Source organism: Meriones unguiculatus, chromosome 17, assembly GCF_030254825.1.
Source record: "Meriones unguiculatus strain TT.TT164.6M chromosome 17, Bangor_MerUng_6.1, whole genome shotgun sequence".
Taxonomy (NCBI): Eukaryota; Metazoa; Chordata; class Mammalia; order Rodentia; family Muridae; genus Meriones; species Meriones unguiculatus.
The window spans coordinates 30925796-30997884 of NC_083364.1; the positions used below are offsets into that span (position 1 = coordinate 30925796).

At 38.6% G+C, this 72089-nt stretch overlaps 1 protein-coding gene and 1 pseudogene across 1 annotated transcript; both read right to left on the reverse strand.

The window, feature by feature from the left end:
* Nucleotides 1-35878: 35878 nt before the first annotated feature.
* LOC110564910 (ADP/ATP translocase 2-like) lies at nucleotides 35879-36789 on the reverse strand (annotated as a pseudogene).
* Nucleotides 36790-45578: 8789 nt separating this feature from the next.
* Nucleotides 45579-55130, reverse strand: Gmnc (geminin coiled-coil domain containing). Its single transcript, XM_060370898.1, has 5 exons — nucleotides 54777-55130; nucleotides 53082-53256; nucleotides 51287-51375; nucleotides 50287-50403; nucleotides 45579-49046 (listed from the first exon to the last, which is right to left on the reverse strand). Exons 1-5 carry the CDS (start codon nucleotides 54777-54779, stop codon nucleotides 48429-48431), a joined length of 1002 nt encoding a protein of 333 aa, XP_060226881.1. The 5' UTR covers nucleotides 54780-55130; the 3' UTR covers nucleotides 45579-48428.
* Between the last annotated feature and the right edge of the window lie 16959 nt (nucleotides 55131-72089).

The window sequence follows — 72089 nt, forward strand, 5'->3', positions numbered from 1 at the left end:
GTGAGGTAACCCAGAAGCAAAAGACACTCTTGCTATATACTCACTTATAAGCAAATAATAGCCATATATTAAAGGACAAACATACTAAAATCTACAGACCCAAAGAAGCTAAATATCAAGGAGGACCCTAGGGAGTATGCTTAAATCTCATCCAGAAGGGCAACAGGAAAAACAAAGGAAGCAGTGAAAAAAAGGGAACAGGATGGGAGCCTACCACAGACGTCCTCTTAAAGACTCCACCCAGTGGGGGATCCAAGGAGATGCAGACACTCAAGACAACCAAACTTTGGGCAGAGCACAGGGAGCCTTATGCAAGAAGAAAGGGACAAAAGGACAGAGGCTCCACAAGGAGACCAAAAAAGCCAAAAAAAAAAAAAAAAAAAACAAAAAAAAAACAAAAAAACCTGGGCTCAGGAAGGCCTGCAGAGACTGATGCATTAAGCAAGGACCATGAATGGAGATGACCTAGAACCCACATTCAGATGTAGCCCATGGCAGCTCAGTCTTCTAGTGAGTTTCCTAATAAGAGGAGCAGGGGCTGCCTCTGACACAAACTCACTTCCTTGCTTTCTGATAAATTCCCTGCCGTGGGGTCGCCTTACTAGGCCACAGAGGAAGAGGATCCAGGAGTCCCGATGAGACTTGATAGGCTATGGCCAGACAGTAATGAAGGAGGACTGACCCTTTTCAGTGGGCTAGGAGAGGGAAATAGGGACAAAGAGGGAAGGTTGGGACCAGGATAAGAGGAGGGAGGGGGTTGCATTTTGGATAAAAAGTTAATAATTTGTAAAAAATAATAATAATAAAATAAAAATTAAGAAAAAGAAATTGATTTACAGTATGTTTGTCACATTTTTACTTATTCTTAAGGTTTTAATTATAAAGCTATAAAATTTAGAAATAGAGAAAAAACAAAAAAGAAAACAAAATAATATATGAAGAAAAACAAATGCAAAACTAGTAGCGCTTCCAAAAATTACCCAAAGCACGTATGCTCACTGACACATTCATTTCTACATATTTCAAAACAAGCATACCAGTAATCTTAATTTTCAATGAACAATGAATTCTGAAAATAGAAATGCAAAAATAAAATGGTTAGAGACTTCTTGTTCAGTTCTTTGGGATTCCAAGGGCAGAGGTTGGTTTTGCCCATCTCTGCCTTAAATTCTTAGAGGCTAGTCAGCTATAACTCTCTACAGCAGGACCTTTTAATGGTGACACAAATCACAGCAGAGATCTCAACACCCTCATTTCTCTATTATAAATTGGTCTACAGAACTAATGTCTCAATAGGGCCTCAGCCTTTCCAGTCATCTAGTGGCTTCCACAAAATCTCGAAAGAGCTTTCAAACTGACAAAGCTTGACCTACACATAATTCAAGGAAGACATGATCCATCACCAAATGTCTCAAAAGAGTTTAAGCATCGGGAAAGTGGAAGCACAAATAGTTGATAAACTTATCAAAGACCGGATGTGCTTGATAATTCAAACTAAAGTCCAAATATTCATTTTTCTTTTTCAGCAAATAGAGGAGGAAGCAGCCTATGCCAGCCAACGTGGAAAGAGAAGAAACCCATTGGGGTAAATGATTCCAGTGCTGGGAACATCTCTCCTTTCTCTCCATCCAAAGCCAGCGTCCTGCAGTTGTCACTCCCCTCAACCCATGTTTTGCACTCACTCTGTGGCTGCCCCATTGTTACTAAATTTGAGGTCAGACTCTATTCTTTAAGAAGCCAGACTGGCCACAGTCCTTGAAAAAAAAAAAAAAAAAACAAAACTGTAAAAGTAATCATAGAAAGCAATAAAAAGAAAACATATTTAGTGTGGTCATGAAATATGAGGCATAAAGAGATCCGGTGACCACCAGCCTGAGCCCATCCAGGATTATACACATCTAAACTGTTCTGGTCAAGGTGTGGACCTGCTGCCCGTTGACTCTTTGGGGTCTGGATTCCAGTCTCTCCAGTAAGGTGGTGTGGCAAGTTTTAGCACTGTATGAACTTCTTTCTGGGAGGCAAGCTGCATAAGTAGCCAACTGAAGCTTCGGAGGGAGAGCTTTATGAAACCAACAAGAGTAAGTTGCTTTCTTTATTCCTTCCAAAAGTAATTAACACTTAGACTATGAAAACATGGTTCTTATGCACGCCTATCTGGCACCAACAAATGTGTTCTAAACTTAATCCTACTGCAACTGATTATGGAATTTGTTTCAGTCTTAGGCATATGCTGCTTCAAGATTAAGTTGTTAAAACAGAAGTTAGGGAGTAAACCACCTGGCAGAGATGAAGTTATTTTTTTAAAGACACACACACACAAACACACACACACACTGGTTAGCTGCTGGTTTTGTTGCTGTTATTTACTTATTATTTATTTATTTATTTTTGTCAACTTGACATAGACTAGCTATCTGGGAGAAGAAATGCCCACAACAGAATGATTGATTGAAAGATTCTAAGAGCCAGAGGTGGTGATTGATTTCAAGGAAACAGTATTTTATGAACGAAACAGGGTCGTTGCACATAGGAACACACAGTGATTATAACAGCATAAGACCTGAAAGAGTTCAAGCTGGACAAATTCCAGGGTGGGAAGTGGGGTACATGAAGTGTGCCACTAACTGAGACATAATTAGCATTTGATGGCTGATGGGAGAGATAGTGTTAGTTTTCTTTCATGGTATAACTCTTGGTAGATTGATCACAGTCCAGGACAGGCCCTATACCAAGAATAGTTGGTTTGGGCAATACAAAGTTTAATAATAATAATGATTAGAAAAGAACTCAAAAATTGAGATGAGAGGCTGGTTCTGTGAAGTGTATGGGGGAGGGGCAAAGATGATCAAAATAAAACCACAAAGCATTGCAAAAATGTTATTATATTATTAAAAAGGATTAAAATTTAATAGACACATCTCAAAATAAAACAAAACATTTTATTAGAAAAATTACCTAATGATTCCAAAACCAAAATTTAAAAAGTACAATATTTACTCAATATATCTAAAAATTTTATCATGACTTGAAAATGTTTATTTATACTAGATAGTTATCAAGTTGCATGGTACAAAAGATATCTATCAAATGCTCACACACAGACACACATACATACACCACTAACAAGAAATTTCAAATATATGAGTTCTTAAATGTGTGAGAATATCTACATATGCCTTCAACCACATAGTTTTCACATTTTTTTTCAATTCCCGTTTAATGTTGCTTTATTATTTCTTCATATCTGGTGTTCAGATTAGTCCTGCTGTGGTTCATTTAAAGCCAGAAAAAAAATTGGCAAACAGCCAATTTTGGAAGCTTTCCACTTTCCTTTATAGACAGCACATCTAAAAACAAAGACAGATCACCAAGGAAGTACCATGATCTCCATTTTCCTACTCAGACCTGTCACCCAGAACCCCCTTTCAGACAGAATACAAAACAAACTGTTGAAAGCGCCTCATGTAGCCTTTTCTCATAGAGACCTTTATTTTTATATACCATATTAGGTTGCATGCTTGCTTATATGTTATTTTGTGTTACCATAGAATAACGCAAAGCAAGTCTTTACCCCAAATAATGGAGATGGAGTGTTCTTGGTATCTTATTTATTTTTCTTTTTCCTTGTTGTTCATTAGGCAATCTGCTCTGCTTTGAATGTTAGTGAAGCAGTTGGATGTGTCCTAAGCTGGACTACTCAAACATGTACATTAACACTGACTCTTGGAGAATCTTTCAATGGTATTATAACCATGTTTCCCCTGATTTGGGGAATAACTTGTGACATTAGGTTTGCACTGTTAAATAAACTAAATTAAACTTATAAATTATACCTAGACTCTGGGAGACTCTCTCAATATTATTATCTGTTAGAACGGATTACATAGCAAGAATAGGTTTATGGGACCAGCAGAGTATTAAAAAAATCCCATTTGAAACTCCCATATACCTTTCCAATTTCTAAGTAGGTGCTGGAGAAATCAGTAACTTTTCATCCAAGCAAGAAAATGTGTACAAGGCCTCTACACAGGGTTGGACCTCAATTCTGTTCACTCCGGAACTGTTGCCCTGAAGTCTTTGGTTATGGTACATATCCTTGCATTAATTCTGTAGACGCATTCTCTAAATACATGCTGATCATTACATTGGCAATACATCCTAGTTACCACCCAAGGTAAGTTCTTCTTTTCTCTTAGACTTTGTCATAGGACTGATAACAACAAAACAAGCACACAGAAAGTTCTTTTTCAAAGTTATGGGTCTGTGTGTCAACTTTCTCATATTTCTGATCCACTTTGGAATGCATGATTACTATGAGGGTTAACAGAATTAATCTTTAAATCAATGTGCATACATTAAAAGGTCTAGAATAACATGGTATCCAAAGCTTATATCCTAGCACTCAGTAGACTGAGTTTAGAGGATGGCAAGGTTGAAGCCAGCCTGGACTATGTAGTAAATGTGAGATCAAACTGCACTACATTGTGAAATTCTCTCCCAAAGACAAAAGTGTGTGTGTGTGTGTGTGTGTGTGTGTGTGTAGGCAAGAATGAGAGAGTGTGTGTGAGAGAGAAACAGAGAGATGGTGAAAGAGAAAGAAAATGAAGAAGAGAAAATAGAGGAAAGGAGAAAGTTAAAAGGATAAGCAAGCAGGAAGGAAGAAGGAAGGCCAGCTCTAATTCAAAGTGTTGATATTTATTCAATAATCATAAGTTAATAATAATACCAGAATAACAGACTGGAAAGGGACAGACACCCTTATTTTCCACACATACCTTTTGTGGGTCAGACACTGATAATCGCATATTTTCATGACTTATATGCTTATACTTCTAGTCATCATTTCTATTATTATAATCATGGGCTTTTAAATATTTTCTTCATTTTTTAGTACTAGAAAATAAATTATGTGACATCTATCTTCCAAAAATCGTTAATAAATATATTCTCGCTTCACAAATCCAAGTTTGACAGCTTGATATCTGGCCCAGCCAAATGAATCTTCCCAAATGTCCCCTGCGTACACCAGCCCCAATCCTCAGATATATTCCAGGTTCCACATTTAATACCAGGCATATTATTTTTTGATTATTCCCACAACCTATAGGCTTTGGACAGAAGGCACACCCAGATTAACCAACAGCTCTTCAACTGGGCTTAAGGCTCACTCCACAGGAAAGAAATCATGTCTGGTACTAGAAACCTATGCAAATACCTGGAGGCAGGGGAAGTGATGCCATAGATCTTAGAAGTGAACCTAACTGCCACACTACCAAGACAGCATAATTCCTAACATTATTCCTGCTTGTCTTTATTTCCACAAATAGATGTAGCTCTTCACTGCTCATCAAAGAAACTTCACTGCAGCAGACAGAGACCATTACAGAAACCATAACTGGTCAAAATGCAGACAAGAAGTGATTGCGGAGATTCTCACCCCCTAAACTTCAACACAACTCTGGCACCTAAGGTTTGGAGACATTGTCAAGACAGAAAGGCTAGAGGGGACAGAAAGACTTAAGAACTGGAGGACCAAGAAATCTGCTGTGAAATTGCATCTCCTGAAAAGGACAGGAAGCTTCACCCATAATACCCAATAATAGCTGCCTAACTAGGACCTGAGCAAGTACAACACCAACTGGCATGCTAAGATGGAAGGGGAAAATACCATGGTATTCCACACAGGGACAAAACACTAAAAGCAAAGAAGAAATATTTAGAGCTGGAGAAAGACTCTTCTATCTGGATGAACTCTTAATTGGTTATTCAATACTAGTTAGTATTTAACCTTGCAAACACAACAGTAAACATATACATAGACAACTATACATACATATACATGCATACATATACTAACAATTATTGATAAAAGTACTATTTTTAAAGGGAGCAAAGTATTACGGGATATGTGGAAGGGGCTGGAGAAAGAAAAGGGAAGGGCAAATAATATAATGGTGTTTTATTGATTTTCTTTAAAGAGAAAGAAACAGAAAAAGGAGAAACTTTAAAAATGAAACTATGACCTTTTATCAATAATACGTCTGATTTGAGACAACAATATGTTACAGTCATCAAGCTGGATACAGAATAACAAAGCAGCCAGAGTGTAAGATAAACAGATCTCACTGTATTTGAAAACAAGGACACACTTCCCAGTGCTGAGCATCCCTACCAAACCTTGTCTATCCAGCAGTCTGCAGCAAAGAACAGGAAACCTTTGGCAGAAGGTGAAATGGCTAAGTGGCTTTGTCCAGAATAGTGTCTGGGTTGATATGAGGAAACAACTGTTTAGACAATGACATAAGCACAATTTTCTAAGACTGAAATTTCAAGAGAAAGGAATTAGCTTTGCTAGTATTTAATACTGTCTCCTGTGGTCTCAACTAATCTGTTCTTGGGAAGGCACAGGAGGAAACGTATCTACAAGTTCAAGTCCACTGCTCTTCCCATCGTGGTCAGCAGTGTCCCTCTCCCTGACCATCACAGATATTTCTGCTACATAATTTTTTAATATTTTAAACAGTACAGTAATATTTAAATTATTGGATTATGATGAAATTGTTATTATTATTAATTACTACCTGTCTGGTGCCATTGCAGATTTCATATTCATCTATCCTTAAGTAATGCCACCTAAAAATTTATCATTTTTTATTTTCACCCAATAATAAATAACTGCAAAAAATCTACATGATATCAATGTTGACTAAAATAATACAAAATAGTATGATACCAAGTGTGGAAAACAGTGATTTTCCATACCAACGCATCTGAATGAGCGTCCCGCACACTCACACGTACAAACTACCTACACATGCACACAAACTTTCACAAATGTCGCCGCAAACGGAACAATGTACTTTGTAGCTATATCTGAGTTTGGATCTTGATATCTCTTTAATGTTTTACTAAGATTCATCTGAATTCCAAAATTATCGAACAAATGAATGTTACTTTTTAATTTTTTACTTTTTATTTAATATTATTATTGTCATTTATTACAATTTATTCCATTTGTATGCCGGCTGTGTTCCCCTTCCTTGTCTCCTCCCAGTTCTATCCTCCCTCCCTCTTTTCTCCTATGCCTCTCCCCTAGTCGACTGATAGGTGACGCCCTCCTCCCGTTCTATTTGACCCTAGCCTATCAGGTCATATCAGGACTGGCAGCATTGTCTTCCTCTGTGGCCTGACAAGGCTGCACCTCCCACCCCCCCACCCTGCAGGAGGAGGTATCAAAGAGCTTGCTGGCCTCTGAAAGACTCTTCTGATCAAAGTATCCCAGAGGCTGAGATCCATAGCCAAACTTTGGGTGGAGTGCAGAAAATCTTATGAAAGAAAGGGGAGATAGAAAGACCTGGAGGGGACAGGCGCTCCAAAAGGAGACCAAGAGAGCCATGAAAACTGAGCCTTGGGGGCCCTGAAGAGAATGATACCCCAACCCAAGGACAATCCAGGGAGAGGACCTAAAACTCCGGCTCAGATGTAGCTCATAGACTCAGTTCTCCAAGTGGAGTCCCTAGTAAAGGGATCAGGGATTTTCTCTGGCATGGATGTTACTTTCAAATATAGAGAATGAGTACATGGTTGAGGTTTATAGAGCTAATTAAGAAAACATACTCAAGATGACACTGAGAACCAATGGCAGGGTTTGGCAATGCTTTGTAACACAGGAGAAGTCAAGACAAGGGCATTTGTGTTTCTTATGCTCAGAACTTTGATTTGTTCTTTGCCTCAGTTTTTTTCTGGGCCAGTTGCTCTGCTGTGAAGTGGCGATCAGGAGGAAGAATAGCCCATTCACTTAATGATGATAAATCATCACTTTGGTTCTTACCTGGGAGGCTACGGTAACCTGGGTCTGCCTTTTGTGTGTGCCTGTGGGCAGCAGGCAAGAATTCTCGCGGTAGTTGGATCCTGGCTGGGCTCCCGTTTGGCGTGTGTCTGACATTGTCTGGGGAACACTTTGTGCCTGCTGAGGCACACTCCTCTCCCAGGGCCTACAGCTAAGAAAACAAAAGCTCCTGGTGCCAAGGCTGCCAGCCTTATCTGTAAATCACTTCTCCATTTTTGTCTCCTCAAGGGTACGCTGACCTTAGCACAGAGCTTGGGCAGGCAGCTCATCAATTTTTTACTGACAACTTAAAAGATCAAAGAGATTTGGCTTTCCTAGTTCTTGACTCTGCCAGGTTTTATAAGTGAGCATCATTTCAGCCTACTGGTCACTAGTACCCCCAAGAAAAAGTGTGTGTGTGTGTGTCAATATTCAGAGCTACCTGTAAATGATTTTTCATTTAAAATATAAGTAAGAGTTCTACTTGATTGATGGAGAAATCTTAACTTTAACAATGTTAGTGTATTTAAGCCTATCTGTATTTACCCATGTAAAAATATCAATAGAAAGATTGAGGAAGATAATAGGCCTTGGTTTCTAATTTTTACTTTTAGTGTTTTTTACACTTGCAAAGGAGGGCAATGAAGACTACAGAATAAAAGAATCACTCAAGCCCAGAGAGCTAGTTTGTGGTTAAATAGAGCAAATAACCTAACTCCGAACATTTAGTTATCACACACCAAATCCATCAGAAACAGCTGTCTTGTTCCTACACAGAGTGCTAGAGAATGTGATCCACACAGACCCTATCATATTAACAATCTAATCAGTTCAAAATCACGAGGCATGCTAATTAGGACCATCATCAAACCTGGACATTGATGGCAATTTTTATCATCTTTGCTATTTTTAAATTTGCTACCTTCGAGATGACTTGCGCTTTAGCACACACACTAGTCACCATGTCTGCAGTGCTGTGCCAGGAATGAGCTCTGTCCTGCCTGGTTATAGCTAAACTCAGGAAACAGTCTATATAACTAGTACTGCATATAACAGACTCCGGAGTCAGCAGGTGCAGGGCTTAGTTTAAAGCATTCATTGTTTTGTTTGGGGTTTTTTTTTTTTTGGTTTGTTTGTTTGTTTGATTTCTAAGAATTATTCTTAAGAAATCTGCAGTATGTTAGGGTAACAATTCACCGTAATTTTAGATAGGAATCAAAGTTTCTAAGAAACCTTGTGACCCTCTAAAGCAGAAGGTTCCTCTTCTTCGACAGTGTAGACTGCCTCCAGGTCACTGATGAGGAAGGAACATTTACCCCATAGGATTCCCAGAGAGGAAGCACAGTGGCTGCTTTAAAAATCTGCATGAATAACCAGATTGAGAATAATCAGCCACACCTGACCATACTAAGTGTTACATGAAAGACTCCAAGATGAACAGCTAAAGTGGAGGCATCTTGTACACCTCAGAGTTTCTTTGATTCCGTAAGATGCTCTTCCCATCTTGGACCTGCTGTGTGACACATGGCCCGAGTTACAGTTTAACTGCAGTAGGAATCTGCTAGGCTCATTAGGCCCCCAGCCAGCCGCCAGAGTTAATAACTAACACACCAAAGTGACTGTCCCTCACACAGACCTGTGCAGGGTTTTTGCCTGAGACAGGAAGTGATGAGACCCTTTTCAGGCTCATCATTTGCAGCACGGACTTTAGTGACAGCCATGGATATGTCTCGTTTCTCCAGATACCCCCTTCTGAATGCTCTCCTGAAGCTCTTCCAGAGTTTTCTGCTCTGACCTTCAGGGTACCTTATTTTGATTGTTCACGAATCACCAACTTGTTTCTCAACCGTGCTTGTCTCACATGGCCCTGGCACAGCCCTTCGACCCACAAACAGAAATGATTCTCTAATGGAAAAAATAAAAAATGAAGCTATTCAGAGACGTAAGGCTGTACTCTAACTCCGTGGGATTTTGAATAACTTTCAAAACTCAACAAAATGTCAAACCTCTTCTAAGGAATTAAAAAGCCCTACAGCCCTGAGAAAATGTTTCTAGGTTTGTAGGACAGCATTTAGGAGAGTCCCATCATGAGGCTCAGCTCACTGTTGACCATCAAAGAGAGACATCTCCTCTTTCTTTGAACTGGGAGTCCACGGCCTGACTACCCTTTTCCTGTTACATGCAACTGCTTAATGAAGTTGATATTCTGTAGTCAGAATCAGGATTAGGGGGAAACACAAAGCCTTGAGAATATACAGTAAAATAAAAACAGAACAGAGCAAACAAAACTATGTTGTGGTTCAGAATATTTTGGGTACCTGGTTGCGGTCAATGTGACTACAGGTATGAATCCTTATGTGTTATCCTTTTTTCTCCTCTGTCATAGTTGATTCCCTGTTCGCTGAAGTTCTTCTAAGCAAAAATTGCCTTATAAACATCTTTTAGTGCATTAACACATTGTGTTAATTAAGATGGGTGTGCAAGCAACTTGTATAATGATAGCCTGGATGAAGAGTTGGGAAGCTGTCCCTTGACTGTCTTTTTAGGGCTGTTTGTATGAACATCAGACAAGGACATGGGACAAAGCTATCCTGCCTGTGGCTCTTCACATAGAATTCTAACTACTTTGTGTCAGACCCTCCATGTGTGAGGCAGGAGTCCCTCGAGTCAGTTCCTTACCTTCCTTGATGACAGCAGTTATCCTGGAAGTGGGCTTGTCTCTTTTCTCCCCAGAGTCAAAAGATTTGCATTGTTCTTGTGTGCAGTTGGTCCCAACAACCCATACCTCTGTAATGCCTGTCCGAGATGGTATCAGGTCTCAAATTTAACTACACGTTGGCAAATAGTATCTAATTTAATATCTAGTCACGCCTATGAGTATTTGTGCATGATTTGCTTCACTTTTTTCTCAGAATACCGCATGAAGACGAGATGGGGAGATAATATTATTAAACTGATGAATCTGAGACTCACAAAATCAAATTCACACAGCTCAGATCCAAATTCCTGTTCTTGAATGATTTACCTCAGATAGAGAGACTTATGTTATTCTTGAGGTCAGAATGCTGCCAGTGCTCAGTGTTCATTGGTCACCTAGTGTAGGTCCATAGCATGACCCTAACTGCATCACACAAGGTTCCCCCATCCAGTAGAAAGCACCCAAGTGCATTTCTCTGAAAGGAGATGCTTTCCTATTGACTTTTCACCGAGGGTCCTAATACTGTTATGTCAGTATAAATCTATGCATGAAGCTCCCTTTCTAGTTCCACTGTTATGATACTGAACAAAGTTTTCACCTGGGGAGGAGGGTGGAAAAGTTTGTTATGAAGTTCCAGCTTGCCTCACTCACCCCTATGAATTCTTCCTTTTTTTTTTTTTTGTAATTTTTCTGAAAGAAATCAAAGTGAATGGAAAAGCAGAAAAGCATATATCTTGGTGAAGGGTTGGAACTATGGAAAGAAGCAAGAGAAAGATCTCATGACTTCTTGGCTATCTCTTCCCAGAAAAAAAAAATGATAATAATCTTTGAGCAATTTTACTATTGATTTCAGATTATTACCAGTAGATGGTGCTATCCATTAGAGAACATCCAGTCAGAACTAGCAGGTCTCCAGGGAGCCTATCCCTATGGAAATGGAAATGAGTTAGCACTATCCAAGGGAGAAATATTGAGTACTTGGCTCAGTAAAAAGGCACACCTGTGTGATTTAGAGCATAAAATTATTAGTTTTGACGTGACGTGGTGAAATCCCTACTTATGTCTATTGGAACAATTCTAGTGAGATATATCTAACGGAAATTCTAGGCAGCCTGATGAGCAATGAGTTTATACAGGAAAGGTTTGCATCCTCTTGACATCTATCTAGCTTGGCAAAGGTTGCATAAATGTTGTTTCTGACCTGTGCACTGCTTTCTCTGCTCCGATTCAACACCAGTTCTCACACTCGGTTCTCTCTGCTTTGGAAGTTCTCCTCTAAAACCACACACCTATGAAATGTATGTATTTTAATGATCTACCTCATATTTTAGAATTTTTCTTTTACAGCTGTGGGACAAAAAAAAAGGACTCCAGTTGTGGGAATGGGTATGGTATCTCAGGTATTTAATCTCAGCATTCAGGAGTCCGACACAAGCAGAACTCTGAATTCTTTGTTTTCCTATGGAGTTCCAGGCCAGCCCAGGTTACACAGTGAGAGCCTTTTTCAGAACAAGAATCCATTTACTCAATGTCATTACTGCTCATACTTGGCTTTGTGCTCAATACAGGTTTATTGACTGGTTGATTAGTGAATCACATTATACTGTGTTTCCTATATACTCAATCACCCACTCAAAACAAAGACTGTTCTGGCAGATGGGTGAAAAGGAAATTGCATTTGTCTTGGGGTCAAGTGATGATAACATGTTGCAGTACTGAATGCTGAAGCCAGTCAGGAAACCACTGACAAATTACAAGTGTAGGATGATGTATCTGCTGCTTCTAGGACAGTGTAGAGATCTAAGCATTGAAGGGGACCAGCAAGACAGCTTGAGGAAGGTGCCAGACTCTGAGATTAAATGAATCATCAGTGCTGTGGAGGAAATATTACCGGGGCTGTAAGTAAACGGAGAGATTGACAATTTTGAAAGTTCCTTGATGACGCAGTATATTTTTGGGTGGGACTATTTGGCATCTTGGGGTGATGCTGGGGAATGCCACCAAGAAAGCTCAGGTTACCCCAGGAGGTAATTTGAAAGCCTCAAGTTTTGTATTTGCAGTTTTAGAGACAGAGATGAGTAGTTTAAGCAAGCCAAGGAGAGGAGAACATCACCTTCCTGATGCCAGTCTTCCTTCCTCTTTTCAAAGTAATTATTGAGCAGACATATGAAGAACATGTGTTCAGTGGTGCACCAAATAATTATCCTCCTCAGAGGGATTGCTCCACTGAGATTTCTTTATGGCAGAGGGATTAACATATGGAGGAGATGACATCACTCTACAGGCTAAAACCAATAAATTGTGGTAGCTAGTTGGATGTAGGAATAACTGAGAAGCAAGAATAAATTCTAGTGATGTCCACAGTGTAGAGCAAAGAGAATGTACTATGTCAGTCTCCATGAAAAAAAGAAAAGAAAGGGCAAATTTGGAAAGACATTGGTAGAAAGAAGAGTTATTTTTTATTTGTAAAGTTGAGGTACAGGCCTGCAGCCATAGTTCAGTCAGTGAACTTCTCACCTGGTATGTATGAAGACCTAATCTGATGCCCCAAACCAATGTAAGAAAACTTTCATACTTAGTAATATGCCTTATAATCCCATTGATGGAGAATTGGATACAGTTTAGCCCCTGGCACTTACTTGTGGGAGGTTTTTGTGACTCCCAAAAGCAGCATGGTGTCGATCCCTGGAAGGTAAGGAGCGAGTCTGCTGAAACAGGACTCAGGAGCCAATGTTGGTTCAAACTTAAAGAGTCTGACACTGGGAAGTTTACTTTAGGTGTATGTAAGCACAACACATGTCTTTTCTTCCAGCCTTCCTCCCCACTCGTCCTGTTATTCCCGCCCCCAGCAAAGCAGGTAGGCGAGCTACAGATCTTCAATCTCTCCCCATCCGTCAAATGCTCCCCCATTCTAATTCCAGCTTTGCGGAAGACATTTTGGTGTTGCCTCTCCTCACTCTCTGTTCCCATTGCCAGAGGACTAAAAAGGTGCTGATGGGACACTCCCTCCTATACACCTGCTCCAGCACCTCACCCTTAGCCAAGCCCTCCTTCTAAGTGTCAGCCCCCGATCCCTGGAAACACATTTGACCACCCACAGTGGCCAGCCTAGCAGGAACCTAGAAGAATTCCATAACAGAAAACACAAAGCTACCTACCCACCCTTCTAAGAATTATAGATGGCAACAGATACGAAAGAACAAAACACACATCCAACAAAGACATTGTGATTCTTAATATCTATGAACTAAACACAAAGGCACCCAAATTCATCAAAAGAAAAAAAAAAAAACAGCAGCAGCAACAACAACAGCAACAAAAGACCACTGCTTAAATCACATATCGATCCTCACACATTGATAGTGGGAGAGTTCAATACCTCTCACAGACATGCACTAAACGGAGAAACGCTAGCCCTAACAGATGCTATAAACCAAATAGATGTGACAAATATTTACAAAACATTTCATCCAAACACAAAAGAATATACCTTCTTCTCAGCACTTCATGGAACTTTCTTTAAAATTGACCACATACTCAGACACAAAGAAAGTCTCAACAGATACAACAAAATTGAAATACCTGCATCCTACTAGACCACCATGGTTAAAGCTAGCTATCAACCATAACAGAAAGCCTATAAACTCATGGAAACTGAACAACTTACTACTGAAAGAAAAATAGGTACAAGAAGAAATTAAAATATTTTTAGAATTTATTGAAAATGAAACACAACATACTGAAACTTACGGGACTCAATGAAGGCGGTTCTAAAGTGCAAGTTAATGCCACAATCTCATAAATAACAGCACACCTGAAAGCTCTAAAACAAAAAGAAGAAATCACACCACCAAAAAGTAGATGAAAAGAAATAATCAAACTGAGGGCTAAAATTAATAAAATAGAAACAAATAATTTTAAGAATCAATGAAACTAAGAGTTGTTTGTTGTAGAAAATCAATATGATTGAAAAAGTGTTATCCAAATTAATTAAAAGATGAAAAAAGAAGACATAAGCTAACAAAATTAGAGATGAAAAAAACATAAGAACAGACATTGAGAAAATATAAAGAATTATAGGAACATGCTTTAAAAACTTGTACTCCACCAAATTGGAAAATCCAACAGAAATGAATAATTCCCTTGATACATAGCACTTACTAAAGTTAAATCAAGATCAGATAAACAACTTAAACATCCTTATAACACCAGGTGTAATAGCAGCAATAATTAAGTCTAGCAACCAAACCAAAATAAAATAAAACACTTCGCTCGGATTGGTTTAGTGCAAAATTCTACGAGATTTTTGAAGAAATGTTAACTCTGATATTGCTCAAATTATTCCTCAAAATAAAAACAGAAGGAACATCTTCAAATTCATTTTACAAAGCCACAGTTACCCTAAACTCTAAACCACAAAAAGATTCAACCAATAAAGAAAATTATAAACCAATTTTCTTAATGAACATAGATGCAAAGATTCTCAATAAAATACTGGTACCAAGTCTAAACCTCAAAAAGATCATCCACTGTGATCAAGTCTGCTTCATTCCATAGATGCAGTGATGTTTCAAGATGTATGTATCAATAAATGTAGTTCACTATACAAAGAAACTGAAAGAAAAAAACCTGACACAATAATTTATTTCATTGGATGCAGAAAAGGCCTTTGACAAAATCCAACACCCCTTCATGATGAAAGTCCTGGAGTGACTAGAGATACAAGGAACATGCCTAAAACTAATAAAGGCCGTTTACAGCAAGCACATAGCCAACATGACATTAGATGGAGAGAAACTCAAAGCAATTCCACTAAAATAAGAAACTAGACAAGAGGGAGAGGGAGAGGAGACAAGGTTGAACACTTTTTTCATAGCTACTCAGTATAATACTTGAAGTTTTAGCTATAGCAGTAAGAGAACTGAGGGAGATCAAGTGGATACAGATTGGAAAGGAAAAACTCATTGTATTTTCATTTGAGGATAATATGATAATATATATAAATGACCTTAAAATTTCATCAGGAAACTCCCAAAGCTTACAAACACCTAAAACAAAGTAGCTGTTTACAAAAGTAACTTTTAGTCATTGGTAGCCTTCTTATGTACACATGACAAACAGATTTGAAAATCAGGGAATCAACACATTTTACAATAGCCTCAAACAATAAAAAATAAATTGGGGTAACTCTAACCAAGCAAGTCAAAGGCTTATATGATAAACCAAACAACAACAAAAACATCTTGAGACCTATCCCATATGAAAAAGCCAACCACTGACACTGTTAATGACACTTTGCTATGACTGCAGACAGGAGCCTGCTGTCTTCTGAGAGGCTTCATCCAGCAGCTGATAGAAACAGGTGCAGAGACCCACAGCCAAACAGGAAGTCTTGTGGAAGAGTGCGAGGAAGGATTGAGGGATCTGGTCAAGAACCCCACAGAAGGACCTATAGAGTAAACTAACCCGGGGCCATGAGGGCTCACAGAGACTGAACCACTAACCAAAGAGTCCATGCATGGGCAGGACCTAGACTCTCTACACATATGTAGCAGATGTGCAACTTGGTCATGGTGTGGGTCCCCTAAAAATGGGAGTAGGGCCTGTCTCTAGCTCTGTTGCCTGCCTTTGGATCCCTTTCTTCTAAGTGGGCTGCCTTGTCTGGTATTAGTTCAAGAGAATACTTTTAGTCCTGCTATGACTTGAGGTGTCTGGGTGGGCTGGCACCCCTTGGGTGCCTCCCTTTTTCTGAGAAGAAGGAAAGGTGGAAATGGGGTGGGGGGCATGAGAGTGGAACTGGAAGGTGAGGAGGAGAAGGCTGCAATCAGGCACTGCAGTGATTAAATTAATTAATGAAAAACTGAGATAATGAAGAAAGAAATTGAAGAAAATATCTGAAGGTGGAAAGCTACCCCTGGCTCATGGAAAATAATATTAATATAGTAATAGTTTGCTGGAAATAATTACTTGCTAGAAATTCAGCAAACCTGAGCTTCTAGCACATTAGAAAGTCTCCTGCACCCACGCTAGTCTGCTTCCCTCTCTCTCAGGCAAGGCAGAAGTTCTCATAGGTTACAGTTCTCTACTTGTAAGAATCCCAGGCTGGCACTGTGTGCTGGTTAGTCTGTAGTTCTGGGATGTTGGGTGCGGCTCCTTCCTTTTGTCCCCTGAAAATATTGCCCAAGTGGGAGTCCTCTGTGGTGGTTCTACCCCTACAAATTTTTTTGGCACCCCACATTCTCTGAAATATCATTTGAAATACAGCTATATTGCTAGATTCCTCAGCTCCTGTGTGTGTGCTGCTGGTATAAAGATTTAGTACATGGGCCCACCAAGGTTTACTGCTTGACTCTTTCAGAGCAAAAAAATTAAGCCACGCGTAAGCCTACTTGAACCCAGTATAAAACAGCCATCGATGTGCAGAGGTATAAGCTTTCCCTGGATAATAGATGTGAAGGGACCACCCAAATGACTCCACATCACCTAGTGGAGTCCTAAAGCTTTGCACTAAATGATGGATGGGGAAGCCTTGAAAATACCTGAAATGCCTCCAAATATTTCACTCAAATCTTCCTGTCTCCTACCCATACTAAACTCTATTGAGCGACAGATGGGTCCAACTTTCAGGGATCCCCCCCCCCCAGTCCTGCCTTATTTTCAGATTGAATGATCTGAATCCTCTCATTCTGTTGCTTTTAAACTATAAATGCCATCTTTGTTAACCTTTTTTCATTTTATTCTTCGCTAATAAAAGTAGCCACACAGCCACTTGAACACCTTGCTTTTTTTTCTTTTTATATAGCACGTTTTTTTTGTTTGTTTTTAGTTTTTTATATAATTTTTATTTTTTATATTAATTAGAGGTTGTTTACTTTTTATCCCAGGTGTAGCCCCCTCCTTCATTCCCTCCCAATCCTACCCTCCCTCTGTCATCTCCTCCCTGTCCCTCTCTAAGTCCACTGATAGGGGAAGTCCTCACCCCCTTCCATCTGACCTAGTTTATCAGGCCTCATCAGGACTGGCTGCAATGTTCTCCTCTGTGGCCTAGCAAGGCTACTCCTTCCTCAGGGGTAGGGGTGGGGAGATCAAAGAGCCAGCCACTGAGTTTATGTCAGAGGCAGTCCCTGTTCCCCTTACTAGGATAACCCACTTGGATGCTGAGCTGCCATAGGCTACCTCTGAGCAGGGGTTCTAGGTTATATCCATGCTTGTTCCTTGGTTGGAGAATCAGTCTCAGAGAAGACTCCTGTGTCCAGATATATTTGGTCCTTGTGGAACTCCTGTCCTCTCCAGGTCTTACTAACTCCCCCTTCTTTCATATGATTCTCTGCACTCAGCCCAAGGTTTGGTTATGAGTTTCAACATCTGCTTTGATACACTGCTAGGTAGAGTCTTTCAGAGACTCTGGTAGGTTCCTGTCCTGTTTCTTGTTTTCTCCTACTTCCAATGTCCATCCCATTTGTCTTCCTAAGTGAGGGTGGATCATCTTACTCCGGAACCTCCTCCTTGTTTAGCTTCTTTAGGTGCACAGATTTTAGTATGTTTATCCTATCTTATAGGTCTTGTATCCACTTATAAGTGAGTATATACCGCGTGTGTCTTTCTGCTTCGGGGATACCTCACTCAGGATGATCTTTTCTAGATCGCACCACTTGCCTGCAAATTTCATGAGTTCCTTGATTTTAATTCCTGCGTAGTGTTCTATTGTGTAAGCTTTTTTTTTTCTCTGATGTGTGGCAAACCGAGTTCATCACTCCTAGATTATGCATTATCTAAAATCCTTAAAACATAGGCTCCCACCATCTGAGTTCTTGGCAGCTATATATTCACGTGTTCTTTACTCTGCTTCTAATGCTTTATTCCAGAGCGCTCTCAAAGATCTTATGAGAATAAACTTTATTGCCCCTTTTTCGATCAGCGTTTGATCCATGCCCCGTATAGCAATTGCTAGAAGATTCAGAGTTTTCCTTTTGGTAGCTCATCCGTCACTGTTTTCGGTTGAGTTGTTCTAACGTTCCATCTGTAGAAACTGAGTCTTTTATCCTAGCCCATTTCTCCAAATTCTTTCAGCCTCTACTTTCTATTTAGTTTTAAAGCCATTTGCACATTTCTGATGAAAAGAGTTTCACCTCTGGTCACCAGTTTTCTTTCTTGCTTTTCTCTTTTTGCTGCTTGTGTCAAAAGTCACAGTGTGCAACCCTTACACAGATTTATGCTTCCCAGAATTTCATAGACTATGAAGTGTAAGAGCGCTGGAAGATGTTCTCTGTACTGCATCGTAGCACAGTGAAGAACAGGTGAACATACAGTAGGCAGAAAGGAAAGATCTGGCTGTATGTGTGCTTCTGACCAGCAAGCCATTCATGTGATAATGAGGCCACTCTTGCAACAAGTACATAAGTACATTCATAAAGTACAGAGCCCTCATAGTGTAATTATCCGTGAAATTCCCTATTTTCTTGATACAGATGCAAAATAATTTCATTTCAACATAAATTTTGGAGGTGGCATTTCAAACCGTAGTAGACTACTATCAGAAGTATGAAAGAAAATTTCATAGAGATAAAATGATCAGTTCTTGAATAATGGAGAACCGGCAGAACAAAAGAGTAAAATAGACAAATTTGTAGCTATAACTGAAGATTTTAATGTTTGTAAAAGAAGCAAAGACACATTATTCATCAATTTCATTGTATTGAAATTCTACAGCTCTCTGTTAAACACTAATAAAATATACAGTAAATTTATAATTAATCAAGATTTTAAAAATTTTATATATGCATGTCTCCACTTGAGATCATGTCCACCATATTTGTGCACTTGCCTTGGATGCCAGAAGAGGGCATCAGGTACTCCAGACCTATAGAGACAGAAGTAAACTGCCATGGGATTGCTGAGCCAACTCTCTAAACTAGTTTTAATGAATAAAAGTTTATAGAGTTCAGTAGGTACATTAACCATACCCAAACATGTATGTATCCTTACTTCTTAGGTCATGTTACTTGACAAAGGGGAACTAAAGTTGCTAATCACCTGATCTTAGATTATCCTGTATTATTGGATGGGTCCAGTGCTGAAGTACTATTTTCAGAAAAGGACAAGCAAGGATGTCATCAAAAGTTAGGCTGAGGCAGACTGACGCTGGTCAGAAATCTGAAGGAACACACAATTCTTTACAGAACTTGAAAAAATAATTCTCAATTTCTTATGGAAAAAAAAAATACCCAACAGATTGCTAAAACAATCCTGTACTATAACAGATCGCCTATAGGTATCTCCATCCCTGATCTCAAGTTGTAGTGCAGAGCAATAGTAATACAAACTGCATAATACTGGCATAGAAACAGAATGGCGGATCAATGGAATTGAACAGAAGACCCAGAAATAAACCCACACAGCTATGGACACTTGATTTTTGATAAAGAAGCCAAAATTACCTAATCTTAAACAACTTCATATTAGTAATGGCAAAGTAGAGATAAAATGAACAATTTTTAGAAATAACTATATGAATTAAAGAGCATTTCAATAGAGGAGGAAAGTGAGAAATACTAATGCCCTATCTGAATATAGATGTATCAATTTCTACACCCCAATTTCTGAGCTCCATCACAACTTTATCATTCCATATTTCTAAGATTCTTTACAGAAGGATCCCTCTCCACCATCCAATGGAAATACAACTATGGTCTCACTTAAGAACATAGACTATAGTCAGATTTGTCAGAGGTTGGTCTGATGCTTGTATTTTGATGCTAATTACTCACCCTCGGCGTCTAGTTACTGCCCCGATACATCTATCCTTGTGTAAACCTGTGTACCTGATTGGGTTTAAAACCTGGGCAAGGCAGAATGGGGTAGGTGTGGCTAAAGTTTCCAGGCTTTGGGAACAGGAAAATCATGGGAAAGAGACAGACAGATGGGAAGAGAAGGGGAAGACACTATGATGGGTTAGCATGGAGAAGAAACCACTTAGGCTAGGAGGAAAGACTCCAGTAATGGTGTGGAAAGGCCCAGGGAAAGAATACAGGCAAGTATTTTTAAGATTATGTATGGAAGGTAGCCCAGATAAGGATGATTAAGGTGACAGCATTGGATGGGGGTGGTGGGGGGGTTAGATGATGAGGTTTTTGAGACAGTATAGGAGAAATGTCTGCCCAGCCCAAGGTAAATAAGGCAATTATAAAAATTAACAGGTTTCTATGTCTTATTAATTGTGATAGCGGGTTAAATAATACCACTGTGTTAATCATAGAGAAAATAATAAACATTATTTAGTTCAACATCCTTTTTATCGCCAACAACACAGATTTTTTTTTTTTTATTCTCAATCCAAGATCAACTCTTTCCTTGTAAATTCTAAAGGGTAATTTTCTTCATCTCTGTGTGTCTATTTTCTCATCTCTAAAAAAATAAAAGTGTAAGTAGTGCAATTGTGTGGCTGTAATATTGCAGTCAAGTATAAGACCATAAGTCTACAGTTGATAACTATTAATGTTCATTCAGTTTAGAATGACTGAAATAATTTTTATAGCTGAGAATGGGGTTTATGTCATTCTTTATTCAATCTTCTCTTTCTCTGTCCCTCCCTTATGTGTTTCTCTGTCTCCATTTTCACAGCTTTCTCTCTCTCTCTCTCTCCTTCAATACTAGTCAACCTTCATTTAAAAGGTGTTTCCAGGTATCATGAACATGTCTCCCTTAATGAAGCAGGTCAAGTTCCAGGGGCCTTATGAGATTCTCCAGGGGTTGGCTCTGGTCACTGTAAGCTCCATGGAGCTATGGAGAGGGCCAGATATGGATTTAAGGAATTCTGCCATTAGTAGGTCTGAATTCATTGCAACTAATGCAATACTCTTTTCTCTAACCATGCCAACATTTTCTTGACACCATGCATGACCTTCCCATTATTTCTCAACAAAAGCTGGCAAGCCCAACCTGGCTCAACTGCTGAGTGCATCCATGCTGAAATGAACAGCACATTCCAAAGAGATCCACAGCTGCCCAGCCCAGAAGAGAAGAAAGAAGGAGTGACCATAATCCTCTCAACTACTAATTTTGATATTCCACATTGAAAACCAGGGGTATGTATACACTAGAATCCAAGACAATCCCAACGAATGTGCCATGGTCTAAGATGCCATTCTCAACTGCCCCCATCAGAATTCACTCTCACAAAAAGAATCACAGATGTCCTCCTGATGGGACAAGACTCTACAGTCTTTGAAGTTTCTGCCAACAACACCAAAGAGAAAGCAGCATGCCATATGTTTGAGTAGGTTTAGTCACAACTCAGCCTGGTGTGAAATCAGTCTGGGATGATTGCTGCATGGCATAAGAAATGTGCAAGGAAACATTAAATGTAAGGAAATAAGAGTTTGTTTAATCTCAAAGGCTTTGACATTTCCTTCATGCTTTTGCTGAAAAATATTAAACTTATTTTTTTTTTTGTTAGGTGCCTTACTCTCTTATGAGTGCAAACTGAGGTTTATATTTTTCTTGACTAAAATGCCTCGTCTTTCCCCAAACCCTTTCTATCATGAATATGTAAAGAATGTTAATGAATAACCATTAAGACACACATCTTGTAAAATATCTTAATTGGGAGAGATGTATATATAATGCACACACTCAGAAGACAGTATGATAATTTTATAATGTGTAAAATGCTTGAAGATAAAATCACGATAAGTAATATTAGTGACTTTTCTCAGTATTGTAAACAAATTCTCAAATATACAAGTTAAGGGAAGAAGGGATGTTTTCACTGACAGTTTAGTGAGGATGATAGCCCTTAATGTAGGGAAAGCATGGTGATAGCAACATGAGGCAGGAACGTAAGGTCACATTTCCTTCACAGTCAGGGCATGGAGAGGAATCAGAAAGTGCGGCTAGGCTATGTAATCTCAGCCCAAGCACAGTGACCCAGCTCCTTCAGCAAGGCTCTATGTTCTAAACATCTAGGCATGCTTAACCTGTACTACATGGGCCGCATGATTCCTGGGATCGCTATGATTATAGCCTAACATGTTTGGGGACCGTAATATCATGTCATAATAGTAAACGGTTAGTCAATGGTTTTTAGTCTTCCTAATACTGTGACCCTTTGATACAGTTCTTCATGTTGTGGTTGCCCCCCACCATAAAATTATTTTCATTGTTACTTATAAATATAATTTTACTACTGTTATGAATAATGATTTAAACATTTTTTTTTCAGATAGTGGTTTGTCAAACGGGTCAAAACCCACACTTTGATAACCACTGGGTTAGATGTTGCTGAGACATTTCCCAACCTTCTAAAATAATAACTGGATACCAAGAGTCACACAAACTGATGGGAGACATTCACTTTTAAACCAAGAGAAACACATATAAATTTTGTTTATTGTGAGCCTCTGAACTCCATTGCTTTGGTATTTTATAAAATGGATAACAGGTTTCTGTGGAAGACTACAGTTCCCTAGTGTAGAACATTCCAAGGTACCAGCCTATCTAACTGTATGCAGCTGCCTGCTACTAAAATCTCTTTCTCCTCCTTCATCTTCTTTTTCATAGGCCTTAGTGACCACTATTGTACTCTCCTTCTATGATGCTAACACTCTTAGTTTTCTCATGAGTGGTAATATATATCATCAGTGCTCCAATGTCTTCTTATTTTGCTTACTATATTCTAGTTATTGTCACAGGGCCTAGAGTTTGGGTAGGATGGTGTAGAGAATTCACTTGCCCTCAAATAGCTCATATTCTAGCAAAGGGGATCTGACATTAAATGAATTGACAATTAGAAAGAAACTCAGTGTGTAGAAAATGTTCATGCCCCATGGGAGAAAAAAAAAAAAAAGAAGGTGGACAAAAGCATTCTCCCAGGTAAAGGATGTACCTAGTGCAACCTTAAATATATATATATATATATATATATATATATATATATATATATATATATATATGTGTGTGTGTGTGTGTGTGTGTGTGTGTGTCAGTCTGAAGATTGATGCTTCCATGAGTTAACACTATATTATAACCAGACCATTGCTCAAGTGTTTTCAAATGAAGCTAGATGAAAAGATACAGTACTTTAATATGTTTAAAATTCAGTTGTTCCAATGAACACAGACAATGATTGCGTTTGTTGTGCTCCTCAACAATAAGTGTTATATTGGGAATGTGGGAGAGAGTTAGCCCCAGTTACAAATTTGTTGATAATTAGTTAAAACTTGAGAAAATTTGTTGATAAGCCTACCGAAGCATAGAGAATAAATGCCACATTCTTTTTTCAAACATGGATCTGGCTATGAAATTCTAATTTTGTGTGATCAACTTGCAGTTTCAGAGAAGCCAGCAAAATGGAAAGTAGCTATTAGAAAGAGGATATCTGAAAGGAAAGAAGAAGAATAGAACACTGGTAATACAAAAGTTAAGAGTAGAATGCTATGGTGTAGTGCAAAGGTGGAGAAGAATGGAAATGGAGGTATGGAGGAGACAAAAGGATAAGAAGGGAGCGTTAACCAAAGTGAATGGTTACTAAAAAGACATGTATCTGAACTACCTTGTAACCAACATAAAAACTGTATTATATAAATTGCATGGAGATACTTGAAGGACTGTAAAACATACTTTTAGAAGCCATGGATTATTTAAAAACACCAATGCCAAAACTGACAGACTTGTCATGAGTTTTCAGAGAGTTCCCAGAATCCTGCAAAACAGTATAGGCTTTTGGTTTTCCTTTTAGTTGTCTGCCAGAAGTAGATGATAAATCCTTATTGCTAAAAATCCTACATGCCTTGTTTGCAATCAATCCAGAACCAAGCTAGAAGTGTCTTTGTTTCTGGCTAGCTTTCATAGTTCTGGGAGGCACTATGAAGGCTTCTAGGATGGCTGACAAAGGCAATAACACAGTTGCTTACAGCTCTGTGAACTGTGAGACCAACCACCAAAGTAAGTCGTGTGCACAAGTTTAATAGCAGTATTACTGTTATGAAAGGAACCAACCTCTCCCACTAAACAGGAAGAAGTTCATGCTTGGACTGTAAAGCTGGTCAAAGAACACGAAAGAGGTGATTGTAAGGGCTGTGGGGTGGTGGCAGTGGTATCTGATGCTATTCTCCAGGCAATTGGCATAGCATAAACTACCTTATAAGTATTTATGTATTGAAAACCAATGTTTTCAGCCTTGAATGTAGAACCCTCTTTCTAGTGAATAGTGATGACTAGAGACTCATCAGTTGTGCAAGGTGTTAAAAGACGCAGAAGTTTTTGGTTTCTTTGGAAACTCAGTTGTATCTGTGTTTTTGTTATGGTCCCAAGTGTGGAATGTGGGAATGTTTTTCCCCGTGGAAAACAGCTCCAGTGAAAAGACAAGTAATGTTTGTCAGCAGAAAACTACTATGCTAGGGGCATGGGTTTTATGAGCTGGAAAACATACTTGTGTAGATTTTAAGAAGGGATAAATAGAAGCCCACAGACAGTGAGACAACACTTTTTTGCATCACTGCACTTTACATCACTTTGCTGGTTTTCACAGAGAGAAATTCTCCAGAGAAACTTTTTGTGCTGCTTTTCTGGTTAGGAGGACTTGTGCCTTTGGGTAGAGTCTTGCCTCTTTTGCTGAGGGGTACCACTGCTGTTGCTGTGGCTTGCTTGCTTGCTTGCTTCTGATGCTGTGGCTTGCTGCTTTGCTGTTTGACTGGATTGAAGACTAAGATTGGTGTATACACAAAGAATCCATTGACCCTTACCAGCAGGAAGTAGATAAAAGAAGTCTTCAGCACCTTTACCTACTAATCTCTTAAAGTCTGAGAAGGAGGTAGTGGCGTTTAAGAACCTTATATAAAGTAGGTGTTTGAAAACTCTAAGTCTACAGCTGAGAATAAGTGATAAATGAGGGTTTAGCCCTAAATAAGACAGAAATTTATATCGTCTCCTCTAAACTTCAGGGAACATTGCAGCACATGTCTGACTACAGACAGGCATGGATAATGCTCAGTGAACCCTAGCTCTCCTTGTGAACGATTTGGTCTTGGTAAATTTAGGGCTTGAGATTTCATTGTCTTCAGTTTGGTAGTCAATGCTGACACTACCAGCCTCCAATGGACAATCTCAATCCAGTGGTTACTCATATGAGCCTGGTTAAAGTAATTTGTTTAAAAACCAATCCAAAAGTAGTGAATCTGAGAAAAACACTAATCAATAGGAAGAAGGGGAGTTGATAGGATTTGGAAAGAGCTATGAGACAGGGGGACAGGAGACAGAATAATCAGAATGTGTTGTATACACATATGAACTTGTCAAAGAAATAAATTAATTTACAGAATTTTAGCTGTTTGAGGTGACTCTTAACAGGCTTAAAAGCGCCTGCTTAATCACTGTTACAGTCAAATTCACCCACTGGTGTAAAATATTCGTGTGCATTGATCCATTTAGACATATATGTGAAGGTCATATTTTCCAACTGAGCTTCTTCAAGACATGTAACAACTATTTATTTCACTTTAATACATTGTTTCTGAAATGTCAGCAGTAATTTAGAGAAATTAGAACTGTGTGATGGAGGCTTTCCTTTGTTACGGTAGCAAAGGTAGCAAATGATTATCAGCTAATGCACTAACTCATTCGAAGAAATACAAAGCTCTTTGCGGTTCACTGAGAGAATGTATTCATTTTTGTCTTAGAAGGGAAACATGTCCAATGCACTGGAATCTGTGCCTACATATTGAAATTAATAGGCCAGCTGAGAAGGGGCTGTTGTTAGTTAAATGTCCAATGCACTGGAATCTGTGCCTACATATTGAAATTAATAGGCCAGCTGAGAAGGGGCTGTTGTTAGTTATTTTTCCAGTGATTACTAGTCTTACATTTGACCTAAATAAAAATGTTAAGGGTAACAAATTTGCTACCCTTTTTTGAAATTAGGTACATTTATTTGACAATAAAGGTCATCATTTTCAAAGTTAATCATCCATTTAAATTTGTACCAATTGCAGAGTGACCAGTGTGTACAACTCCTTAGTTGTACACAGTGTTTATCTATCTAATAAGCCAAGCACATCCACAGATGCTTTTTGTTCATGCGCAGCACACATGCCTATATGAGAGACTGACTGTGTGAGATTACCAAATCCTTATTAAGCCAAGTATGTTGATAGAAATAGAAATTTAGTGTGGTTCAATGTAACAGGTAGGCTGGTGGAAGTACTTGGGAATGCCAACCTCTACACACCGTTCATGAAAGTTTTTTGCTTTAGTGAAGCCACTTAAAATAAAATTGGATGTCAGAAGAAGAAGAAAACAGGAAACAACCTAGGAACCTGCTACAGAGGGCCTCTGAAAGCCAGAAGAAGAAAACAGGAAACAACCTAGGAACCTGCCACAGAGGGCCTCTGAAAGCCTCTGCCCTGCAGACTATCAAAGCAGATGCTGAGCCTGATGGCCAGCTGATGGGCAGAGTGAATGGAATTTTATGTAAGAAGTGGGAAATAGCAAGAGCTGGAGAGGACAGGAACTCCACAAGGAAAGCAACAGAACAAGAAAATTTGAATACAGGGAACTTCCCAGAGACTCATACTCCAACCAAGGACTATTCATGGAGATAACCTAGAACCCCTGCACAGATGTAGCCCATGGCAGTTTAGTGCCCAAGTGGGTTACATAGTGATGGGAAGAGGGACTGCCTCTGACATAAACTGATTGGCCTGCTCTTTGATCACCTCCCCCTGAGGGGGGAGCAGCCTTATCAGGCCACAGAAGAAGACAATGCAGCCATTCCTGATGTGATCTGATAGACTAAGATCAGAAGGAAGGAAAGGAGAACCTCCCCTATCAGTGGACTTGGGGAGGAGCATGATTGCAGAAAGGGGAGGAAGGGTGGGGTCGGGAGGAGAGGAGGGAGGGGCTTATGGGGGGATACAAAATGAATAAAGTGTAATTAATAATAATAATAAAAAGAAAGAAAAAAATAAAAAATAAATAAAATTAGAGAGGTTTGAAATGTACTCGCCTCTTTTCTTCATTGAAAGAAAATCCATTTTCCTGAAGTTTCAAGAGTACTTTCTAAACCTTCATAAAGAATGATTCTTTGAAGTAAAATATGCAATCAATAATTTTGGGGGAGAAAAATTATAGGCACACAATTACAAACACCTTTTAAAAAGTAGGGATAGGGAAAGACACAGATTGAATCACCTTAAGTAAATGATGACAGGTGTTTGAATTGAAATACATGTTTTACCCACATTGTTAAATATAATATGAATATGAAAATCAGTTAGGAAGAAAAAACCAGTTTCATATGATCAATTATACGTCATTAGGATTTGTTTTAGCATTTGTGTTGCTTGCTTAGTTTGTTACTTTAAAAAAATGATTTGTTCAATCTGGTACTTTCTCAAACAATTAGGAATAGTGCTTCCTCAAGATCCAGCTATACCACTCCTAGGCATATATCCAAAAGATGCTCAAGTACACAACAAGGACATTTGCTCAACCATGTTTGTAGCAGCTTTATTTGTAATAGCCAGAAGCTGGAAACAACCCAGATGTCCCTCAACAGAGGAAGGGAGACAGAAATTGTGGTACACAGTTTACACAATGGAATACTACTCAGCAATTAAAAACAAGGACATCATGAAATTTTGAGGTAAATGTTGGGATCTAGTAAAGATCATCCTGAGTGGGGTATCTCAGAAGCAGAAACACACACACGGTATATACTCACTTATAAGTGGATATTAGACATATAATATAGGATAAACCTGCTAAAATCTGTACACCTAAAGAAACTAGTCAAGAAGGAGGACCCTGGGTGAGAGGATAAAACCTTACTCAGAAAGTCAAATGGAAATTGGAAGAAGAAGAAAACAGGAAATAGGACAGGAGTCTACCATGAGGACCTCTGAAAGACTATACCCAGCAGTGTATCAAAGCAGATGCTGAGACTCATAGCCAAACTTTGGGCAGAGTGCTTGGAATCTTAGGAAAGAAGGGAGAGATAGTAAGACCTGGAGAGGACAGGAGCTCCACAAGGAAAACAACAGAATCAAAAAATTTGGGCACAGGGTTCTTTTCTGAAACTGATACTCCAACCAAGGGACCATTCATGGATATAACCTTGAACCCCTGCTCAGGTGTAGCTCATGACAGCTCAGTATCCAAGTGGGTTCCCTAGTAAGGGATTGTCTCTGACATGAACTCAGTGGCTGGCTTTTTGAGCACCTTCCCCTAAGGGGGAATAGCCTTGCCAGGCCATAGAGGAAGACAATGCAGCCAGTCCTGATGAGACCTGCTAGGCTAGGGTCAGATGGAAGGGGAGGAGGACCTCCTCTATCAGTGAACTTGGAGAAGGGCATGGAAGGAGATGAGGGAGGGTGGGATTGGGAAGGAATGAGGGAAGGAAGTTCAGCAGCAATCCATAGTGAATAAACTGTAATTAATATGAAAAATAAAAACTAAAAAAAAAAAACACACACAAAAAAAAATTTCTTTTTTTTTTTTTTTTTGTGTGTGTGTGTGTGTGCCTGGATGAATTATGCATGCCATGTGTGTAGAGTCAGTTTGTGAGCTGCCTAATGTGAGTGCTGGGAACTGAATTCATTTTCTCTGCAAGAGCAGAGTTTCTTCTTAACCACTGAGTCATGTCTCCAGCACAGGGTGGTTTAGTTTTTCTTTAAATCTTTGTTATGTTTGAGACAGGCTGTCACATGAAGCCCAGGTATTCTGAACTTGCTATGTAGAACAAGCTTGCCTTGAACTTCTGATCATCCAGCTTCTACCTCTTGAATGCTGATATTACATAAATAAGACATAAAATATCACCTATTGTTTTTTTCTTCATTCTCTTTTTTTATCACCTAGCCACTGTTTGTTTATTTCACATTTAAACCTTTGAATATTTATCATATTTATAATAATTAGTAATTTTCTCCTATGAAAAAGTTATGCTTTAACTTGACCTAAGTAAATGGGTCTAAGAAAATTCCAATATTGAATTAACAATCTGTCCTCCTCCACTCAGCTTATGTTCATCAGTACAACTTAATATGATAGCCCAGTTTTGTTATAATGAATAAAATTCATGAACCGAAGTGAAAATCAGTGAACCAGCAGATCAGGCAATCCACGAGCATATTGTTCTGACCTCTCCAGAGTACTCTCAGAACCTATTTGGCAAGATGAGTTCACTCTTCCTATTCATGCATAACAAGGGTCACTTAAACTTTAAGGAATTAAAGATTTCCTCTCAATTTAACCTTGGCTAAATCTGCTGTTGTTACCTGATCCAGAGCAAGGGAAGACATGTGAGTCTATATATGTTTGAACCTGGGGATGTGAGTCTGTGCCTGTGAAAGGTTGGGTTCTCTGGCAACGATAAGCTGCTTTTAAATGAAGCCAAGTTTCTTGTTCCCACATTCTATACCATCAAGATACTTGCAAACTGAAGACATTATGTTGACCTAGAATGAAAACTCATGTCCATTCTTTTAGCAGATAATTGTAACCTGCAATCCTTTTCTATGCTTTAAATGATTTGGATCTTAAAAGTTTGCACAAGGCTATCTTGGTCACACATAGTGAAATATAGCCTAAAATGTTGGGTCAAAAGTATTGATTGGTTATTTATTTTTTTAATTTTATTTTTTTCTTATCAGTTACATTTTATTAACTCTGTATCCCAGCCGTGTCCCGATATTGATTGGTTATTCAACACATATTTCAAGATAAATTCTAAAAATTTATATGATCTGCTGTTTAAAATATCTTGAGATAAAATTTGAGGAAGGAACTACAGTCCATATTAGGTGAAATATAAATCATGAAAGGTGAAGGAATGTTTGAGAAAATGGTTAGGATAGAGAAGATACACTAAGTCAGGCAAAAACACAGGGCCCAGAACTCTGTTTACCAGAATTATAAACAATATTAAACTAAGCATAGAGATGTACATCTTCTCTGTACATAATGGATAGTAGGTGTATTAGTCAGTTTTGTGTACAGCAACACAAAACTGAGACCTGAGATAGTCAACTTCCTAGAGAGGTCTTTTGACTCACTCACTGTTCAGAAGGCTGCATTCCATTGCTAGTTGTCTTATTTTGGCCTGTAGTAAGAAAGTACATCATGGTTGGAGTGTTGTGTAAAGGAAACTGCTTAACTCATGGTGACCAGGAAACATATAGAGAAAGGAGGAGGGTCAGACTATCAATTTCCCCTTCAGTTGCATACTATCATATGACTGAAAGGCGTACAAATGGACGTCACATCTTAAAAGTTTTCACCACTCCTTCAGAGGACCACAGGCAGAAGGACTATGCCTTTAAACGTCACCCTAGGGGACCAGTACATACACATATCAAAGCAGTAGTAAACACTAGCACCTCACAGGATTTACAGATAGAAATAAATTTAGCATGTGCCAGTCCCTGGATTCAATCTCTGTTACAGAAAATGAAAGCCCAGATGACAACAGTGTTGAAGTCATTTGGTGATGTGTACAGATGTCACTCACTGTTAATTCCTAAGGCTGAAGACCTGGATCAAAGGCAAAGCATTTCTGTGTAGAAGAGATGTCAGATAACAAGGCTATGTGCATCATCTGCCTTAGTAGTTGTGTCCCAGCACTGGTTTTTGTTTCCAATCTAAGCCATTTTAAGCCTTAAATGTACTGATTTTGGAAAGGTAAAGTCCCTGTCAGTAATGCCTTGCAGACATGATGGCAATGGAATTAAATTATAACATCTTAATATCATAAAGTATATATGGCTTACCATTTACTCAGGTAAACACATGCTTTAAAGTGAAAATGCTCTCACATCTTGAGAACTATTAAAACCCTAGTTCAAGATAGTGTGAATAACTGAGGCTCTAAATCATTGTCATGGCCTTGTTAAAATGAATACATATAAGGACATGATAGTAAGTGGAGTCAACTTCAGGTCAAGGTAAAACTGATTGTGTTATATCCATAGACATCCAAGAAATTAAATCATTGGTCTTCAGTTTGTGGTGTAAATGAAGATATTAGGGTACCGGAAGAAACTGATACAGGTTTCTTAGATTGTGGGGTCAAACATTTGAAATGGAGAGTGGAGAGGACAAAATAGAAATCTTGACTATGGACCCAGTCTTCACTGCAACACTAGATGATGCACCAGAATTGAGCATTTCTTTATCATGAGAATAGTCAAAAATCTTTCTTTTCAATGTTTTGAAATTTGAAATATAGTATTGGTCATCATAAAACACCATCATGTGACCCTCTCTCTGATATGAACCTGTTGACCAACCCCAACTCTAGCATGGTTTTTAGTCATGAATTTTGCTTGTTTTAGATTTTTCTTATATGAGATATGCTTTTTTTATTCTGTTTATAACTGACAGCACATACTGTCTCTATTTCTTTGCATATATTACTTCACTCAATGTTTTCATCTCTAGGTTCATCTCTGTTGCTGTAATTTACAGAATTTTATTGTTTTGTCCTTGAATAGTATTCCACTGTGCATATGTTTGGTATTTGGTATTTTGGTTATTGTGAATGATCCTACAATAAATGTGGGGGTATTGATGAATCATTTTCAGACTTATTTTATTGACTTTGAAAACTAACTAAGAATAAGACTGCATGATCTGTGGCTATCCTGTTTTTAATATTGGGTGAACCTCCACATTGTTTCCCCAGTGACTATATAAATTAATATTAGGTTTATTGTATCTCCACCAACAGTGTGCAAGAATCCCCATCTCTTCACACCCACGCCAACACCAATCATTGTTTGTAAAATAGCTATTTATATTGGAGTAAGGGGTTATCTCATTATACTTTCTTTGTTTTGATTGTGTCTTTAATTATTTTCTATATTTATGTATTTTTAAAATAATAATAAATTTTATTTCTGTCTATGCTAGCAACTCTTTCTGAGTATATTATTCTGAATATTTCACATATACATCAATATTTTCCCCTATTTTTCTTTATATCATTGGAATGTGGTTAGTCTCTTTTAAAGTATCATTATCCTCTTATCATTTAATGCCCTGCATTGTTATTGTTATCTATGCATAAAATAAGATGGTCCTGGTTGCATTTTTGGTTCTCCAAGGACAGCAATGTAACTGTTTGTCACAATTTGTTCTAGCAAATGATTCTGGAAGTGGCACTTAGTGATGAACCAGGAAGGCAAAATATGTGAGTTCTTTAACTGTCTGTTGCATTTCACTGATGTACCTAATACCGGGGCTTCAAGGATCAGTGAGAATGCTCCTGTGCTATTTTTAGTAGTTATTAGTTAGGTGACACCATGGCTTTTATAGGGCCCTGGAGTTTCCCTGTGAGTGTGCCAGCCTTCTATTTGGGTTCCACATAGTTGGACAGGCATGTAAGTTGGCAGTTGAGTTCAGGTGAAATGAACCACTATGTGGACAATTGGAATGGATGCCTAGAAATGTGCAGTTTAAGAATTCTTGTCTGCCTTAGAAAAGCAATGAGGTATACTTCCAGCTGATTTGAATTGTGTTTGATTTTTAAGATCAAACAAGAATAATCCATACAATTCTCAAAATAAGTATTTAGATAGTTTTCCTCCTGGCAGCATCATTGTTTGGATTTGACTATTCTTTGCCTTCACATATATAGCCATTAGAGCCCATCTGATGCTCTGAGAATTGCCAAGTTGAGAGTCTCTGCTGGAACAGGACTTTTGGAGTTGACGTGGTAAAGGCAGACATTCTACTAGCTCAGTCTAGATTGTGTTTCCCACCATTGTGGGAAGGCCACCATATCTGCTTTAAAAATGAGCTGTGAGCTGGGCTTGCATTTCTGCTTGAGTATCACCCTTACCAGAAACATGGAATCATCATCAAAGTCTTTATGTTAATCACATTCTTTGCTAAATAAAGAATGAAACCATTGCATTTTTCCTTACTTCTCTCATGAGGTGAGAAGGGAGTAGAATTTCTGAGATCTCACAGGGCCAGAGAACCTGAAGCCTGCTCATGGCTTTTCTCACTGTGGGATCTGAACACTTACAGGGTCTTATATGTCTTGCACTGTGCTGACCTGAGGAAATAAATCTTAACCTTCTAACTCAGATTGCAGCTAGTTTTATGAACTAAGTAGGTATTCTGGACATACTTCTACATGTTTTCAAGACTATGTTCTAGACTATGGATAAGTTTTAGCTGAGCTTTCAGAAGCAGAGAAACTGGGCTCAAGATTTATTTCTTTGCTCAGTTATATCAGCAAGTGATATTACTCTCAACAAAATCTACATTATGAAATGTCTATTTTGGTCATGTGTTTGTATTTGCTTTAAGGTTCTTTGCATGTATATTTTAAATTTGTTTGATTTTCAGGCATCCAGACTAATATAATTTTAATTATCATTCTCTTTTCTAAGTTTGGATTTAGTTTCTTGATTTTAGGTGCACAGCTCACATTGGAATAATTTTAATACTATCAGCCACACTCCACACCTCATTTTAATATAGTTAAAATACAACAGAGAACTCTCATCGCTTCTATATGTTGTCCTAAAATTGGAATGGAATTTGAAGCCAATTTCAGCACCTTGGCTAGAGCAATAGAATGAAAAACATTTGTAAATTTTGTGCAGTAAGCCTCTATTTAGCAATAAGTCTATGTCCAAAGGTGATTGATAAAGGAATATTGCAGTCAATTAACCCTTCAAAAATATTCACCAAACCCCTCAGAGAGCTTTGGGGCTAGATGAAACATTAAAGAGTACATAACCCAGATCCATACTCTCATTATGGATGAAGAATTTTGCTTATGTTTCCTATTGATAATTTATCCACAAAGTACAATTCTTCTTATTATAATAATAGATGTACCTATTAAAATATATTATTGGTGGCGTAATGAATTATTTAATCAATAATTTTAGAAAACAGCTCTGTACATCCTTTTTTCTATGTAAAATGAAATTACTAATATAAATATTGTATATATAAGATTTTTTATTTAGGAAATGAAAGTGGGAATTTTATGACACTGATTTTATTGTTGCATGTTTATTATTATTTTATAAAAGTGTCACAAAGTATATTATTAATGGCAGCTGATTAGTATGACTGCTGTCTCTTCATTTGTTATTTATTATTCTTTTATGAAAGTGTCACAAAGTACATTGTTTATGACAGTTGGTTAACATAACTAGCATCTATGACTGGCATACCTTCATTTGAATAGTACACACATTGTATCAAGTTTTATTATCCAATAACTGGTTCTACATTTATAGAAAGAACCTAAGTGCTTGCAGAGACACATCATAACCATACTTAAATGATTTTGGTTCACACCTGAAGAATGAAGTCATTTGAATGTACCTTCTAAGGCTACACACTATAATACTTTGATTTATTTATATAAGAATCAAACTGTTCAGAAAGGATTCAGAATGGTGGATGGTAAAGTGGTACCTTCCAGACAAATCCCTCTTCCTCTCTCTCCCCTTTGTTCTTTCTTTGCCTTACTTATAACACATTGATGTAAAACAGAGACTAGAAATATTGTGAAATGATAACAACAGGAAGATAAAATGGGTGTGCTGTGGGTCAAGTAATTTTGTTGTGTGTTTCTGCATACTTTTGTTTTCAGTAATTACTTTTAAAAGTTCAGTGAAACATGAAATGCTATATAGTACAGTTATAAACTATATAAAACTTATTCAGGATGAATTAATACATTCAAAGTCTCATAAATTTTGCATGGTTGTTGGACAGTTTCTCTAAGAATCAGCTATACACGAAAGAAAGCACTGCTGTTATAAGGGGTACAAATCTTAGTAGATATTTCAATGTTGATTTTTTTTAGGAAGAATAAATGCTTGGTAATTATTTGTAAAATATTTATTGGTTAAAATGCATAGTATAATTGTAAAAAAGTGAAATATAATAACAGGTTGCTTTGAAAATACTCAAAATATTAGACATAGCAGTAGTGGTAGCTAAAAAACACAAAACATTGATACTTGTCGAATTTCAAGTTTTCATAAAGGCTTAATTTTTATGTTTGTAATAGTTTATATAAGGCAAGCATTAACATCTTTGTGAAAACTGTACCTTTAAATTTTTTGTTTTGTTTTTAGACATTTTTATTTCTTCGCTTTGTATTATCAGGAGTGAATGAAATGAAAAATGCAATTGAGTCCCGTCATTATTGTCACTATGGAAATGGCTTTAAGAGAAACCTGGTCAGATGAGTATTCCCATTTTTCAGCTGGTCAATAGATGTTACTGATAAAACAGACAGGCCCAAAGAATCTGTCCAGAATGCTCAAGACATGGTGTATTATACAACCTTCCTGTTCTCGGGGAGAACACCTAGAACATAATTAAGTGTACTTCTTGATATCGTCAGACAAGACAAGCACAACGGCACTGCCCATGCCTCTGAGAACATTGGACCAAGCACCCTTGAAAAAAGTCTTGCCTCCTTCATCACGAGCGATCCCCCGCCAGCAGTCAGGCCTGTATACGTGATATCCGTTCCTTTGTGTCCTCATTGCATCATCATATGACGGCGAACGGTGTCTAAAGGATAGGAGGTCAAGGCCAGCAATAGCAGTGACAGAACCAGCAGTCATCCAGCTGATGAAGATGTGAGCATTCTTGGGATCTGGAAGCATTCCCTTTGCAGTGTCATAGATGCCGAACTAGGCAGCTCGGTAGATGATAGTGCCTTGTGCCAACACATTAAAGCCTCGGTGCACGCCTTTAATCCCATCAGATTTGGAGATCTTAACCAGGCAGTCACCGAGGCCTTCCAATTTCCTTTCAGCTCCAGCTTTTCCCACATCAGCTAGACCGGTACAGGCAAAATCAAGCGGGTACACAAAGCACAAGGCTGTGGCCCCAGCGGTACCACTGGATGCCAGGCTCCCTGCAAAGTAGCACAAAAACTGGGTCCTCTTGCCCACACCACCCAGAAAGATCTGTTTATATTTACCTTTGAAGGCAAAGTTAAGAGCCTGGGTTGGGAAGTATCTGATGATACTGGCCAGATTACCACGCCAGTAGGAAAGGTCTCCCTGCTCCTTGGGGATACGAGCCACATTGTCTCTGATGCCCTTGTATTGCTTATCTGCCATGAGTTGCTTGCTAGCATGCTGCACGTACAGCAGCAGCTTGACCTGCTCAAAGGGCACTACCGCTGTCTTGGAGATGGCCACGGTTACTCCACCTTGGCCACGGTTACTCCACCTGCCAAGAAGTCCTTGGTGAATGACACAGCTGCATCTGTCATGTTGAAAGAAAGAAATAAGAGACAGGCGACTGCGGGACTGGACTGGAAAGACAACTAGCTTTGACTCCCGGACTCTGGGCTGTGCCTTTAAGTTTTTAAAGAATATTAAAAGTATAAAAATTTATGCACAGTGGCTTTAGAATTGTTTGTTCTTTTGTTAGGTAATACTTCTCCTACAAACGTGATTAAAATCATGCAAATTTTTTTTTCAGAAATTGTTCGTATCCTTTCTTAATGCTAAGGCAAGTGAAAATGTTATCAAAAGGAAAATCTTATGAGCCAAGAATATGGTACCTGCAGCAATGGCAATGCATAGAAAGTATCTAACCAAAGATGAACTGATACATGGATGTATCATTGCCTCTTGGATGATAACGTGCCCAGTCACAGTATGTGTACCTTACTGAGCTGCCTATCTGCTCTTTGTATGTCTAAGGGCAGTTGTACTTAGGTGAACTAAACAGTTCTGAAAGCTTCTTGTACTGGTCATAATATCATTTTCTAATATTCCACATTACCTTACCTTAACATTATCATGGCTGTGGTGAAACACCACCATGAGATCATCTCGGGGAAGAAAGGGTTTATTTGGCTTCTACGTCAGAATTTTTCACTAAAGGAAGTCAGGACAGAAACTCAAACAGAGAATGAACCCGAGGGCAGGAGCTGATGCAGAGGTCATGGAGGAGAGCTGCTTACTGGCTTGCTCTTCATGGCTTTCTCAGCCTGCTTTCTTATAGATTTCAGGACCACCAGCATGGGAGTGCCCACTCTTGGCAGACTGGGTCATCACCCAACCCCAGATCACTAATTAAGAAGATGCCTTTCAAGCTTATCTGCCCAGTCCAATCTTCTGGAGGCATTTTCCCTCTCACATGACTGTCACATTGACACAAAACCTCCAGCATGAATGTCTTACATTGATGTTATTTTTTCTAGAGACAACAAGAGTTGGGCAGGTAATACTTTTCCATTCTCAGGATGTATAGGAAGCAATTAGAAATGCTTCTGTAGAGACGACTGATTGATACTATAAAATTTTTCTTAGTTGATTTACTAATATTTGGAATATTTGTTAAATTTCTGAAAAAAAAATTAAATGTAAAGCTGTGGGAGTAGCTTGCTGAAAGCTACAGACCTGTAAAGTAGAAAATGTAAACCATTGACTTTTAGCTGAAATAGTCTTTGGGAGGAACTTTTTAACTGATTATGTTAAATCTGGGTGGAGTCTAGATACAAATGCAAAGGCTGCTTTAACAGTCATTTGTAAAATCCAAAATTTACAGGGCCAGAGAGATGGCTCAGTAATGAACAAGCACTTGCTAATGTTGCAGAGGTTCCTAGGTTTGCCCCAGCACTGGGTGGTCTCTGTGTGCACCTACATGTATGTCGTGCACATACAGATAGTCAGGCACATATATAATAAAATAAAATCAATGTAAAGATAACTGAGTTTCAATATTCATAGATCTAAAGTGGAAATATTCCCCTTACTGTTGGCTATTACAGGCTCTGAGGTATAGTCGTATTTTAAAAACTTGCAGCAGATGTTGCCAGGGAAGGTTCAGAATTCTTTCATATTTGGAAGGATAACAATTGTTTTACAGTAACAACATGTTTTTCTCATGACTATTTGTGTCTATACAAGAAGAGCTGTATGTCTGCGGCTGGGTTAGAGTTGTAACAATGACAAGCCCTGTAGCTGCTTTCCCCAGGAGAGCAACACTGCCTTTTTCCTATATGTTATAGGCACATGTCCTGGTTCACAGTGCTTCTTCTCAGACAGACGATGGCAGTTATCATATATGCTTCTCAGTGTTCATGCTATATGCTCAGCCTATGTAAGATTTTCAAAAAATATATTAAAAATTAATAGTATAGGTAAACCAAATGAAAACTGGGGTACAGAGCTAAACAGAGGATTCTCAATAGAGGAATATCGAATGGCAGAAAAACACTTAAAGAAATGCTCAACTTAATTAGTCATCAGGGAAATGCAAATAAAAATAAACCCTGAGATTTTTACCTTACAGCCTTTAGAATGGCTAAGAGCAAAAACTCAAGTGACAATACATGCTGGAGAGGATGTGGAGAAAGGGGGACCCTACTCCACTGCTGGGGGAATGTAAACTTGTACAACCATTTTGGAAATTAATCTGGTGCTTTCTCAGAAAAGTAGGAACAGTGCTGCCTCAAGATCAAGCTATACCACTCTTAGGCATATATCCAAAATATGCTAAAGTATACAACAAGGACATTTGCTCAACCATGTTTGTAGCAGCTTTATTCATAATAGCCAGCATCTGGAAACAACCCATATGTCCCTTAATGTAGGAATGAATACAGAAATTGTGGTACATTTACACAATGGAATACTATGCAGGAATTAAAAACAAGGGAATCATGAAATGTGAAGGCAAATGGGGGGAAGCAGAAAAGATCATCCTAAGTTAGGTATCCCAGAAGCAGAAAGACATACATGGTATATACTCACTTATAAGTGGATATTAGAAATATAATATGGGATAAACATACTAAAATCTGTATACCTAAAGAAGCTAAGCAAGACGGAGGACCCTGGGTAAGATGATCAATTCTCATTCAGAAAGGCAAATGGGACAGACATCGGAGGAGGGATAAAAAAGGGAACAGGATAGGAGCTTACAACAGAGGGCCTCTTGAAGACTCTTCCCAGCAAGGTATCAAAGCAGATGCTGAGACTCATAGCCAAACTTTGGGCATAGTGCAGGGAATCTTATGAAAGAAGGAGGAGAAAGAAAGAACTGGAGGGGACAGGAGCTCCACAAGGAGAGGAACAGAACCAAAAAATCTGTGCACAGGGGTGTTTTCTGAGACTGATACTCCAACCAAGGACCATGCATGGAGATAACCTAGAACCCCTGCACAGATGTAGCCCATGGCAGTCCAGTGTCCAAGTGGTTTCCTTAGTAAGGGGAACAGAGGTTGTCTCTGACATGAATTCAGTGGCTTTGATCACTGTCTCCCCCATTGGGGGCAGGGGCAGCCTTGCCAGACCATAGAGGAAGACAATGCAGCCAGTCCTGATGAGACCTGATAGGCTAGGGTCAGATGGAAGGAGAGGAGGAACTCCACTATCAGGGGATGTGGGGAAGGGCATGGGAGGAGATGGAGGAGATGGGGATGAGAGGGAAGGGGGAAGGATGGTGGCCTTGGGAAGGGATGGGGGAGCGAGCTACAGCTGAGATACAAAGTGAATAAAAATAAATAAATTTTTAAAATATTAATATTAAACAATAAAATGAGGAGTTTGAAAACTATGTCAGTTTTTTGAGAGATGATTGGTTTAATCTTAAGATATTCTGAGTAGTTTGAAAGAAAATATATAAAAGTTAGAATCACTATTATTTTAAGGCCAGTGTAAACAGACATGAAGAGTGATGCCTTTTAATGACAGGATCAACACATAAATCATCACCTTTCTCTTTTGGAATCATTGCACATTATTATCTTTCTACTATAGACAGAAATTCTATTTATGAAGAAACTGGATTCTAGGGATATATGTATCCTTTATGGAAAGAAATTGTGTAACCAACTATGCTGGTTTCCATCACAGATTTCACACGTTGTCTTGTCGGTCTTCTTATGTCCTTTCTACCTTTCTGCCTGTGTCTGCATTCCTTATAATCACGACTTTGCATCTTCTGAATGTCCATGATATCATGCTGTCAACAAATCTATTCCTGATTTTCCTCTATTCAAAAACTTTTTAGGATATATATCATAGTCCCTAGGAGACAAAATCACATTCTGAAATGAGCACATATAGAATTAAATAAGTAGAATTATGTATTTCTTATTTCCAATGATGTGACTTTAAAAGTCTGAAGGCTTTACTTTTGAGAATTTAAATAGGAATATTCTTAACTCCCTATGATAGGTAAGAATAAAAAATAGAATCTGAAAGTGTATGTCACCCTTTAAAAAAGAATGTATCAACACTCTCAGGTCAAAACACTGGCACTGAAAAGTAGAGTTTATGTTTAAGGCCACACTGAGAGCAGAAGAGTCACGCATTTTCAACTATAAAATTCTTCTCAGTTCACAATCTCATGACTGTAAAAGGAAGGCATATTTGAGCATGTTGTGTTTGATTTGCTGACATAAACATATCCTAGTAATTGCTGCAGACATTAATCTGTACTCAAAGGCTCTGAAAAAGAAACAAGTGCTTCTTGAATTCATCAGTGTTCTAGTTTAGAACCCAAGACCATTTTGGCTCCATTGTTGCTAATGAGATGCTTCTATTCTCTATATAAAGTCTATTCTCCCTCTATCATTTGAAAAGTCTATTGATTCAAATGTTGATACAAATGTTTAGTAAGTACAGTAAGAAGATCAAGCAACACTAGTCATGATCTTTTCACACCGAAGGAGAAAAGGCAGTCTTTGGCAAGATGGTGTTCTAACTCCCAGTGGAGGCTGTGGTGTTGACATTATAAGAGCTCACCGGGCAGGTGGCCCCAGGGGAGCACCTGTACAGGTGCCCCTTCCAGATTCCACCTGGAACCACACCCTGCAAGGCAGGGAAGGAAGAAGGAGGATTCTGTGGCCTCTATAAGGTAACAAATCCCATGGGGCCAACATGAAAGAAGGGTGTGTTTTGGCCTTTTGCCCAAATGTAAGGAGGTGTTTTGACGTCTGGCAGAATCCTCATTAAAGAGCTGTTCCTGTGTCATATTCCCTGCAAAGAAGGATCCTGAGGGAACATTCCCTCCAGAGGTTCCTGAGATAGAGGCCTCAACCCAGTGGGACATCCATTTAAGGACTCTCTTGAAATGGGAAATCACCTTGAAGCACCCTTTCTGTGCTTTTTTAAATTTCAAACCATCAATCTGGAATAAAGGTGAAGTCAAGAGCCAAAGATAAATACATCTATTCTTTACCTGAAAAATTATTTAATTCTCCATTTCAAAATGGAGAAAACAGAAAGCTCCTAGAGTACTCAAACGCATGGCTTCTGCATTGTATGTGTCCTCACCCACTATCTGTCCAGTCCTCCAGGATTATCTAAAATGGTTCACACAAAAGACAATAATGCCAACAACACCTCAAGGAATATGAACTCTGTTTCCTGAAAGCCTTTTGTGTACATACACATGTGTATGTGTGTTGTGCCTTGTATGCATAAATGTTAACACGTATGTGGGCAGACATGAATATGTGTGGGTGGGTGTAGAGACGCAGATGATCTGAGCTATCTTTTTCAACTGCACTCCATTGTACTTATTGGGGCAAGATCTCTTCCCAAACCCAGAGATCTCAGTTTCCATACAGTCTACGGAGTCAATCTACTTTAAATGTATCCTTTGCATGCACTTTATCCAATTAGTGATACCGTCCCCATCATCTAATAAACTTTCCGTGTGAAATAGTTGTACATTTCTACTATAGGTTTTCATGTGGGCAGAAGTAATTGGAAAAGAAATTGTAAATTTTTTTCCTTTTAATTTCTCTGCCTTTTCATTAAGAGGCCCATTAATACTTTCAATGATTATTCACTGCTTGGTATTTTGCCACCATCTCATTCTCACACTAAATTTGTGAAATTTGAATTAGGTCTCTGTTAAACATGGTGAGATTTTGAGTCTCCAACTAGACAAGTTGTAGCAGTGACATTACAGATGAAGAGCCATTTCCACCTTCAAGGGTCACTGTACCAAAGGCCTGATGTATTCTGCAGCAGCCATAGTGCCACACGCTCATTTGGCTTCCATAAAACTTTCATTATGTATTAAAGCACAAAGAACATTTTATTGGGCCTCAATTAGTCTTCATGCTGTTACCAGAAAACTGGGCCTGTTTTATCATATTTCTCATATACATATTTCCATCATTTTCCTCTTTTCCTTTCTTCATTCCCACTCTTCCATGTATCCCCAGCCCCTGATCTCTCTCTGATTTATGTTCTTTTTTAAGTTGTTATATTACACATATGTATAAATGCATAGATGTGCAAATGTGACTTTCTCAGTCTGCTTGGTGGTGTTTGTATGTATATGATTTTAGGCTCGACTGCTTGGTATTAGATAAGCAATTATGGGGTTCATCTTTGAAAAAGATTTATTCTTCCTCCGTCTTGGTGGCTATTAGCTTTCTGTAATTCTTTATCTAGGGATAGGGCCCCAAGAGTGTTATCCCTTTCTCTGAAGCAGGTCTATCATTGGTGTTATTGTTCAAGTCCCTTTTAGCAATCATAATACAGAAGTATCATGAGTATAACTTCCCTGTCATTTCTTTCCAACCCCCTTTTCTTGAAGTTTCCTGTACTTACGGTGCTGCAGAAGTTGTATTGTAGTTTTTATCCACGGATTCTGGGAAATTGCTGATCAGTTTTTCTTTGAATTTTGGCCTCTTGTGGCACTCTTTAATGACCTTTGTCTGCTCCAAAAAGAAGCTTCTTTGATGAGGAAGAAGAGATACACTTATCTACAGCTCTAAGGAAAAGTGTTTAGAATCTAGTTAGTTGTTTGGTTTAATAGAGTGGTGTTAGGAGGTCCTTCTTAGGATAGATGATATCACTATCCCTTGAAAGTTGGGAAAGTTTCTAGTACAATGCCTGATTTCCCTTCTGTTAAACAGTACTTAGTCAAATTAGAGAGCTGTTGGCTACCACCAAGGTATAAGTTATGACATTGAACTTGGGGATATCATGCCATGCTGGCCATTGCTCTGGTTCATAGATGTTAGAGCTGGGCCGAATAATTGGTTACTTCTCTCCACAGAAGGCTTTAGTAGTATGAAAGCCAGACCTCAAGGAGAGGCTTTCAGGTTTGACCTAGCATGGATCCCTGAGTGCTGTGTCTGAAGTGCCTGATATCTTCATCAATAGGGATTCACCTTCAACCTCTGGGAGCCAATCAAGGACAACAGCAACAGTCTATTCCATTTGAGGAGTCTCTTTACTCCATTCCCCTTCATACCATTCATATCCTGTCATTTCCCTATCAAACACTCCCCAGCCTCTTGTCATTTACTTCTTGATTTCTGATGTTACCCTAGGTGTATACTCACATCGAAGGGTTTAGAGTTGGGAGCTAACTGATGAAAGAGAACATGCAGCATTTATATTTCAGAATATAGATTACTACACTCAGTGTAATATTTTCTTGTTCCACCTATTTACCTGCACATTTCATATTTCTTCACACAGCTTCAATACCTGCATTCATTATATTATTGTTCAAGTATTATTCAGAGAGAGAGATTCGGCCATAATTTTCTCCAAGACAGAGAAAATCAAATGACACTGCACAAAAACAAAATCTTGACACTGAGAAAGACTTTCTACCTATTCTTTCTAGATATTAATATTCTCACTGTGAATTATGGTCTATAATAGAGCACAGACTTGGGAAAAATGCTCTGTTTCCATGTGCATTTAGCTCTTCTCCTTGTTATTCCTTTTGGCATCTACAGGGCCACTTTGCTTCTCTCATTTGGGGCAATTATTTGTGAGGTGGAGATCAGAAAGTGTTTTATGATACACAACTTGCTTCTTAAGCTCATAAAGTTCATAACACACTGCTTTCTGTTGGGTTTGTTTGTATAAGCACTTCTTTATTACCATTTAAGAATCTGCTTTCTCATAAACATATTAAAATCGGTACACCTAACGAAGCTAAACAAGGAGGAGGACCCAGGGTAAGAAGATCAATCCTTACTTAGAAAGACAAATAGGATGGACATTGGATGTAAGAGGAAAACAAGAAGCAGGATAGGAGCCTACAATAGAGGGCCTCTGAAAGCCTCTACATAGCAGTGTATCAAAGCAGATGCTGAGACTCATAACCAAAATTTGGGCAGAGTGCAGGGGATTGTAAGAAAGAAGAGAGAGTTATTAAGACCTGGAGAGAACAGGAGCTCCACTAGGACCAAATATATCTAGGCACAGGGGCTTGTCTGAGACTGATTCTCCAACCAGGGACCATGCATAGATATAACCTAGAACCTCTGCTCGGACGTAGCTCATGGCAGCTCAGTATCCAAGTGGCTTCCCTAGTAAAGGGAACAGGGACTGTCTCTGGCATGAACTTTATGGCTAGATTTTTAACCTCCCCAGACCTCCGTGGGAGGAACAGCCCAGCCTAGCCACAGATGAGGACATTGCAGCCAGCCCTGGTGAGACCTGATAAGCTAGGTTAAGATAGAACGGGAGGAGGACCTTGCCTGTAAGTGGACTTGGAGAGGGGTAAAGAGGAGATGAGAGAGGGAGGGTGGGGTTGGGAGGGAATAAGAGAGGGGGCTACAGCTGGGAAACAAAGTAAATAAACTGTAATTAATATAAAAATATAAAAAAATAAAGTAAAAAAAATAATCTTCTTTCAATTACACTTTTTATTGAGATCCCAAACTTGATTCCTGTCCACATTGGAACACTCTCTTCTCCATAGCCAGATTTCTTGCTTTGATCAGACATGCTCAAGTTGTGCCTCTCATTTACAGCTACTGTGATTTTAAAACATGTTTCATTTTTTATATCCTCATTATACCCTGTCATGGGCTATATCTATTAAACAGTTCCTTCATTGTTAAAAATTGTACTTTTAAAAACTGATCTGGATATAAAAATATATTTTTATAATGTAAAATCTATAGCAGAAGTTGGTAAAATAAGAGTCAAAGGGCAATGAAATAAATTCTGTCATTTATTAGTCATAGATTCATTACAAAGCTGACTTATAATTAGAAATAGTTTCAATCACAAATAAATCATAGCATTTAAAATGCAAGTAGTAAATTGTGCTTGACATTTGTTGATATTCTGTGTAAGAATTAAAACTAAATGCTTATGTTCATCTAACAAAATGCAGATTTAAAGCATACTTAAAAACATAACTATGCCATATATTTGTATTTTAAGAACTAAATCTATTAGGTTTGTTCATAAATAATCAAAACGAGAAAAGTTGTGTGGATAGGGGTTGAGAGGAAAGAGGGTTGATATGGGAGGAGTTGGGGGTGTTGGTGAATATGATCAAAATACATTATATAAAATTTTCAGATAGTTAATATAATTAAAGAGAAAATCTTCAAATATAATTAAAAATCAACATTAGATTCAAATTGTCATGTAAAGTTAGGTTCAAGACTGTTGTTTCCATATTTGATCCTTTTGAACAGAGATTATTCAATAGTCTCATTTATATACCTGAAAAAAGGAAGCAATCAATTACACTAAATTACAGTAATACTAATCCAGCTATAAGTATATTACAAAATTAGTGCAAATAAAGAGAATTCTGGTTCCAACCCAGGGGGATAAATATCTACTGTTGGAAATCATTTGCACCACATGAAAGTGCTCATCACATTCAGAAAAAAACGGTTTTGTCACTTTGTCTTGTAAAATATTAGATGGTTTGCTCAAGATACAAAGTCAAACCAGAAAAGTCAGAGCACGCACTCAATAATGAAATTTCAGGTCTCTTAAATATCAGAAAAATTATGTTCTATATATAACTCAAATAAGTCAACATACATTTGCAAAAATGTGGCAATTCCTCCGATACCACCATTCATAAGTCCAAACAAGTCAACAATAGGATATAAATTCTGTACTCCAAGCTGAGACCTGGTTGCATTGAAATTATCTCAAAGGCTGTGACATATATGTGGCTGTTCTTTGTGCACAAAATGCACTGTGTTGAACCTGAGTATTTCCTCATCCATGCATCACAGGATAGAGCACTTAAACAGTGCAACATAATACCTGTTAGCTAATTTTGTCTTTCTATTTATTCAACTTCCAAAATAATTGCATTGTTTACTCAACTCCTGGTAGAGTATACAATCAATTCTAATGTTAAGTTTGCTATTCTAAAATAAGATTGATGCCAACAATCAGGGATATGGATTCTGGAATGTAAAAGGCACTCCTTTGAAGAGAAAGCTTTTGTAAGTTCTATTGTTGCATTGCTGTTATGAAAACACCCCAGCGGATACTAGTGCTTTGCTGGATAATAAACAAAATTGATTAGCAATAAAAATTATAACACAGATTCTTTGATTTCATGATCAAAATAAGGCACAGAACAAAAGCAAAAAAAAAAACAAAAAACAAAGAAACATCTTTGTTACAAAAATTACAGACAGTACACATTTCAGACATGGATTATGCAAAGTGACTTGTTGGGATAGAATGTGTGAGAGAAATAGCAATGGGCTCTCTGTAGGCAAAACAGGTGTGTGTCTATGACAGGTGCTTAATTCTGGGAAGAATAGGGTGGAAAGGAAACAAACTTGCCTGAACATGTCTTTAATCTAGAAAGGGATGAATCCTTGTTAGTATTTGCATTCAAGTTATGCACAGTATGAATATTAATATCTCTCTATTGGTAGAGGCAAAAGACTCTCACCAGGCTACACTAACACACAAAACTGGCCTACGGTGAACAATATTGTGACCCAAACAGCACTTATATATTGAGTATATATTGAGGAAAGTAATTTGTTCTTGTTCTGATTGTATATGTTTCTTTCTACATAAATCTGCATCTTTTATCCAAAGTAGAGAGATGGCTAGGTTGCGATAACATGTTGGACTAAGGCTGATGGAACCCACACTCAACTCAGAAGGTTGGTGGACTATCTAGTCTAGCTTCTGAATTCTTGGGTTGAGAAAACTAAGCCATCATACAAATGAGGTAGCTTTCTCAAGGTTAGCTTGTGTCCTGGTGTAGGTCTCAGGGCATATGCCACTGTGCCTTGTTCAACATGGATACTAAATATTCTATAAAGGTTTCGAGGGGATTGCTGAATGGACGATGACTAAGGATAAGACGATGTCAAAATTTCAATGACAGAATTCTGTGTAGTTTAGAAAAACTCACTGTTTTTGCTGTTGGTGATGATGTCTTGTTTTTTAAATGAAAGTCACTCAAAGAAGTTTGAACAATACTGCTCAAAGAAACAATGCCAGGTACCAGAAGAGATTAATAGATCACATAAAGTGTTAAAGTAGCTGTAGTTCTTTTGAATGCTATAATTTGTCATTGGTATTGATTCTTGTGAGTTTAGCATTGCTTAAGAGACACTTTGACAACATCACCATGGATGCTTAATTATTTGATCATCCCTGGATATAATATTGACACTATGGTTTCAGTAGTATCAATGAACAGGTCCCATAATCTGTGAACATTCACTAGCAAATATGTTTAAACAGAATTGAGGCTCATTCTAAAAACACCTTTCAGATAACAAAAACAAGCAGAAGAGGAAATAAAAGCAATAGGTTGATAATTTGACCAAAAATGATGTGCTGTTAAACTGGCTATCAGTAGAAAATTACATTTTAGTCGTGAAAAGCAACATAGGTAATTAGAAAACGTAATTTAAAGCATCAAACAAAGAGGGAAAGCCAGCTGCAGATATGGATATGTAAACAAGTCAGATATGAGTAAAAATAAGAGCAGAAACCTAACAGCACGGTTTATTTAAAATCACACCTTGCAAATTTAAGTGTGGAACCTAGAGGAACAGTGGCAGTGTCAGGAGGCAGGCAAAAGCTGCTGAGTTCTGGATGGTCAAGTCCATGTGCAAGAGGTCTCTGTGGACAGAGGTCCTGGCAGTACTCCATGATAGAAGAAGGACCACTAAGGCTGCTTGGGGACCCAGGTGAACTTCCAGCCTCCCTCTTGGTCTCGACGCACAAAGGCTTGTCCCTGGTGGAAAGAGTGAGTTTTCACATTGCAGTGAGGGCTCAGAGATGTGGAGAAGGCCACCTCTGTCTTGTTGGGTGACACATCTGCAGTGTGGTAAGGAAGAGTTTGCATGCCCACTGGAGGACTAGAAAGCCTAGGGAAACAGTGACAGTCTTGCTGGGGCATGGGGGTGGTGTGCGAGGCATGTGTTCTCTCACCTCCATAGTCAAGGCATAGATCTCTGGGGACAGTTGCATAGCCAGCTCTATTATGAAGAAACTGGGAGGACGTACTGGGGAATGTTTTGGGATGAGAGGTGACGGCACTGTAGTTAGCTGGTAGGGTGTCATCAATGGTGTTGAGGTCTTTCAACCCAAGGATTTGAAGAACCCAGGGGTCCACACAGGGCCCAGGCTGTTCTTCACACTTAGAAAACTCTGTGGAGAGGTTTCTCTTGGCAGTCTTGGACTGGGGAATCTCAGCAGGGTGTTGCCTGTGTTCTTTGGGTTTCCTCTTCTCTTTTCTGAGTCTTCCATACACTTTGGAAAACTCATCTGATGACAGCAATTTCTGGGAAAGCAATATTTGAAAACTGAACTTCCTTTGGATATTATTTACCCAGTTGTTTAGGAAAAAAAATGCCTAAATTTCTTTTATGTTCCCTCACAAGTAAAACTAACCTATTAGTTAGTATTTGTTGAGTAAATATCCTTAATAAATTATTACTTTATTTCTCATTCTTTACTCAGTCTTTAAAAGTTGAAGGAAGCAGATGACGTTTGTAAGATTCCAACTAAGAGAAGTAAAAGCTGATGCCAATATCCACTGTAACTTATTAAAAGTATTTATAAATTAATAAAATAGGACCATCATTTATAAACCATTGATTGAATGTTTTTTTTTTTCTCATTGGATGCAGATGCCTTTAAAATCATTAATAAATAAAGATAAAGACAAGCATAAGATTGATAGGCGGAGTACTGCTTAGCCTAGATTTAAATCTCATTCAACTGAATCTAGACAGAACTTCTGATTTAAATACTATTCACCACCTCCTACTTTTATTATATTAACTTTCAAAACACCCCCATAATATTAGTCTAAATTTGGAGACATGATATCAAGAGAGTTAAAATACCTAATTAATATCACTAATAGTGGGTGTGGCCTTGTTGGAAAAAGTGTGTCACTGTCAGTGTGGCCTTTGAGGTCTCAGATGATCAAGCTGGGCCTAGTATTGCAATCTCTTCCTGCTGCCTGGGAAACGAGATGCAGAACTTGGAAATATTTCTCCAGTCTGCCTGTCTGCTGTCATGCTTCCTTCCATGATGACAATGAACTAAATCGGAACTGTAAACCATCTCCAGTTAAATGTTTTCTTTTCTAAGAGTTGCCATGGTCATGGTGTCTATTCCCAGCAATAAAAGCCTAAGACAGACCCTAAGGAAGAACTTTAGCTAATGTCTGTCACATAATTGGAACTACTATTGTCTGAGGCGATTATTCTCTTTGTGTAATTTTTACATTTGATTTCTGCTCTCCTCAGTAATCTAATCAGTTCCTCTGATTAACTTTTGTCCCTAAACAACTCCCTTTGTGACGTCTAGCTAAAATATGAAGCTAGAAACTTCTGGGAAACAATGTGAAAATCCTGTTAAAGTCATATACTTCCTGAAGGTAAGGATCCATCTTATTAGGCTGCATGAAGACACCTTGTTCAGTAAACTTCATGTATTCATTCATGGGTGTTATACAGCGAATTCCTCTGTCAACTCACTGCCTTGAACTTGTAAAACAGATAATTACATACCTTGGCCTTTTCTTCCAGACATTTAACCAAAGTAGAATTCAGGTATTGTCTGAGGTGATTATTCTCTTCGTGTAGCCTAGCGAGTTCTTCCTCCTTCTGTACCAGAGTGTCCTGGAGCTGCAGGAAGCATTCAATGGTGAAGAGTGCTCCCCTCTATTGGTTTTGTAACATAATAATAACGCATTGCTCCCCAACCTTCTTAAACTTGACTATTCTTGTTTGTTTTATGAACAGAATTTCAAAGAGCCCTAGTCCTCTGAGTCCTAAATTAAATCTACACTCCCTAGCACTGATTGTTCAGTTTTGTGCACTGCATATTCCATTCATTACCAAGTATTTAAAGAGATCAGGTGACGCTCAAAATCGTAACCACAGGGAGTCAGGTGGGTATGAAGGAAAGTGAGCTGCACGGAACTGTTTAAACATAGGGAAGATGGTTTGAAGGCCTGACTGGACTCCTTCCTTGCATATTTATGAACATAAAAACAAGACATGTGACCTGGCTACCCTCAACCTCACACTGGTCTGCCTGTGTGTCCAATAAATACAACTGCTCTTCGGGAACAACCAAAACAAAACCTGAAGACAGAAGTGATCTTTGGGAAAATCTGTCACAATCCCTCCCCTCAGAGTTGAGCTATGTGTATTGTTCAGAACATTACTGTATTCCTCCCTTGGTCGTTGCTGCATCTCTTGGAGAAGGGCTGCAGAAATATTCCACAGACAAGGAAAAAGAATTTGGTGAATTGAGAGGTCAGTCAGGCTATAGGTGTTCTTAAAGCCTTTGCTTCTGTGAGCTTGTTCATCTAACTTTTAATCTTTTTGGACACACAATTATTGTTGTGTGTCACAACAAACACTGAGTCACTGCGAATTTAAAAGGAGACAAGATATAAAGCTTAAAAAAAAACAAGACAAAATAAAGAGAAACTCAGGGGAGAATGGGGAATGGACTCTCTGGAACTTGGCTAGTCTCAGTGTTCTCACTCCCTATCCATACCTGCTTATTTCTGTAGAGCTGAGATGAGAGCTGAGCCTCTTCCCATGAACAGGAGTCCAGGACAGGAAAATTTAAGCCACAGGATGAGTCTATGTGAAAATACAAAACAAGTGAACTATTTATAACTGTGTGATTAAAAACCCAATGAATGACTTCTAAAGTTTAACAGCTTTAATTACTCTTCTTCCATACAAGAAAAAAAATATGTTTAAAGATTTCAGAAGAAGGAAATAAGCAAGTATGCACACACTGCCTACAAAAGTGGCAAAAGAGATGCACTCTAAAGTGGGCTGAGCAGCTCCTGGGATGTGTATGTACTTTCTTGCTGGGTAACTTAATAAAGGCTATCTCTTCTGTTCCAGCTCTTCATAGCAATATTTATTGACCCTACCTTTCCACTTGGCACAATACTGCAGTTCCACTACCCCTGTCTAGTGTTTATCATATTTTATGATTTTTAACATTTGATAGCATTATGATTGGCACCACAATGAAATTCTTTATGGTCATGCTGCATTTCCTCCTCTCTCTGTCTTCTTGTGAAATTTGAAGAGCAGAATTTGTTCAGAATTATATTTCATTGTATGATAATGTCATCTATCATCTATCTATCTATCCATCTATCATCTATTTATTAGTGCTGGACATTAAAACTAGGACCTTGTACATGTAGAAGTGCTCCATGGCTAAACCAAATCCCCAGTTTACTTTAGTGGTACACAGTTTCTTTCTCTGAAATTATGAGGATTTCACTAAGTTACCTGATCTATTTCAAGTGTTTCTATCTGTATATTTTAATGCCTTTTAAAGTTGCATTTGTCTTTCATATTTTACAGCAAGCTATATTCATCAATCAAAGACTGTTTCTGGATGCTAAAATACCACAGTTTCACTCCCCCAGCCCTGGGCTTCATTCTCATTCTCGATCTGCTGGACTTAAAATGTTGTTGCTGAAGCATTTAGTATTAAATTAAAATGATAAGCAAGCAAATAAAAGTAAAACTTGATTTACATATTGAGAAACTCCATTTCTGCAATTGCTTATAGTAAAAAGAAAATACTGAACAACTTCCTCCATGATATATGTTTTTCATTCATTTTGGTTTTGCTCAGGCATCTTTTCGTTAACAGTCCCATCTCCAAAATACTTTGGAGCAGAATGAATGTGCAGGTGTTTAATTTTGGAATGCCTGAGAGTTTTACAGAAACCAAGCATTACTATGGAAATCTTTCTAATATGTGTAAGAGTAGTCATTAAGTTCCAGGCCAATGTGAGTGCTGTGTATAATTTCCATTAATGTTGGACATGTCACTGAAGTTGAAGTGTGAAAGGCAAGTGGTTGTTTCCGTGTATGAAATAGGGATCACGGAATTTATGCTATGAAATCTATATTGTTATTCATTCTTGATTTTTCTCTCAATGTCACAGAAATCTCACCAAATTACAAAATACGTCCTCCACCTGATACTTTGACTCCAAAAAATGTGCTACTAGAGTGCTGACTATGAAACTTTGTTACATATTTGTTACAGACCCAAAGTTACTCCTTGAGTTGGAATTCTCTAAGAATTACAAGGAAATAACACAAGTTCTCTAGCACACAAAAGTTTCATTTTGTTACTAGTTGATAAGTACAGAACAGCCAGCTTTGTGCTGTAAAATCCAGGAGTCTTAGTACTTATTGAAATTCTCTACAGTATCTCTTTTTCTGTAGATGTTTGGTCCTTGATGCTTCCAGTTACAGGGGCTGCAAAAAGGCCCTTTCTACCAGGAAAGCAGAAGAGTAGAACTTACCCTGTGCTTGTGCTGCTTGCTGGGACTCGGCGTTGTCCAGGAGACCAGCAGCCCAGAAAGAGACCCAAGTCTCCTTGGAAACGTCAACACTGGATTCTGACGTTGTAGTGGAATACGGGCAATTATAACTCTGGCCTCCTACAGAATACTGATCTTGGCAAGGCAGAATGGTGTTCTGCAAAATTCAGTATGACCGGGAAGTGGGAGAAGGCATGATGGCAGTTGGGAGAAAATGGGAAAAATGGAGAGACATTATATGTGGTAAAGCAGATAAACAACAAAAATGATAACTACGGGTCCAGATATATATTTGAATGGTGTGGTTATAATTACTACCAAAGAATAGGCTCTTTGAAGTACTCCTTACTCTCCTAAGACCTTTTCACTATTGGATGGACCAGGTTTGTAAACATTGGAGGAATATTTCCTATCTCAGTGCTTCACGGAAGTGGTAAACTACCCAGAGATTAAGTAAAAAGATCAGGTCTTATAATTAAAAAATATAAGAACTTTTTGTTTCTCTGTAATGAATACCTTGGTTTTATTTCTAATAACCTCGAAAGACAAAGATCACAGACTACACAGGGCTAAGTGAGCAGTGCCACATGGCATCATTTCAAGTGACCTCTTAATCTGGAAGTCAGAATCAGGTGTGTGCTTTACCTAACTGGGCATACGTGTACACGGAGATAATTACATACATTTTGCCCCCCAAATCAAGTCACTGGAACATAACAACAGTCCAGGTAATAGTCAGAAGCTGAGAAGAAATTCGGTGGGTTCTAGTTCCCTCCATCATTAAAGCTCAGTTCCCTTTCCAAGTTATATTGCCTCCAATGGTTGCTTGCTGTGCTTTCTCCACTGTGTTCTGATTCAGTGAACACCTTCCTGCCCCACCCTAATCACTCCTCATACCTCCAAAATATGGTATTTTCAAATGTCCACACAGGGACAGAGAGGCTGCCTTCCTAGCTTAAGCTGTCCAACAGCACATTCTTAATTATGTGTCAATGTTTAATCACGTAAAAGACATCCTTTGCAGCAGAGTCCAAACTTTAGCAAATTCTTTTTGACCACTACAAGTCTACATCCTCCTTAAAGACTTTCTTGGACATAACAAATTAAGAAAGGGGAAGAGCAGGCAGAAAGGAGGGCAAAGGAGGAGGAAAATAAGAATAAACGAGCAGATTTATTATCTTCGAGTCACTTGGGTAACACTTGGCTCCTGCTGCCAGTGAGTGAAAGTTTGGAGTATGCTTGGGCAGTGCTGCCTAAAGAAATTCAGCCAAAAGTTTATCAAGTGCTGTTTTCTTTTACTCTGAAAGTATGTTGGTAGACTCCTTTTATTATTGGAATAGGAGCTCAGCTATTATGCAATTGACACCTGAGAGGAAAAGAAACCCCAAACACGCACAAGCAGCTCAAATCTAAGTGTTTGCAAATATGTGCATAATCTAGAGGAGCAGGTGGAAGGAAAGAAAGCCTGAGCAGGGAGAGGGAAAGTGGGTGGGGTGAGGAGGCAAATATGCAGAGAGAGGGAACACAGAATAAAAAAGGGGTGCAGGGCAGCAAAAATGGCCTCTTCTAACTGGAAAATACAAAGGCATCTCCGAAGGAGGAATACATTCTAAATGCAAAATTTAGAATTGTCTTGCAGGACCCCAGCGGACTAGCTAAGGCCGGCTCCTCACTTACCATCTTTCAGAAGAAAGCGCTGCAGACACTGCGCCCACTCAGCTTTTTCTTAAAGCCAGACTTAGCTTTAAATGGGACTGCAGGGAGGAGCAAGGAAGCGAGTTCTAATCCACTGGAGTGCTCGCTCAGGGCTCCTGGCTGGTGCTGCTCTCTGAATTAGTGCGAGGCTGTCAAACAGGTGACAGTGCCTGGGGAGGCGCCCAGCCTAAGCCACAGCCAGTAGCTCCTGGGAGACACCAGCACTGGGATGTGAGACCCGCGGGTCCCCTTGCGGGGGCGGAGGCAGGACCCGAAGTTCCAAGCCTGTGCCTGTGCGAGTCTACCTGGCTTAAAGCGGCAGCCGGCGATGGGGACTTGGCTGCCCCGCTCACTCTGTGCCACGCGCCCAGCAGCCGGCAGGGCGGGGCCGGGCAGGGCGGACAGCCAGCCCCCGGAGGCATCTCAAGGCCAAACCTTGGTCTCTGTTCAGAGCTATAAAAGCCCTTCCAAGGGACCCTGCTGTGAGTGGCACTCTATGCGTTCCGTGGTCACAGGATAACAAGTGATGGTGATAATAGCGTCTACTTGATTTTTTTTTTCAAAGTTAATGGGTCTTATTTCACCCAGTTCTTGCAAGGTGTAAACGTGAGGACAAAAATCAAATCTAGAATGTACATTTTCCAACACGTGAATGCCACGTCTTGGACAATGGCCCGAACACAAGTACTCAATAAAATTTTGTTCAAAGAATGAGTGCTTTTCTCTGAGTTGGGCTGATGCACACCACAATGACATAAAACAAAACAAAACAACAACAATAAATACTGGGAAAAATGATGTCTTTCCGTATCTGGTGATGTATTTTATTTCCTTATCTTTTATTTCAGTCTCACTTGAATCTCTATGATGCTCAATGTAGGGATGAGAGAGAAGCAATGCCAGTTCATTCCAGGGTGTTCTAAGAGAAAGTGGTCCCCACTCTGCTCTTATAGTACAGAGGGAAAATCCCCAAATACATTTAGATCTTGAGAACCAATGACTTATTAAAGGCAAAGAGCCCTTAAAGATTTAGTCTGGTAAACAGCTAATCTCTTTAAAAAAACCTGCTCAGCAGCAGAGATAGAAACACAGGGGCTGGCTGGACTTGCTTTGGAAAGCTGGCACAGATGCGGTGTCCATGTGCTGCTCCTGGTTGCTGTTGATGCGGCGAAACGAGAAAAACCAGCCCCAACATACAAGCCTTAGGAAGACACATTATCTTTTCACTCTAAAAATGATACAAAGTAAGTAAATTAGCAAGTATGATAAAAGAAAAAGGAAAAAACAATTGGTTTTGCATTAAAATCTAAATAGATTCCAATTTCTGGTGGATTTTTTTGTTTTGGGGTTTTTTTTTTTGTTTTTTGGTTTTTTGGTTTGTTTGTTTTTTTGAGTTTCAACTACGTGGGTTGCATTATCAGGGTCTCTAAATACCAGTAACTCATTTGATAAATTAGAAGAGAAATGCTTATAAGAGATTTCAAATATGGAGCATATTTGCTAAGGATCAATAAATTCCCAGTTTGCTGATTGAAACTGTTATTTAAGAATTCTGCCTTAGATTATGTATAAATATCTATGGTTCTGTTGGACTAGCAAAATGGGAGATTTTTGATATCTATATGTAAGTTTTAAAATTCTTTGATGTGTTTTTAGCACATAAAAACACAGGTTGTTTAGCAGGTTGTTGACCACTTCAGCTCAGTAGATGTGGTAGGGTAACATGGTGAAAGAGAAACGCTGAACACTGGAGAGCTATCCACAGTTAAATGTAAATCAGGTCATAAATACTTGCTGAAATTAACACACAATGGAGATGGGCATGGTGATCAACAACTCTAATCCTAGCATTTGTGCTGCAGAGGCAGGCAGATCTCTGATGGCTTTTTCAAAAGCCATCTTGAAAAATCAGACCAGAGAAAATCATAGAACAACAACAAGACAAACAAACAACCAAACAAAAACTAAACCAAACCAACAAAGAAACAAATAAAATAAAAACCTCAAACCCAAAACCAAAATACCTATGATGGAAACACTTCAAATCCTTGGACTCTGTCATACCCATTATTTTCTTTAGATTCTCTGTTTAAGCATGAGCTTAAATACTTTTATTATTAAAACAAACAAACAAAACAACAAACACACTTAACCAAGTAAGCCATAATGTGAAATCCTTTGGCAGATGTATCCAAGTGTATGAAATTAAGGTTCATGTTTCTTCATGATGCATATCAACCTATGGAAATTCTTTTTTCTTATGCAAGTAATGGGAGCAATTGAAAATTGCCTTTGTATTGTGTGAGAAGAGATGGTGTTACACAGAAAGCTAATAACAGTTCAGTTGTTGAATCAGGATGAAAACTATAACAAAATGGAGGTAATTTGACCTGCACACAAACCAAGTCTACAGACAGCAAAAGGTAGTGTATGATCAGAGGTAGGGTGAAGATAAAAAATACATGGGCATATGGAATGGTCTTTCATTTCACCCCTGGAGAATGCTTTCTTCGATTTGCCCATTAGTGGATTCAGTAGCATATATAATAATGAAGCATTATTTTTCTTTGTAAACACAGCTCCTTCCCATAGCATAGACAGCTGAGTCTCCAAGTAATAAGAGGATCATATTTCTCCTTTTTCCTACAGATAGTGTTACATGTAGAAAAATTTCAGTGCAGCAGTTTTGTATCTTAACATTTGTATCAGGAGAGGTATGACATATTCGGTTTATGAGATACAGTTTTAAATGCACTCATCCAAAAGTGTATGCAGGAATCATTTATTTTAGTATGGACAGAGAGTTGCTTCCTACCTACCGCCTAGGTGTCATTGGAGATTTCTAATGGTTATGACATATATGATAAATTTCACAGTGATAAAAATTATTTCCACAGAAGCTGGACATGCAAAAAAAATGGTCAACATTTAATTCTGAAAGCAGAAATAAAAAAATTGAGAGGTGTGTGGTGGTAATTAGTTAGAAAAGAGAAATGTCTTAGATGAGGTCATGAGTGATATGTCTGATTTGGGACCAAATCAAAATGAATGTCTCTTTGTGGAAAGTGTGTGTGTGTCTGTGTTGGTTATGTCAGCCAGAATTTCTTTAATAGCTTTATGTCTACCACTATTTATTGATTAATAAAATGTTTGGTGATAATTAACTTATGCTCGATGTATTAATTAAACAATTATTTGATTAAAGCACATCACATACCATCATCATATTCAATTATCAGAAGAAGATCATTATAAGAGCATATCTTTCTGATATCAACTATGTACTTATGTGAGGTTGCTTGTAAATGGACACTGATCTGTACTCATTGTTCAGGGAAACGCTTCTGTACCTGGCAGCCTTTTGTCATAATTTAACACTTACACATAGGATGTGAGTCCAGTTAGAAGGAAGAGGGTTCACCTTGCAGTTGATAGAAATGGGAGTTCCCATTTCCTTCAGGTCCCACTTGGGCACAGAGACAATCAGTACCTCACCTCTCTTCCACTTACTATGTGAACAGTGGTGGGAAGCTTTGCTCCATGGCAAGTTATCTGTCTAAACTGAAATAAGAAAATGCCAATAGGACTCGGAAAGAACATTTAAAAAACATTGAATTCTACCTCGCATTGACACAGCCATTAGAGAGGACGCATTTCAACCGAAGCAAGGAGGATTCAGGACTAAAGAGGAAGCTCTGTGCCTCGGTGCTGGCCTGTTATGCGAGGCCCCAGAATCCCTCCCCAGCAGCAGTAACAAGATAAATAAACAAGTCGATAAATCAATACAGCTTTATTCCGCACACATTAACTCAGTGAAAAAAAAATGATAAAAGTGGTTATGATGATTAATATGTGTCAGGGATATGCTCATCTAAGTTTGATATAAAATAAAATTCTGCTTTGTGAAATCAATATTTTACCAGCTAGACTCCAGTGTCGACGGTGTTCAAGCCTCCCTGTGAGGGATGCCTGGCAGGCTAGATGACAGATAGCTGATGCAATATTAATAGCTTGGAAGGCGATTTGGCAGTGACTGCAGCATTTACATTTATTCAAAGTATACAAATAAGGAATTGGGTGCCTATTCCTATCAAGATTACTGGACTCATTCCATTCTAGCCTTTGGAATTACCTGAGAAACTAAAAACATTAATTATTCCACAAAATGTACACAACACCCTCCACATGAAAACATTCCTGTATTTCTTAATAACACAGCAAGTTCTGACAATTTCACCTTGGTCAAAACCACATCGAAGAAATGTGGGCCAATAAGTTTTCTGTTTTAAAACCACTTTTTAAAATGAATTAATTCAGTCTACATCTTAGTCCCCGGCCCCTCATTTCTCTCCCTCCAGTCTCACTCTCCCTTCCACATCCCCTCTCCCCTATTCCTCAGAAGAGTGGGGCCCCTCTACCCAGACATCTCAGCTCAACCATCCACATGAGGACTGAGTTCAAAATTTCTGTTTCTAGTCAAATTTTATTTTCCACATTTCGCTTATACTCTCTTTCTTGGAGGAAATAAAAATATAAAGTCAGTGTGTACCAATGGAAGAATTTTCATACTTTAACACCGTCTAAGAAAGTGTACGTAGTGTTTACTGCTGTGAAAATGAGATTGCTGAGCTCTAGAAATCACCACAGTGAGAACACGAAAACCCCACGAGTAGGTGCAAATCCAAGCTCTCTGTGACTTTGAACGGAGGGGAACATGAGAACAGAGCAGATTCTCTCTCTGTCTCTCTGTCTCTGCCTCTGTCTCCCTCCCTCTTTCCCTTCCTTCTTCCCCTTTCCTTCCCTTCTGTGTGTATGTATGCATGTGTATGTGTTTATTCTTCTTGATTTAGCTTTATGCAAGTGATACTTTTGACAGACACACACATTTCAATGACTCCATATCTGGGTAGAAGAGCAACAAGAGCCAATCTGTGGTGGGACAGGACTTTAATCCAAGCACTGGAGAAGCTGATGGGTGTCTCTGTGTTAGCCTGGTCTAAAAGAGATTTCCAGGGAAGCTGGGACTACAGGGAGAAACCCTGTCTTGAAAAACAAACAAACACAAAAAAGGAGCAATAAGAAACAGGCAAGTATTAGCACCTAAAATACCTTTTTTTCCTCATATAACTGAACTGGGAAAAAAAAAACAAAACCTCTAACTGCAAATTGCAGAAATTATACCATAAAAAATGTTTATTCTATGAATTCTCTAGTAATCATGAATATACATGTATGTGTATATATGTGTAACTTTATGTATTACGTGTATGGATCTGGAGCAATTAGTAAAGCCTGTGCTTCAAGATACAGATAAAGCAATCAGTTGTTAGAAATGAGCTCTGATTCTGTACTCCCAAGTACTTAATAAAGAACAACAGTCAGTGTAGATTTACTTGACTGGTAAGTCTGTACAAATGAAAGCAGAAAAAAACCCTCGGCCCACACTTTTTTGTTCTGTTGCTCTCCTTGTGGAGCTCCTGTCCCCTCCAGGCTTTCTATCTCCCCCTTCTTTCATAACATTCCCTGCACTCTGCCAAAAGTTTGGCCATAAGTCTCAGCATCTGTTTTGATATACTGCAGGGTAGAGTCTTTCAGAGGCCCTCTGTGCTAGGCTCCTGTCCTGTTCCCTGTTTTCTCTCTCTTCTCACGTCCATCCCATTTGCCTTTCTGAATGAGGATTGAGCATCTTACCCAGTGTCCTTCTTCTTGACTAGCTTCTTTAGATGTACAGATTTTAGTATGATTATATTATATTACATGTTTAATATCCACTTATAGGTGAGTATATACCATGTGTGTCTTTCTGCTTCTGGGATACCTCACTCTGGATGATATTTTCTAGTTCCCACCATTTGCCTGCAAATTTCATTTTTTTCTAGTTTTCAGTTGGTGAATAGTATTCCATTGTGTAAATGTACCACAATTTTTATATCCATTCCTCAATTGAGAGACATCTGGATTGTTTCTAGATTCTGGCTGCTATGAACATGGTTGAGCAACAATCCTTGTTATATTTCTTGGGCATATTTTAGATATATGCCTAGGAATGGAATAGCTAGATCTTGAGGAAGCACTATTCCTAATTGTCTGAGAAAGCACCAGATTGATTTCCAAAGTGGTTGTACAAGTTTACATTCCCACCAGCAATGGAGGAGGGTTCCCCTTTCTCCACATCCTCTCCAGCATGTGTTGTCACTTGAGTCTTTGATCTTAGCCATTCTAATGGGTGTAAGCTGAAATCTCAGGATTATTTAGATTTGTATTTCTCTGATGACTAAGGATGTTGAGCATTTCTTTAAGTGTTTCTCTGCCATTCGATATTCCTCTATTGAGAATTCTTTGTTTAGCTCTGTACTCATTTTTTAATTGATTACTTCATTTGTTGCTTTTTAAACTTCTTGAGTTCTTTATATATCCTGGATATTAGCCCTCTGTCAGATATAGGGTTGGTGAAAATCCTTTTTCAGTGTACAGATGTAGCTCATGGCAGCTCAGTCTCCATGTGGGCTCCCTAATAAGGGGAATAGGGGCTGTCTCTGACATGAACTCAGTGGCTGGCATTTTGATCACCTCCCCCTCAGGGGGCAGGGACAGCCTTACCAGGCAACAGAGGAAGACAATGCAGCTAGTCCTGATGAGACCTTATAGGCCGGGGTCAGATGAAAGGGGAGGAGGACCGACCCTATCAGTGAACTGGGGGAGGGGCATGGGAAGAGATGAGGATTGGGAGAGGATGAGGAAAGGGTCTACAGCTGGGATACAAAGTGAATAAATTGTAATAAATCAAAAAAATAATTAAAAAAATAAGCCAGCAGGGCTAGAGAGATGGCTCAGAGTTTGGGAATACTGCTTGCTCTTCCAGAGGTTCTGAGGTCAATTCCCAGCAACCACCTGGTGGCTCATGGCCATCTATGATATATCTGATGTCCTCTTTTGGTGTTCAGGTATACATGCAGGCAGAACATTGTATAGATAAATAAATAAGTATACAAACACATAAATAAATAAGAAGCCAGTAATAGTAGACAGATTTTTGTGAAAGAAAAATAAAAAGACAAAATTAAGAGAAAACAAACAAAATGTGCACAGAATTTCAGTAAACAATACACTTGGAATTAAAAAAGATAGCAATATTTTTTCTCTTCACTAACATCAGAGTTTGCGGACCAGTGGATATGTACTCTCCGCAGGAGAACTTAGAGAATTGCCTGTTCCCAAGGGGTGTGCTCTTGCCCCGTGATACTCGGGGTAACATGAATATAGTTCCATAATTCAGACATGCACACTAAGGATCCCATTCTACCTACACATAAACATTTTACATCAAGCTGTTGACTCACAATGCTCTCTCTTGAGCTGAAACACCCGACTACTTAAGGGATCTAAAGGTAGCTTTTGTTTCCACATCCATCTTGGGTACCTGTGATATAGCTGGTGTTTCAGCTCCAGAGAAGAGACGGGTTTGAGTATTGTTATATGCAAAGAAACATTCAAATGCTTCCTCAAAAATCAAACCTGGTTCTTTTTTTTTTTTTACATTTGGGCATATACACGTTTCAAGAACTTGAAACATCCACCATCCACGCTCTTCAAGCCAGGCAAGAAAAGGAAACCAACCAACGAGAAACTTGAACCCAACTAGTTAATGACTTTGTTCACACATCAAAACAAAAACAAAAACATATCATCCTTTGTTGTTGTTATTTTGGTGAGATATTTTGCATGCACGTGTGTATTTGCACAAGGTTGATATCAGGTAGCTTGGTCATCCATCAAGCTCATATAGTGAGGCATGGTTTCTTGCTGAACCCGAATTTGCTGCCTCTGGCTAGTCTATCCACCCAGCTTGCTCTATCATTCCCTACCGACCGGCCTTGCACTGAGATTGTAGGGAGGCCACTCAGCAGCTTTTACTTGAGAATTAGGGATCCAGACTTGGTCCACGTGCTCACACAGCAAATGTAATCCATACAGAATCACCTCTCCAGCCCCCAATAACATCTAAAGAGGCGGAATAATAAGTATGGTTTCCATAAATGACACTGTCACAGTGTGGATTGTTAATCCCGAGAAACAACACTGTGTTTGTTATGTTAAAATGTATGCAGGAATATTCTCATGAATATAAAGGTGTTAAATAGTAATGTTCAGCTGTGTTTATTGCAAGCTCTTGCTCAGGCTTTTGCAGTTTAGTGGGGCCCATTTTAAGTTTAAAGGCTGGGGACATTTTACTCTTTGTTTTACAGTAATTTAGAGATTCAAAATATGATTAATATATTTCTTTGATGATTCTTAGCATTGTAAGGAACATTTATCTAATATCCTGAATTAAAATACAGTATCAATAATATAGAAAGCACCATATTCTTGGAGGAGGAAAACAAATAATAAATTAACATGTATAAGTAAATAAGGAAATTCTATAACTATAACAAAACATACAGTGGACACAAACATGCACAAAGAAAAATAAGTGGTTGCCAGTGTGTAAAAATGTCAACCTTACCTCTTGAGATAGAAATCTGGGTGGCATGCAGAGGCTAGCTAGGGGGAATTGCTCTAGTTGGCAGCTCAGATATGAGCCTACAGCCTATATTCAACCCTCAATATACCTTTACCTCATTTGAAAACTAGCCTTGTACTCTGACTGAACATGCCCAATTTAAGTTAACAATGTCCATACAATTTAATGTCCAATAACAAAATGTAATCAATGCACATGTAACATGTAAGACTGTTTTATTAGTACTTTACCAAAGAATAGGAGTATTACAAATATTTATTTATACATTTTCAACAATATCTTGCAGTAATAAAGTAACTTGGAAAATTGTTAATGCATTCTATTATATTTGTTATAACCTAATAAATTATCTAAACTATTACATTGGAGAGAGAATTCATAATGCAGTCACTGCTTCCTCTCAATGAATATGTTCAGATTACTTCTATGCCTTTATTAATATAAACAATATATAATGTACTATTTATGTATATAAATCCATATATATTAGTGATATATTTGTTTACTTCCTAGACATATGTTTTCTTTATTATTATTATTTATTATAATTTATTCACTTTCCATCCAGCTGTGGGCCCCTACCTCATCTCCTCCTGATTTCCTTCCTCCCCACCATGTCTCTCTTCTAATCCACTGATAGGGAAGGTCCTTCTTCCCTACTATCTGACCCTACCCTATCAGGTCTAATTAGGACTGTTTGGATCCTCTTTCTCTGTGGCCTATTTAGGTCACCTAGACAGGGGGAGGTAATCAAGGAGTTGACAACTGAGTCCATGTTGGAGACAGCCTATGCTCTCCTTACTAGGGAACCCACAAAGAGACTGAGCAGCCCATGCGCTACCTCTGAGCAGGGGGTCTAGGTCCTCTTCATGCATGGTCCTTGCTTGATTCATTAGTCTCTGCAGGAACCCCTGAGCTCAGAATTTTTGGTTCTGTTAGTCTCCTGGTGGAGCTCCTGTCCCCTCCAGTAGACACATATATTTTAGGAGAATAGTTATAAAGTCTCAAAATATTATATATTGCCTTGTTCAGCTGAAATTTTAGGTAGCTACACACAATTATTTTCATTTTTTCAGAACATTTTATAATCTATGTAAAGTTTTTAAATATTTATTTTATGTAGTATGGTATATGTTTCCATGCATATATGTATATACATTTATACATATATGTGTATGATATATTTTCCTCTTAATTTCTAAGTGTGTTGTGGGTGCATTATTGTTAATAATGTTTAATATCTTTCATTTATGACTGCCTAAGGGTTGGGGATACAAATAAGCTGGTAGAGTGCTAGTATTCATGAAGTCTTGGGTTTCTTCTGCAGTGCCACAAACCCAAGAGTCCTGGCACATACTTGTCATCCCAATACCCCTTGGGAAACAGCAAGAGAATCAGTAGCTCAAAGTCAACCTCATCCACACAGTGAGGGAGGAAGGGAGGGAGAAGAGAAGAGAGGAAAAGAAAGAAAGAAAGAAAGAAAGAAAGAAAGAAAGAAAGAAAGAAAAGAAAGAAAGAAACAAAGAAAGAAAGAAACAAACAAAGAAAGAAAGAAAGAAGGAAAGGAAAAAAATGAAAGGACAAAAGGAAAGGAAAGAAGAAAAGAAAATGAAAGGAAAGAAAAGATTTGAAAGCTAAACAGAGTGCTGATGCTAATCCTTGCACTCAGCAGGCAGAGGCAGGTACATCTCTTGGAGTAATAAGTCAGGCCAGTTTACTAAGCAATTTCCTGATAATCAAGGCTACATAGTGAGATCCTATCTCAATAAACAAATAATCAAACAAAAATTACTAATTTCTTAAAAGTATGTCTTGTGTCTTTCATTAAAACTCAAACATTAACCGTACTTGATTTTTTTTCAAGTACTGTTTCAGTTATCTAGAATAAAATCAACCCGCAGGATAAAGGGAAATTCTTTCCCAAGTAACTGTTAAATTGTTCCTCTAACTTCCTGCTTCCACTGTCTCAGCCATCACTGAAATCTAACAGCAGGGCTGAAGAGGTGGTTCAATGTTGAAGAGCACTGCTCTTCCAGAGGATCCTGGTTCGGTTCCCAGCATCCACATGGCAGCTCACAACTCTCTGTAGCTCTAGTTCTGGGGGATCTGAGAGCCGCACACAGACATGCATGCAGGCAAAACACCAAAGCACACAAAATTTCCAAATGTGTCCATGATAGGAGTCATGGGCGAATATTCTGTTCACGCCTCTCCTCTTATGTCTTACTTTCTCACACATGTGTATTTTTTTAATTCTTTATTAATTACACTTTATATCCCCCCTATGGTTCCCTCCCTCCTCCCGTCCCAGTCCCTCCCTTCCTCCCCTATCTGCATGCATGCCCTCCCCAAGTCCACTGATAGGGGAGGTCTTCTTTTCCTTTCTTCTGATCCTAGTCTATCAGATCTCATCACGACTGGCTGCATTGTCTTCCTCTGTGGCCTGGTAAGGCTGCTCCCCTCTCAGGGGAAGGTGGTCAAAGAGCAGGCCAATCATTTCATGTCAGAGGCAGTCCCTGTTCCCATTACTATGGAACCCACTTGAACACTGAACTGCCATGGGCTACATCTGTGCAGGGGTTCTAGGTTATCTCTAGGCATGGTACTTGGTTGGAGAATGAGTCTCAGGAAAGACCCCTGTGCTCAGATTTTTTGGTTCTGTTGCTCTCCTTGTGGAGCTCCTGTCCTCTCCAGATCTTAATGTTTCCCACTTCTTTCATAAGATTCCATACACTCTGCCCAAAGGTTGCCCATAAGTCTCAGCATCTGCTTTGATAGTCTGCAAGGCAGAGCCTTTCTTAGGCCCTCTGTGTTATTTTACTCTCTCTTTCTCTCTCTGTGGTCCTTGATTGAGATTTTTGAGGGAGCCATTATATCCAATGTGGCTTTTCAAAGCTCTGTCGATTTATTTGTCTTTTGCGTATTTCCTCAGTTGTAAGCAGAATTTACAGTAATGGTTATAAACAATAACATGATATACATAATGGTTGTTAATATGTTGATAATCAGGTTCATCTTCATGAGATGATTATTTTACTTGAAGATCAAGTGCAACACGTGAAGTTCTTACAATAATTGTATTTCTGTCAAGTTGTTCATGTAATAATAAGCAGTTTTCCCTTCTATATTTATCTACTAAGTTTTTTATAAAAGGTCTGTGACTTTGTATCTCTTCACAAGGACACATTTATCAAAGGACAGCAGCCTCCCTCTGCTTCCAGACCATGTTTGCAACCCTGAGGTCTACCTGTGGTCATTAAATTTGCTTCTTCTCTGCTGCTGTTTTCTATTCCATTTACTTTTAGATTTTCAGTGCTGTCTTATTCTGTTTGTAAATTACAAACAGATATGCTTTTGCAAACTAAATTTAAGAACATAAATCCTTTTGGAAGATTATAGTTCACTCCTAAGTTCATTATTAGGGAAAGTGTTTACTATCTAGCATTGTATTTTAGGTTAGCGTTTGTATTTTTTTTTTTACAACTTTATCAGTGTTGCAAAAATTATAATATTTTTCATATCTATGAAAGTAAACTTTTCATTATCCCTACATCAAAAGAATTTGACTATATTTTCAACTAAGAATTTATATTTTCTTTGTAATTAGATATTGCTTATAATTCAAAATCATAAACATAATTGTCAATTTCTTGAGATTACTGAAATCATATATTCATTCATACATCTATGCTTTTAAATGGCAAATTGTAAAGTATTAATACTTTAAGCTATAGTTAACATAGTAGCAATTAATATGTTAAAAATCGTACTAATTTATCACATTAATAGTTGGCAATATTACATCAATGGAAAGTGTATACAGTACAGTAGAGACTTGTATCATTTTTAAAATTAATGAGCTATTTTAGTGCTCTCAGCATTACAGAAAAGTTGAGTGGGAAGTATGAAATTTTATGAGCTGATTCCTCATCGCTAATTCCCCTCTATCATCAGCAAACTCTAATAGGGAAAAAAAATTGTTAAAAATAGAAGACAAAATTGGAACATTACGAGAACTGCGTCCCATGTCCCATGGTTCACATTTAGGTACACTCTTTGTGCAGTACCGTCTTAAGTTTTGGCTGATGTGTCACGGCACAAGCTCACAAGTAAGTTATCTGCAGAGGTAGCTCCACTGCCAAACATCCATCTTGCTCTGTTCATGCTTCTCTTTCTCCTCATTTTTTATTTAAAATTTTAACTATCATGTTTTTCCTTTTTTTTTTTTTTGTATTTTTGCCCTTTTCACAAACCTAGTATTCATCGTCTTGTTAACTTGATATGGAGCATACTCTCTGTTAATTATTAACTTACATATTCAGTATTTATTTACTACTTCCAGTGCTCAAACTTAAGACTTATTTGTACTGATATTTGACTTAAATGGTATTAACATATATTTTATGTGCTTGCCAAGTATTAATAATCTATGATAATCTGTAGGTTATAGCTAATATTCTTGAATAATTGGTAATATCCAATTCAGTCTTCCCATGTCTACAAGGTAGGCAAAAATAGTTACAATAAAACACAGAGGAAGAAAACTTTCTGCCCAAATTGTGCAGATAATATAAAATGAAGCTAGCATTTTTTTGGAAATCAAGTAGAGACAATTTGGGTGAAGCTTGGGATGTTTTTACATAGTGGCTTTTATAGATTCAATATTTGCCTCGGGAATGTTTTCCACTCATTTTTCCTCCTTTCACCCAAATGTAATAACACATACACAATCCTTTCAATTCCCAATTTCTCAACTGGGGCCTCCAGATCTTTAAAATAGTCTTTGATTCTAATCTGAGAAACATTTATTCCTAGATTTTGATGAGATAATTTAGAAATTTTACTTCTAGATTATTATTCTGCCCAACACATTTCCATGTCACAAATTCAAATGAGACATAATTTTTTACATTACAAATCACATTAAAATGAAAAGTGATTATCATGAAAGATGTCTAGAGCACACAGAGTCCATTAGTGTGGTATTTCTAGAAAATGGTTTGGTGATGAGAATACTTACATATCAGTAAATATTCACCCACCTATTCTACTTGAAATTCATAGCTTAAGTGTTAGGACCAATGAAATGATGATGCACACATATTTTATAGGCGTTTATTAGATGGGGATGATGAGAGAGAGAGAAGAAGAGAGTGAGACAGGATGAAGAGGGAAGGGGGCACCCTGACAGAGAAAGGGGAGAGAGCAGGAGAGTGAGATAGTAAAAGGGAAAGAGGACAAGAGGGCTAGAGAGGGACTAAGTTGCGGGTTGAGCCTTTTATGGAGTAACTGAACCACGCCTGCCAGGTTTGGCTACCTGGCGGGCAACATATGATGACAGTATTGGCAATTCAGAAGCAGGCTCCACCAATGTTTACTTAATTAACAGCTGAGGTTGTTCCCTGAGTGACCATACAAGATTTGGTAAAATAATAATAATAATAATAACAATAACAAAATAACATTAACAATAACAACAACAGAGGAGTCTTCCCAATAGGCTCATTTACAGCAAAAACTATGCTCCAGACCCTGGCTGCTCCTCAGATGCTGTTGGCATTCCTGCACAGAAAACAAGAGGTCTGCAATGCACCACCCTGCCAGAGGATAGCTATTTCAAATGCAGCCCAAGGTGACATAGGTCCCATGGCTCCCTCAACAAGCCACACACTGCCTGTTGGGGCTTTTGGAAGTCAAAATGCTCCAATGCAGTTTTGTCCTCTGTGCTCAGCCATGGAGGCTCAACAAGCTCAAGAGCCACAGACCCTTACAGCCTTTGAGTTCCTTGGCCTGGCAGAGGATAAATGGCTCCTAAATTCAGCTACCTTCACCACCATTGCCAAGCCCAGGATAACATTGCAGCTCTGTCAGGTCCCACAGACATATTGCCAACTTCTGTCTTGGGAGACTTCAGATGCCTTCTCAGTTCTCTTCATATGCAGGAGACAAAGCCTTAAGCCTGAGTCCTAGAGTTGCAATTGTCAGGCCTAGACACAGTATGCCTTCTTGCCAGACTAAAGGAATAGGCCTCAGATGTATCCTTTTACCACCCCTTTAGCTAAAAGACAATAAATGTTCATAGCAGTCTCACCTATGTCTCATGGTAAATAACAAGAAACAAAGGCCCAAGACAAATGTTGTTTCAGGGTCTAAGAAAATGTTTTAAGGTTGGTAAATGCAAGTTATAAATGTTTGAGGGTCTAAGACGGTGTTTTAAAGTTGGTAAATGCAAATTATAAAGTTGCAAGGTCTACGGTGATTTAAGGTATCCTAAATAGGTAAAAATGCGTAATATTTCCTCCTGTTGCTGTGCTACTGTTATATTGACTTTCCAGAGCTTTGACCTATGTCAATAGAGCTCTAATTTATTAATCAAACTCTAATACAAAAACATTCCACTATACCACCCACTATCACAGTTCCAAGCTCAAAATTTTAAATCTCCTTTAAATCTCCATAATGTGTAATCATACTAAAGGTTAAGATCAAGTGAGCTTTTGTCTCTTCTACTTCATGAAAGTCTTCTGCCTTTTCAGAACTCACCTTAAAGAATGTTTATGCTATTAAAACAAATCTGTATGTCTACTATGTTTTTCCATAATGTATATTTCACTGCAAATTACAGTTATGATACTAACATGTCTAAAGTTTTATCTCCTTTATGGAACTTAAAAGTAATTCTTGTTAGCTGCAGGAAATCCACCTGAATGTACCTGTCAGGTCAATTGGGCTCCAGATAAGTACTGCACCTATTGCCTATCTCAGAGGATGGGATTCCTCCCTTTTTCCTGGTTTTGGGACTTCCCTTTCCTGGCTACTCGATTGCTACATTCCTACATCCAGCACCAGCTGAGTGGTGAGTCTTCCTTTCTGGTTGGCTCAAACTCTTCTTGCTGCTCTCACCAAACTACATCTAAATCGTTCATCTAGGACTGTCTTCTCCCTTGGGCAAGATTTCCTCTCTACCGGCATGCTTTCTCTCCCTCCCCCTCTCGCTTGTCTACAAAAATCCTAGCGCTAGGTAAACCATGTCTGCTATGGGCAACTGTGCTCTTGGTCTCTGGCCAATGCTGACGAGCTGTTGGAACACATTGTACCAATTTACTGAGTCAAACCTTGCTCTTGGGAGGCCTTGACAGGTCACTGACTCCTACCTGCCCAATGAGAACACTTCATTCATCCGTTCCTCCCAATTCTCGTCTGGGATGTCTTCTGGAGAATTTCAGATTTCTACACCTAGTGCCCGATTTAAGGGCCTCTAATATTGCACACCTCTATAACCAAACCTGGCCTCAATTTCCTTAGATGACAGATCCAAATAAAAGCCTTTTTAATTTACTGCCGGTGATTGGGTAAATGGAGGTTCCCTCAGGTAAATGGAGGTTCCCCATGTTCAAGTCTCTTTGATCCAAACCTTACACCTGTTTGCTCTTCCAAAAGTTCTGAATGTATACCTAAAGGAATTTTCTCCATAACCTACTTAAGTTTGTCTTCTGCATATAAATATGTCCCAGTATCCTGCCAGATCCATGGTGTTTCCTATATTCACAACAGCGCCAAAGCAGCTACAAGTGTTCCAGTCTGACCTCACAGACTTCCATCAAGCTGGACCTGCACTTTCCCTCCCAGCCATAGATGTTCTCACAGACCCTGGACAGAATCAAAACAGTTTTTCTTGGGCAGCATTACAACCCTTTGACCTCACTAAAGCGCCCCTAGTGTCAGCAGGAAGTAGCCATAAGAGAATCTCCACCTGTTATTCATATATTATAAACAGTAGGCTGGAATGCTGTGCTTCAGGCCCAGGACAAGTAGCCCCAGGTTCTCCTAGCATTCCTTAGTCCCTATCTGCTGCTGGGCATGGCTGGCAACTCCACCCTCTACCCTGAACTTTCCAGGGCAGGGGCTTCCCTTCCTTTGATCATGTAATCTGGACATTTTGTTGCCATTACTTTCTCTCTCTCTCTCTTACTCCCTTGCATGGCAACCAGGAGCTGCTTCCAATGAACCTAAGTTTATATATGTTAACTTGCCTTACATGAGAAGCAGCCCAAGCTCTTCATTTTTTTAATTATAAAAAAAAGGGAGGAATGTTAGTATTTAGGGCAGCCTGCTTCTAGGTTGCCTACCAATCTATGATGTCATCATGTGCACCTGCCATGTAGCCACACCTGGCAGGCATGGTTCAATTGCTCCATAAAAGGACCAACCTGCCACTTTGTTGCGCTCTTGTCCTCTTACTCTGCTGCTCTCCTGCTCTCTCCCCTTTCTCTGTTGGAGTGTCCCCTCCATTCCCCCTATCATGTCTCACTCTCTCCTTCTCTCTCATCTCCATCTAATAAACCTCTCTCATAAAAAGTCTGTGTGCAGCATCATTTCATTCGTCCTGACAACACCAAAAAACACTCAGAAATTGAAGTGTAAGTTCAATCAAAATGTTTATCATACTGCCAATTTGTAATGAAAATTTTATAGAAAGTTATTCAAGCTGAATGTCAATAGAATGAAACTAGAGCCCACAGACTGGGAAAAGATCTTCGTCCAACAGAGGGCTAATATTCCAAACATATGAAGAACTCAATAAATTAAACATCAAAAAACCAAATAATACAATTAAAAAATGGGGTGCAGAGCTAAACAGAGAGTTCACACTGGGACTATTGAATGGCAGGGAAACCTTAAAGAAATGCTCAACTTCCTTAGTTGTCATGGAAATGCAAATCAAAATGACTCTGAGATTCCATCTTACACCTATCAGAATGGCTAAGTTA

What these genes read in the sequence shown, in the direction of transcription:
- Gmnc (XM_060370898.1), bottom strand. An exon ending in AGCTCTACAGAAATAAGCAG is followed by an intron (nt 50,404 to 51,286) that starts GTATGGATAGGG and finishes TGCTTCCTGCAG; the next exon opens with CTCCAGGACACTCTGGTACA. An exon ending in GTCTGGAAGAAAAGGCCAAG is followed by an intron (nt 49,047 to 50,286) that starts GTATGTAATTAT and finishes TTGCTTTCCCAG; the next exon opens with AAATTGCTGTCATCAGATGA.